The sequence below is a fragment of the Heteronotia binoei genome, chromosome 6 (genome assembly GCF_032191835.1).
Source record: "Heteronotia binoei isolate CCM8104 ecotype False Entrance Well chromosome 6, APGP_CSIRO_Hbin_v1, whole genome shotgun sequence".
In the NCBI taxonomy this organism is placed as follows: domain Eukaryota; kingdom Metazoa; phylum Chordata; class Lepidosauria; order Squamata; family Gekkonidae; genus Heteronotia; species Heteronotia binoei.
Window position 1 is genome coordinate 64,181,477 of NC_083228.1, and position 72,089 is coordinate 64,253,565.

Sequence of the window (72,089 nt, forward strand, 5' to 3'; positions counted from 1 at the left end):
GGGGAAAAGAAGGAATTACATAGATACATTTTGATGATTTTCTACTTCAACATTTTCCAAACTCTCAGGGACTTGAGTAGGCTGATTCCCCTCCCCCTTTTTCCTTCAGCTGATTCTCAGTTGTTCTCAACATTCCATAGCTTCTATTTCAATCATCATCACCACAAACATTTTGAAATGTTTTCTTCTCTATTGGTTAACTTACAAAGTCAAACTTCTGTGCATACCTGGGATGTTTCCCCAACATGTAGAAACCCCTGAGTTGTCATTGAATCTGTTGTCTAGCTTTCATCACCCACTCAGGGAACAGTCAGCTTACTATTAGTTATAGTGATCGCCTTACTGAATGGTCTACTTACAAACAATACAAAATTTGAAGATCTGGGTAATCATGTTAATACAAAAACTATTTTCCGTAGTCTTTAATATCCCCGGCAAATGAGGGGAGCATTTTTTTTACAAATATTTGTAAACTTTTGTTTCTGTATGACAATTAGTTATGAAGCTCCAGTATTAGCTGGCGTATCAAAAGTGGGGGTGCCAAACATGTATCCACCCATCCCAAACTATTCCCATTGCATATTTTCTCAGCTCTTTCCATTAACCTGAAGCTCCATTCACCTGTTCTACCACTGGAAGCCACTTTTATCTCTAATGGGAACTAAATTAAACTTCAATGTTTGGAGGAAGCATTTTTCTGAGTACTGAACAATTTATGGAAGCAACAGGGAAAGGCTCTGCTTTTAAGCTTCCCAGTGGTCATCCACTGTTGTAAGCAGAATGCTGGACTTCATGAATGCTAAGTGTGGAGCACCAGCACCAATAACCTCTCCTTTTCCCAATTCTTTCTGTTATAACATCCAAACACCAGACTGAACATGCTGAGTACAAGGTAGGTATGGGATCTGAGCTCCAAATAGCAACGGCCACTTCTCTGATCCAAAATTTGTTACAGTACCATTATTTCCATTGTAATTTTACCTTTTAACTGGACTTTCAAGAGAAAGCAAATTTCTGCTATGCTACAAACATTTTCTCATTACACAGTGCAGAATTAATACTGGGCTTCTCTGCCACAAAGGCTCGTAATGACCATTCATTTTTATCCATTTTAAAAGGATTATTCAGTGGAAAATAGATTTCTTAGCATCTATTAGCCATGATATTTAAATAGGACCTCCATTTTCAGAAATAGCATACTCCCTCCCATGCCCTGCTAAATATGTCTGGCTTTGGCACCTGGGTCAATAAGTGATCCCAAATGTGCCATGATGTGTTGTTCCCTCTATAACCAGTTTTGGTATATTGTTAGAGAAAAAAAAATCTACTGCATGTGAGATATAGGTTCTAGTATTGCTTCTACTTTCTATTTTGCTGCCAAATATATTTAGGGTGGCCAGCTCTCCCCTTCATGGGATTCTAATCCCCTCACCCTGTTTCTTATATGTGTGCTTTTACCCAGTGAACTATTGAATGTCTTCAGTGAATAGTCTGTGTTCTCTTGCTGCTTGCAGAAAGCTACTTCTTCATGCTTTTTAACCACCTCCCCTCCTGAATTCTGTTCTGGTTGAGATCGTGAGTATTACTATGCCAAGTGAGTTGTAGATCTGTTGATATGCATGAGGGATGTATTGGTTGACCGTTCCTCCTGTCTCTGTAATAGGGGATGTTGTGTTCCTTCTCTTGCTGTTTTCATTGGATTGCTGCGGGCAGGATGTTGTCAGGATATGTGCTGTCATACTGTGCATTATTGCTACTCTGTGATAGGTGGGTGTGAGAATCTGAGGCTGAAATCTCCACTGTTAATTGCATTACAGGTGCACCACCATCAAAGCATAATTTCCTTATTTAATTAAATACCACCTGTGATGGAACGGCCCTGGTTTGCCTACCAGACCCCGTTCCCCTTTTTGGAGGGAGCTATTTCTCCTCCGGCCACTTGGGCTCACTGCTGCCACCTGCTCAGTCTAGGGGTTCGGATTGAGAGGAACAAGACTCCCAATCCCCCTCTCCAGCTCTGACGCCAGGCCTCAAGGTCCTCTGCCACCCTGTACTTGGGTATCACAGAGATCACAGCACTTCTTTGGGGAACCCCTGGAGGATTGGCACCTTATCCAACTACATGCCTTCCCCCTTTCCCCGGGGCTCCCTTCATAAAGCAGCGTGGTCTAAAGCAGTTGGGATCTATGTGGTACAAAGTTTGACTGCCAGCATTCAAAACAGTAAAAATATTTAATTAGAAGAGAAAAAGAAAAGAAAAAAAACAAAAGCAGTTGCATGTAAAAGTTTAGCACAGCACCCGAACAGCAACAAGAAGCACAAATAAAAGGTGGATTTAAACGCATCCTCCCGTCCCTGGTCTAACCTTGCCCTGCCTTGTGGATGAGTTCCTCGTTCTGACTGCCTGGAGTCCTCCTCTCCCTCCGGAGAAGGCCTCTCCCCCAGTCAGGAGCCCACAGACTGACAATCTCTCTCCTTGAGGGCCAGCCAAGAACTGACCTTTTCCAGCCTCACTTTAATAAAAAAAGAACTTCCTGCCCCTCTAGGAGGCTTTCCCCCTAGAGTTGATGGTTTAACTCCGGAAGCGAGGAGGGAGTGAAGGGAAGGCTAGGCCACAAAGCCTGCCTTAGCAGTTTCATGTTCCCTCCCAACCAAGCATGGCGTTTCTCCACACCACCCACCCATGATTATTATTTTCCTGAAGATTTAAGTGCTTCTTCTTCATTGCACTGTGTAACCTACAGCACACACTGCAGAGTATTAGTTATATGAAGTCATTTTTAGACAATCTAGGTGTCAGGAGTGGGGGGAAGAGAGTTTTAGTTGTGTGTGCCAAGGGACTAGTTTCAATAAACTAGTGGCCATTTCTCTCATATTCTGTGTTTCTACAACTTGTCCAACTAAATTGGGACTGACAGTAAGGAGAGTCAGAAACACCTTACTTTCCAAAATGTGGCACAAAGAGGAGCCATCAATCAATTCCAGACTGCAACCAAAGAACTCGAAGAGAAAGGGAGCAACAGAAAAAGAGAGGGAGGGGAACGTGCTCTGGGTATACAGAATAAAACATTAAACTCAGCCATTCCATCTGTTTTCCAGGCTCAATGATAAGTTATATCAAACTACTCCACTTGGGGGATTCCTTTTACATAATCTTCTCTTCCACAGAATGAAAACATAGACACTGAACAGCTTTGGAAAGAAAATCCCTGTCACTATGTGTCTTTGCACTAGTGTTCAGATAATACATTTTTGTTCCCCCATTCTGAATAGAAATTTCTGTCACCAGTAAAAATAATAGGTGGAGCATTTATTAAACACCACCATTTCCAATAGTACAGCAGCTTGAAGCTACTTGTGTAAAAAATTGCACCATGATCAGTTGTTTATGTTAAGTACTGGTTTGGGCTAACTGGTCAGGAAACCTGTTCCAAAACGAGTGGCTTCTCTGTCATGGATATGATATGAAGCTATTCCTAATCATCTGTTTGTCATTGGTCACCAAATATGTGTGTGGTTTGGAGCCCATTTTTCAGGTTGCTGATGGTCACTTTATAAACAGTGAATTTTCCCTTATGTGTGCATCATATGAAAAAATTTAAATCAGCATAAAAAGGAACAGAAAGCTAGTTACAGAATAAGATGATGGATAGACTTTCCAAATGAAGTATTGTGCCAATATTAAATTATATACTACAATCTGTTCTCCATCCTTCACTAACTCTGTTTAAAGTTTCCTCCCAGTCCTTGGAGTAATACTTTGTTCATTGGTATCTCCTCTAAGTTAGGATGAACAGTTCTTAAAATGTCATTCATGTATTGGTATCAGCTTGAGTTCAGTTGGGCTTTTGGATGAGAAAGTCCTGAGTAAATTCTCCTTTCCAGAATAATTTTGTTGTTTTCTGCAGCTCCCTAAGTAGTAATAAGATCATAAGTCAAAACTTCAATAACTGAACTCAAATTCATATTACTTTAAAATAATTGAGTAGATTAGTCCTTAGAATAACCTAAAAATGCATCCACAGTGTTTACTGTCTAATATCTGTAGGATTAAATAAAGTAAATTAGAAAACAGAATATTCCTGGTAAAATCTGACCTAAATCTGTAGTATTGCGGACCAGAAGTTATGTTATGCAAACTGAAGCTCTTGCCCTCTTTTATGAGATCAAAATAATCCATTTGCATATGTGCATGACATGTAATTCAGAAGATGCTACAAACCAGCACTTCAGAAAATGTGCAGAGTGACCACCACCCCCTCCAAAATAAATGTGCAGCAGGCAACAAAATGCATGCCCATGCACTATTAGCACACAGATGTTAGGGACCAAAATGGCTGAGTGTATCTTTGTGGGTTAAATGTTACCAGATGTCTGTGAGAGAATGACATTATTTAAAGAGTGCTGACGTGAAACCCCTGAAAGAGTTAGTATTATGTTAGGTGAATGTTTTCCCCTCTGTATGCCCCCCTTTTGTTTTCTTTACCCCCACCCGTATTGTACAGATGTTAGAACAATAAATTGAATGAATAGTTTCCCACATTGGAATGCCTGCATGCCAAAGAATGCAGGAGTGATTTCTGGCCAGTTTCTGACACTGATCTACAACTGTGCTGCTTATACTCTTTTGCTCTTGTATCAAGACTTTGGCTGCTCCCCGCCAAGAATTAAGTGCTTGTTCTATAAACCTGGTATAGATTATCACTTAGCTGTATAGATGTATCTAATAGAATTAAATAGTTTGGCTCCTGACCAGTAACAGATGTGCTACATATAATGCAATAATAATGAGACAGAAAGCACTGTGTTATGCTAAGAGAATGTTGTACAAAAGCTCACATTTCTTCTGTTGCCCAGTCAAAGCTTTGTGAAAAGTCAGTCTGAAATGCAACTGTTTATTTGAACAAACAAGTGTTAACCTTTTCTTGCAACATGTACAAAGACAGATGCAGGGTCAGTTTGTACTGCTGTAGACCAGTAGGTATGATCTTTGCATTAACTCTAGTTGCTTGCTTAGTTTTATGTGAGAGTATGAAAATCTAAATGCATGACTCAGTGTAACATCAATCAAGGTAGAAAAGGGATTTTTTAATTAAGGTGATAGGGATCTATTATAATGGAATAATTCAGGAAAATATGTTCTTAAAGTGAATACAACTGTGGACTGCACTGCTGTGCACAGTGTGTATCATCTAATGTTGTATATGTTAACTTGTGCTAACTGCATTGTTTTCTTATGTAATATTATTTTCTGCATTGTTTAACATTCGATGCTTATGATTTACACTTTTTTCAATTTTCTGTAATCCTAATCCTATGACATTGCTTATTAATATTTTAATGACGTAGAAAAAGCAGGTATCTGAAGGTATCTGAAGACGTGAGTAGTGACTCACAAAAACTCACCCTGCCACAAATTCTAAGTTGCTACTGGATACTTGCTCTTTTTTTACTGCTACAGACAGACTAACATGGCAACCTATCTTGATTTATCAATTGCATTCTTACATTGTATAATCTATCTTTTGTCTCAATGAGAATAGTGGACTATCAATAATGTAATTAAAATAAAGGGAGATGAAGTCCAGGCAATGCCAAATTAAATGCAATAAGAATTCTTGGCGGTTACTAAGCACTGTAAATTGAATCCAGAAAGTCTGCATAGAAGCAAAAGTGTAGTCACCAGCTGTCTTCTCAAGCTGTAAGTACCCCCAGTGCATTTTGTACTGCTCAGAAGAATCCCCCCAGCCCCCCCCCCCCCCGTGGAACAGATTTTTATGAGATATTGGGTCTGCAGCCCCACCTACCCCCATACATGCAGGTATGTTTGGGTCCAACCCAGGGTCTACTTCTAATAATACTAAACAACAGTAATAGTAAGACATGTAGATTAATTACATCAACTTTCTACTAACCTTTCAATCTTTAGCCTTTGAATTCTGTAAATCAGTCTATATCATGTAATACATTACTTAAACTATAATACTGAAGGGTTTTTTTGGAAAGAGTAATCATATTCATATGCTATAGTTATATTTGAACTTTAATAATTATATTGATTGATTGCCATTTATTACAATTAGACTATAAACTGAATATGTTAATAAAGTAAAAACAGATATATGCTAATAAAATAATTCCAAGAAGATATATATATATATATATATATATATATATATATATATATATAAACTACAATTAAAATATTTATACTAAAATTAATTCTGTCAGCACTGTTGCTTAGTAGGCTCTGGCAGCAGTATAGAATTTTGCTACTGTATCCAAGAGTCTCAAGATAGGCTAGCAGAAAGGAGATATACCATTCTCCCAATCTTCATGAAATCCTTTGAAGGATAGGTTGGATAAATATAATAGTTTCTACTGTAACTATTAAGTCCTGGTAGTAATAGTGTTGACTGCTATAATTATTAGAGAGTATAAATCCTCCAAACATAGTAGAAAAAATTAGCTAGTTTCATTAGACTAATTAAACTTCACAGAATGAAAATAATAAAACTATGGCAAAAAGATCCTTTCAGAAAACTGCAGTAGTTATTTCTATCCTGTGTCCTTATTTCATTGAAGTGAAAGTAAAAAAAAAGATTTGGCTACAAAAACATATAATTATTGCTGTGCTGAAGATAGTGATTTTCAAGACCTGTTTGTTTGCTGTTTCTTAAAATGAGGCATTTGCCTGTTTTAGCTGGGGCAAGAGATATACTTTTAACCTGGCACAGGATTTCCTTGCACTGATTAGTTTCTGCTTTCTTGTTGGTGTGCACTCAGTTCTCTGCTTCCCTGAAGAGTTTTCACAGGCACAATAGGCTGTAGATTGCTATTCAAACGTTTACTACAGCTCAATGTTCTAGTAATCTGTTAGCAAATTATGTCTACTGTGGTGATAAATTGGCCATGCTAAGGAATAAAGAAACAAAAAGTAAAATAGATGCAAATGGTGCTGCTGCTACTACTAATGATGATGAAGTGTGAGAGCAGAATGCCTTCAAACTGAGAGCCAGTGTAGTGGTTAAGTGTGCGGACTCTTATCCGGGAGAACTGGGTTTGATTCCCCACTTGCACCTGCTGGAATGGCCTTGAGTCAGCCATAGCTCTGGCAGAGGTTGTCCTTGAAAGGGCAGCTGCTGTGAGAGTCCTCTCAGCCCCACTCACCTCACAGGGTGTTTGTTGTGGGGGAGGAAGATAAAGGAGATTGTGAACTGCTCTTAGACTCTGAGATTCAGAGTGGAGGGTGGGGTATAAATCCAATATCTTCTTCAGGTTCAGGAGAACAGCAACTTGGAGCAAATCATCCTCACTGTTCTGCCCTCCCACTTTTTTAGGTACCTCTTTCCACACCCAGTGTGAGCTCTAGAGCATTTTGTGCCCTAGGCAAAACTAACTTTCCCCGCCCCTCTGCAGCGCCACACCAGAGAAGGGTGAAAGAGAAGGGTGAAAGATTAAATCCCCTTCTCTAGAGTGGAGCAGCAGCAGTTGCAGATTCCTCCATTCTATCCTATGGGCCCATAGGAAAGAATGGAGTCCATTGTATCCTATGCAGCCATAGGATAGAATGGACTCCATTCTTTCCTATTGCCACATAGAATAGAATGGAAGGTTCATGCCGCCTCTGTGGAGCGACACTAGAGAAGGGGATTAAAACTTTAAACCCCTTCTCTGGCATCGTGCCTCAAAGATGACACGATCCCTCCATTGTATCTTATGGACCCATAAGAAAGAATGGGCCAATAGGATATAATGAAGGGGGGGGGGAGATCCTTTCTCTGCTTTTGCACCCCAGGGGTGCAAAGGCAGGGAGAAAGTCCCCACCACTTGCACCTCTCAGGAGACTCTGAGAGGAGGGGGAAGGGAGTTCCTCTCCCTGCTTTTGCACCCCAGGGGTGCAAAAGCAGTGAGAAACCCTCTGCTTCCCTGCCTCTCAGGAAACTCTGGAGAGGCATGGTGGGGGGAGATCTCTCCCTGCTTTTGCATCCCGGGGGTGCAAGGGCAGAAAGAAAGCCCCTGCATCTCAGGAAATTCTGGAGAGGCATGGGGGGGATCCTTCCCTGCTTTTGCACCCCTGGGGCTGCAAATGCAGGGAGAAAGCCCCCGCCTCTCACACCTCTTGGGAGACTCTGAGAGGAAGGGGAAGGGAGATGCTCTCTTGCACCCCAGGAATGCAAAGGCAGGGAGAAAGCCCCTGCCTTTCAGGACACTCCTGAGAGGCAGGGGGTTGGGAAGATTCTCAGGAAACTCCTGAGAGGCAGGGGGGTGGAAAGGCAGGCAGAAAGCCCCCACAGCCTGAATCTCCGGGGAGACTCCTGAGAGGCTCAGAGGGACTGGGGAGGCAGCTACTGAGTAGCTGTTTCACCGAGTCGTGGGGAGAGCCCAATTTGGAGCCCCCAGTCTGCCAGCACCCTAGGCAATCGCCTAGTTTGCCTAGTGGCAGAGCTGGCCCTGTCCACACCTCACTCTTCTACAAAAGTTCTTTGCTCAGAGGTAATGATAGGCATGAACCAGCTCATGAACTAAAGTTCATGACAAACTTTGGCTAGTTCATGGTTTGTAAAGTGTTGTTCATGGAAGCACATGTGCCATGAACATTTCATGAATTTTGTGGCAGTACATGGTGGTTTGTGAAAGTTATACATTTCCCAGACAACCCATTGTTGATCGATTAAACTCCAAGGCAGAGGTGGGGTTGGAATTCTCCAGCCTTGGAAACATCAATAGAGACCTCTGTGTGTCATCCAGCCTTTTTGTTCATGCTGAGCAGTGGGATTTAGCTTCTGCTTCAGGTTGCTCTGAAGAGAATCTGCATTTCATCCATCCCCCACATCCTGAATCTGACTGTGATCTTCTGTCTCTCTGCTGCTGGGGTTTGGGTGTTAGGTAGACTCAGACCTCTGAACCTCACAGTCTCTCCACTCGTGCCAAGCACTGGGGTCTAGCTGGAGGGTGCCTTGGGTGAGGACCTACATTTATACAACCCCACTCCTCCTTTTTGTGTTCTGCTCTCTCTGCTGCTGGGTTTGGGGTGTTATGTGGACTCAGGGCTCTGAGCTACACCTATCTGTTCATGCCAAGAATTGGAGCCTACCTGGTGGGTGCCTCAGTGGAAGGCCTACATTTATACTCACACCCTGGGCTTGGTTGTTAGGACTCAGGGCTTTAGTGGCATGAGGGTGAAAGTCGGTGGAAGAGTGCTCATCACGGGGGGAAGAAGTTCTCATCCTCCTATGTTCCTGGGCACCAAATACAGCTTTCCCCCAGAGGATGTCCTCAGCACATCAGCAGCAGAGGTGTCAGAGTCTCCTTCCCCAGGTCCATCCATGGGGCTCTCACAAGACATTAAAGAGTTTTTGTTGCTGCCCAAACAGCAATAGTTGCTAACACTGTTGGTGGGGAGGCTCTGATTGAAGTGATTCAGAGGGAAGTGCCTCCCCCCTTCCACATCTCAAGTTTGTGCTGCTTCTGCTGCCATCATTGGTAGCCTCCCTGGTGCATCCCAGCCCAGTACCAGAAAGCAGCTGTGCCTCCCACCTGTTCCAACTATGGGATCACTTTTCCAGGCCACCATATGGAAATAAGTCCACACATTCCCTAGTGACCCCATGTGGTGGAGTGCCAGGTGTGCCAGGTATCTGTAGGGGCATAAACACCCCCACCTGTCCTCCATCATTCTCTACTATTCTCCAGAGTCATTACAAAGGGTGTACCCCAGTTTGTTGCTACTGGAGGAAAGAGTGGTGGTCAGTGAGAGGTGGAAAAGGCCCACTCCCTCTCAGCAGGGAGAAGCAGGTAGCCCCTCAAATAAAGGCTCCCTGTGTTCTGAGTACTGTGGTTGGGACCCCAAGGCAGGCCACTCTCCAAGAAGTAATGCCCTCCAGGTACACTGATAGTGCCAGCCGAAAAAGCAAGGGGGAGGGCTGAGGAAGCAGTCACCCTGTTGGCAAGATGATTGCTGTGAGTAATTAGGCCTTCTCTCTCATTTAGGACATAGGCTTTCATTGGCAGCTGCACCACCTGACTCCCTACTACTCTGTTCCCCTGAGCTGGGGAGGGACAGTGACTCAGTGGCAGAGCATCTGCTTGGTAAGCAGAAGGTTCCAGGTTCAGTCCCTGGCATCTCCAACTAAAAAGCGTCCAGGCAAATAGGCATGCAAAACCTCAGCTTGAGACCCTGGAGAGCTGCTGCCAGTCTGAGTAGACAATACTGACTTTGATGGACTGAGGGTCTGATTCAGTAGAAGGCAGCTTCATATGTTCATGTGAGTCTTTACCACCATGCACTGTTACACAGTGGTGATGGGCAAGGCTGAGCTGTCCAGGGTGCAACTCCAGACCATCCATTTCACAGCAGCTGGCAGATACCTCTAGAGCAGCTGGCAAATACCTCTTCATCACCACTCACTGGTGGCAACCAGAGGATCTCTCTGTCCAGATTGTCAGGCCTAGGCCCCAGGAGGGGACATTCCTACCACCTGGTTACAAGATGGTTCTGATCCACACACAGGATGAATGAAGACAACATGGTGGCAAACATCACCACCATAATCCAGAGCAGCCTAAGGGAGTGGTTGGGTGGCAGAAAGATCGCATGTAGCTATATGGTCATGGATGTTGGCACCAACATGCAGGCAGTGGTGAGAGCTGTGCACCTCAGGGGCATCATCTGCCTAGTGTACATGCTTCACCTGGTGGTAAGGGATGCTCAGGGACTTAGGAGCATTGTCATTCCCACCTGAGATGCTGCCACCCTACAGCTTAAGTCCCTGCTCGTGACCTGCTGGTGTCTGGCCATCCACTTCTTGTGCAGCATCAAGTCTGCACATCTGCTATGTGAGAAGCAGGGGGAGGGGGATTTTATTTATTATATTCAATTTATATACTGCTCATTCCCTAAATAGGGATCAAGGCAATGCACAACAAACTAAATGTTAAAATTTTATAATTTATAATCTGTTGTGATCTGTCTGGTTTTAATTGCCATTTTAAACTGTTTTTAGAATGTTGTTATCCACCCTGAGCCCATCCTTGGGAAAGGGCGGACTATAAATTACCAAAATAAATAAATAATATCACAAACACTAGACAACAACTTAAAAATAAATAAACATCCCAGTTAAATTCATAACAAGAATACAATTCAAACAGACGGTGGTCAAATGCCAATTGTGCTACTGCCTTGTGTGAGTATGTGTGTGTGTGGTGGGGAGACTGCCAGTCAGATGGATGCCATCTCTGTCCTCAACCAAATGCCTGGCAGAACATCTCTGCCTTACAAGCTTTGTAGAATTGTAACATGTCTCACAGGGCATGGATGTTACTCAGCAGAGAGTTCCACCAGGTTGGGGCCAGGGCCAGGGCCTGGCCCTGGTTGAAGGCAGTCAGATATCTCTCAGGCCAGAGACACAATGCTCTTTGAGGGGTATACTGGGAGACGCAATCCTAAAGATACGTGAACACCAGCTCATCCAGCCATTGGAACTCCACCTATGCCATAATTATGCCTTTAGTGAAGCAAAAAAACATAGTGCAGGATGTCATCTTGTGACTATCCTGCACAGGGAAGAGGAGCTCAGCTTCAGCTCCTAACTACTGACTAACTCTCTGCCAAATGGCATGTCCTCAAGCCATTTCAGGAAACCATCAACATCTACCTCATAAAAAAAACACCTACATGAAACCTTATGGACTGATATCTACCTCATAGCACAATATCTGCCTCACGAACCTAGATTTATCTCATAGCACAACACCTGCTTATTGGTGGCACAACATCCACCTTGGCAAAAATCTACCTCAACAATAATTAAATCTCAGAAGCTAAGGAAGGCTGATGTGGAGGCCGGCAATGGCAAGCCACCACCTCTTGCCTTGAAAAGTGTTGCATAATTCAGCTGTGACTTGACAGCAAAAAAAAAAAAAAAGGGAAATAAATCCATCATACCACTCATGTTCTGAGCAGGAACTTGGGAGGGCTCCTGTTCTCCACTTAGAAGCCCAGGAAATGACCATCACAAACATCCACAAGGCATTTTTGAGAGCTAGGAGTCTGCCTTTGTATTGGCTTTTACTAACTAACACTAGTGAAAGCACCACAAATTGGTGATTGCAAGCTTCACCAGACCAGAATAACCCCCCCCACTATCCTGCAAAGAAGGTGCCCCCATCCTCTATTGTTTCCAAAAGAACTAAAGTCCAACCACAGAATCTCTGCAATAGAAACTGAATAGGGAGCATTTTTGCGCCCCAGCAATAGAGTGCAATGTACAGAGTACTCAGCATAATATTAGCAAAGGTTTACTACTAAACTAGTCTTAAATATGTTTGTAAACAATCGGGATAGGAATGAGAAGGTGTTGAGACCAAGAAATGAAAATAAAGGGAGAGGCACACAAAAAAATTAGATGAAGGGACACAGAAATGAATAAGAAATGTGTGGAAAAGAGGGAGGGAAATTAAGAGAAGGAAAGATCATTTTATCTTGGTTCAATGCCCTAACTACTGCTTTGCAAGATCTGGCTGAGCTGGGTGCAAGGAAAGGGGGAGAGAAAGGCTAAGCTACTTGGGAAAATGACCTGCAGGTTGGCAATTACTGTAGCAGCTACCAGCATGATCTTTTAAGGAAGTTTTCTTGGAGAAAAGGGAAGCTTAGCCAATCCTAGAACTTTTTGCTATACTCTGATGCAGGGGTGGCCAAACTGTGGCTCAGGAGCCACATGTGGCTCTTTCACACATACTGTGTGGTTCTTGAAGTCCCCACAACCCCATCAGCTGGTTTGGAGAAAGGATCTCTCTATTTAAATCAATTTTCCAAGCCTAGCCAGCCGGCGGCTTGAAGAATGCATTTAAAGTTAAAGTTGCTTTCTTTCCACCTCTCCCTCCCCATTCCTCCCTCTCCCTCCCCATCCTTCCTTCCTTCCTTCCTTCCTTCCTTCCTTCCTTCCTTCCTTCCTTCCTTCCTTCCTTCCTTCCTTCCTTCCTTCCTTCCTTCCTTCCTTCCTTCCTCCAAACATCTGACATTCATGACTTGTGGCTCTCAAACATCTGACATTACACTAGTATGGCCACTCCTGCTCTGACTTCACTGGGCCCCTAGTGGCTGCAGCCAGAACTGCATTTTAAAAATAAAAGGGAAAATGTTTGGCTGGAAGCAGCAGGATGATTCTCGCTTCGATGACCCCCCTTTGAAAGCCTTCCTTAAAATGAGCCTGAGGGGGCCATGCTCCCCCAGATGCCACTGATACATAAGAATAAGGAAAGCGTTTCATTTTTTTGTTTGTGGTATAATAAAACCTATTACAGTTGAGCATCAAATTCACATTTAGACCTTGTTAAATTGTATTATATTAATATGTCATAGATACATCCCTAGTAAGTGAATGATAGTTTGTCACTTCTTATTCTTTTTCTTAGCTTTCTGGCTGAACTATAAAAATGAATTTATATTAGCAGAATCTTTGGTCTACATTAGCGGAATTCAAAAGCAAGAATTGTTCCAATTCCTGATATCCTGAATAAACATACCTAGTCAGAGTACTGAGATGATACTACATGACCCAATTAAGAAGCCAGTGAAAAAAGAAAGAAAAGGCACATTATGTGAGCCTGCATGGTTGCAGGTTTGCTATTGCTAACACAGTGAAACCAAGATTTAGGACAATGGTTCATCTCAATTATCTGACAAATAATTTTTGACTAATGAATAATACCAAAGCACCACTTGCTCATAGGCCTGAAGGCTAACTTCAGCCAATGAATTATTCACTGAACACTATTGCACACAAAAGGAAAAGCAACTAGCCATTTGGGAAAGCAAGGAAAGATTCCAGACAGTTTTCCTGACTGCTGTAAATCATCTTTGGGGTGAGCGGGGGGGGGGGGGGGGGGGGGGAATGGCAAATGAATAACAAAGGTACAGAGTGACAATTGATTCAAACTAATTGGAAGTTAAATTAAATGATAATTAGCATTAATCAATAGCGAGGTTGGCATGTCAGTGCATCCCTCCTCTAGGCAATTCACTCCAATCCCCAGTACACCAATAAGGCTGGTGATCTATGAGCCCTGTGTGTGCTTTTGCCATCAATAAAAAAGCATGTCCCTGCAGCATTGATCTGGGGAAGTTGGGGGAAAGAGAACATTTCAATGAAAGGCAGCTTTGCCATCAAGAAAGGCTGCTGCTGTGCTCTTCCTGCAGCTAATTGCAGCCCACATCAAAGTCCAGGGTGCCCTCAAATGACAGAGGCTGGTAGCAGTATCTCAGTGCCCACCTGTTTTCAAAGAGCACATCATAAGGATTCCTGGCTCAGCATATTATGCTGCTTTTGTCAAGAGCACAAGTTCCGCGTAGTTCTCTCTCTTGAGTGTATGTGGTGAATATTATTATATGGCCACCAATAGAGGAATCTCAAGCATCTGCAATTATGCTACCTATCATCAATTAAGGAAGGAAGGAAGGAAGGAAGGAAGGAAGGAAGGAAGGAAGGAAGGAAGGAAGGAAGGAAGGAAGGAAGGAAGGAAGGAAGGAAGGAAGGAAGGAAGGAAGGAAGGAAGGAAGGAAATAGCAAAAATACGACTGGCAAACTAGGGATGGAAATCCTCCTTACTGTTACACAGGGCTGTTTTTGCACAGGAACGCAGTTTTGGCTGGCTTGGTGTCAGGGGGTGTGACCTAATATGCAAATGAGTTTCTACAAAAAAGCCCTGTGTGAAACAACGGTGATGTCAGGGTGTGTGGCCTAATATGCAAATGAATTCTGCTGGGCTTTTTCTACATAAAAAGCCCTGCTGTTACAGAGTTGTCAGAAATACCAGCCTAAAGGTCATTTGCTCCAAATGGCATTTTTGCATCTAAAAGATATACAGTGTGGTAAGAGTTTGCCAGTTAGGTGTAGTGTGGGGGGGGGGGGGCATGTTCATAAGGATTTTCCAGTAGCAATGATTAATGTGGGAAAAGCTACAATGATCACCTCCAAGCTAGCTCAGTTACAATTGGTGGATGCAAATAGTATATTCAGATCAATCTTGTGGCCCAGAGTTTAAAACCAAATCTGTGTTGCACAAATGTCTAATTCTGGGGTGGCCAAACTTGCTTAATGTAAAAGGCACATAAAATAAACATCAGATGTTTGAGAGCTTCAAGACATGACCACATATTACACACACACCGTTATTATAGCTCTTAACAATTTCTTTGAACAGAAAGATAAAATACATGCTAGAAGGAGACTTTTTAAAAAACAAAAGCTGGAAATAACAGTCCCGTACACTCATCATAGGAAAAGGTTAGGAAATTATTTTTTGGCACCAGTGGAAGAAGGAAACACACATGTATCATATAAATCACTGACCACTGTTTGCATCATTATGCATCTCTCTATGCCTTGACACCAAGGTTAGTAGATAGATCACCTACAAGAGCTATGAAACTAAGGGAGAACCCTGTGCAGACCTCTTTAATTTCATTCCTGCTTGCAGTGGCTCCATCAGCTTTTGTACTCTCTTTCCCCACTCTAGGTCTTGGGGTGACCTCTGTGGTGGAGGAGAAGAGCCTGCAAGCCTACCTATTTTCCCCTGCTTCGCCTATTTATGGGTCAGCACTCACAGATCCCGATGCTAAGCATGCTTACTTGAGATCCCAATGCTAAGCATGCTTACTTGAGAGTAAGCCTGCATTAAGTTCCTCCTTGACTTCCAGGAGCTGCACAATATGTATGAAAGAGCCGCATGTGGCTCCCAAGCTGCAGTTTGGCGACACCTGGTCTAATTTATGGTCAGGATTCAGTCATAAAAATGTAATAATAATAGAGTCCCTTGGAATGTAAACAAAGTGTTTTTTTCTGTTTAAGTACAGGCCATTCTTATTGATCTGTCAGAAAATATTCCCGATGTATTGTGGGTGATTTTCAAGCAAGTCTATAGTATCTCTCATTCTACAATTAAAGATTGTTTTTCAAAATTTCTCCCCAGATCAAACCTTTCATGGGCCTTAAACCCTTGTATCCAATTTCGCTCTCCTCCCTCCCTCACATGCAGGATTTCCCCCTCTGTCTTCTTTTGGGCTGAGTAGCCCTGTGGAGAAACGCCATCTTGGTTAATGTTGGTGCTTAGTTGGAGGGGAACATGAAACTACTAGGCAGGCTGTGTGGCCTAGCCTTCCCTTCACTTCCCCCCCTCCCTTCCGGAGTTAAACCATCAACTCTAGGGGGAAAGCTTCCTAGAGGGGCAGGAAGTTCTTTAGCCTTCCCTTCATTCCCTCCTCCCTTCTGGAGTTAAACCTGCAACTCTAGGGGGAAAGCCTCCTAGAGGGGCAGGAAGTTCTTTTGGGTTTTTTTTAAAATTTAAATTAGGAGGGAAAAGGCCAGTTCGCAGCTGGCCCTCAAAGAGAGAGGTTGTGAGTCTGTGGGCTCCTGACTGTGGGAGAGGCCTACTCAAGAGGAGGAGGACCCCAGGCAGTCAGACGGAGTAAGTAATTCACAAGGTAAGGTAAGGTAAGGTAAAATTTTATTTGTATCCCGCCCTCCCCGCCTAGGCAGGCTCAGGGCGGCTAACAACATCTCATACATATACAATAATCAATATAAAAACTTTAGATTTAATGATAAAACTTAAATTAACATCGTTTAAAAACCAGTTAATGTACTTAAAATTCGTAATTTAAATTAATCTGGCAGCAATGGTGGCGTTCTGACGCTAGTTTCTGCCAATTTGATTAGTTCCATGTTGACATAGGTCCTTGGACAGGATCGTGTTGGCGGATCCTTAATTAACAACAATTCAGCAGTCGATATATGCTTGTTTAAAGAGGGTAGTCTTGCAGGCCCTGCGGAACTGATCAAGGTTCCTCAGGGCCCGCACCTCCTCAGGAAGCTGGTTCCATAGGGCGGGGGCCGCGATTGAAAAGGCCCGTGCCCGGGTATTCTGAAGCTTGAACTCTTTTGGCCCAGGGATAGTCATTTTATTTTTTCCGGCTGACCTCAGTGCTCTCTGGGGTTCATATGGGGAGAGACGGTCCCTCAGGTAGGCCGGTCCTCAGCCATATAGGGCTTTAAAGGTAATGACCAACACTTTGTACTAGACCCGGTATGTAATTGGCAGCCAGTGCAGTCCACGCAGCCCCGGCCGTATGTGCTCCCATCTCGGGAGTCCCAACAACAGCCTGGCTGCTGCATTCTGCACCAGCTGCAACCTCCGGGTCCGGCACAAAGGTAGCCCCAAGTAGAGGGCATTACAGTAGTCCAATCTTGAGGTGACCGTTGCATGGATCACTGTTGCGAGGTCGCAACGCTCTAGGAAAGGGGCCAACTGCCTTGCCCGCCTCAGATGGAAGAATGCTGACTTGGCAGTGGCTGCTATCTGGGCCTCCATTGATAATGAAGGCTCCAGTAAAACACCCAGGCTCTTTACCTGGCGCGCTGATTTCAATGGCGTGCCATCGAAGGCCGGGAGAGCTATTTCCCCACCCAGAGCACCGCGACCCACACAAAGGACCTCTGTCTTCTCTGTAGATCAAGTTTACACCAGGGACGAGAGGATGCGTTTAAATCCACCTTTTATTGGCCCTTCTTGTTGCTCATCAGATGCTGTGCCAAACTTTTACATGTAACTATTTTTGTTTTTATTTTTCTTTCTCTTCTTATTAAACATTTTTACTGTTTTGAATGCTGGCAGTCAAACTCTGTACTACATAGATCCCAACTGCTTAGACCACGCTGCTTTATGAAGGGGCCCTGGGGAAGGGGGAAGGCATGCAGTTGGATAAGATGCCAATCCTCCAGGGGTTCCCCGAAGAAGTGCTGTGGTCTCTGTGATACCCAAGTACAGGGTGGCAGAGGACTTTGAGGCCTGGCCTCATAGCTGGAGAGGGGGATTGGGAGTCCTGTTCCTCTCAATCTGAACCCCTAGACTGAGCAGGTGGTGGCAGCAAGCCCAAGTGGCCGGAGGAGAAATAGCTCCCTCCAGGAGTTGGCGACTCAATAGGAAGTTGATGGGACAGGGTCGGAAGGCAGAATTGGGCCGGTTCCATCACAAGCCCCATTAACTATGTCATTCTTACTTATTGGTCTATGGCTGCCACACCCAGTTGTTTTAATTAGATAGATAGACAGTCAGACAGACAGACAGACAGATGTGTGTGTGTGTGTGTGTGTGTGTGTGTGTGTGAGAGAGAGAGAGAGATGCTGGCTCAGCCAAAAGAACTGAGGGAAGAGACAAAATCACCTTCTTATATTCTGCTTTTGAAAGAGGGTTTTGAAAATTCAAAATAAACAAAATATTTTATTTAACTTGGAGGGGAAAAGGTCAGGTAGAATTAGGTATAGGATGTATGATGTGAACAGGAACAACTTTCAAGGATGCCCTGTCTTCCTAGGGTCTCCAGACAGCATAAGAACATAAGAGAAGCCATGCTGGATCAGGTCAATGGCCTATCCAATCCAACACTCAAACCGTTTTCGCACACAGCTTACCACAGGGTCACATTCCTGTTCTCTCCACAGCGTCCATCGGATTTCCCATTATCTGCACTGAAGTTACAGGAAGTGCCGCGGCTTTTGCGTAGCAAACATAAACCGCTAAAACCCAGTTTACATTTGCTGTGCAAAAGCCGTGGCACTTCCTGTAACTCCGGCGCAGATAATGGGAAATCTGACAGACGCTGCGGAGAGAGCAGGAACATGACCGCGTGGTAAGCGAAAACGGTCTCTGTGTCACACAGCAGCCAAAAATAAAAAACCCCAAGTGCCATCAGGAGGTTCACAAGTGGGTCTAGAAGCCCTTCCACTTTGCCCCCCCACCAAGCACCAAGAATACAGAGCATCACTGCCCCAGACAGTTCCAGTAATATACTTTGGCTAATAGGCACTCATGGACCTCAGCTCCATATTTTTATCCAATCCCCTCTTGAAGCTGGCTATGCTTGTAGCCGCCACCACCTCCTGTGGCAGTGAATTCCACATGTTAATCACCCTTTGGGTGAAGAAGTACTTCCTTTTATCTGTTTTAACCCGACTGCTCAGCAATTTCATTGAATGCCCACAAGTTCTTGTATTGTGAGAAAGGGAGAAAAATACTTCTTTCTCTGCTTTCTCCATCCCATGCATTATCTTGTAAACCTCTATCATGTCACCCTGCAGTCGACATTTCTCCAAGCTAAAGAGCCCCAAGCGTTTTAACCTTTCTTCATAGGGAAAGTGTTCCAAACCTTTAATCATTCTAGTTGCTCTTTTCTGGACTTTTTCCAATGCTATAATATCCTTTTTGAGATGCGGTGATCAAAATTGTACACAGTATTCCAAATGAGACCGCACCATCGATTTATACAGGGGCATTATGATACTGGCTGATTTGTTTTCAATGCCCTTCCTAATAATTCCCAGCATGGTGTTGGCCTTTTTTATTGCAACCGCACACTGTCTTGACATTTTCAGTGAGTTATTTACCATGACCCCAAGATCTGTCTGCCAGTTCACACCCCATCAACTTGTATTTGTAGCTGGGATTCTTGGCCCCAATGTGCATTACTTTGCACTTGGCCACATTGAACCTCATCTGCCACGTTGACATCCACTCACCCAGCCTCAACAGATCCCTTTGGAGTGCCTCACAATTCTCTCTGGTTCTCACCACCCTGAACACTTTAGTGTCGTCTGCAAACTTGGCCACTTCACTGCTTACTCCCAACTCCAAATTATTAATGAACAAGTTAAAGAGCATGGGACCCAGTATTGAGCCCTGCGGCACCCCACTGCTTACCTAAGCGTTTCAACCTTTCTTCATAGGGAAGGTGTTCCAGCCCTTTAATCATTCTAGTTGCCCTTTTCTGAACTTTCTCCAATGCTATAATAACCTCAAAAAGGATATTATAGCATTGGAGAAAGTTCAGAAAAGGGCAACTAGAATGATTAAAGGGCTGGAACACCTTCCCTATAAAGAAAGGTTGAAACGCTTCGGGCTCTGTAGCTTGGAGAAACGTCGACTGAGGGGTGACATGATAGAGGTTTACAAGATAATGCATGGGATGGAGAAAGTAGAGAAAGAAGTACTTTTCTCCCTTTCTCACAATACAAGAACTCGTGGGCATTCGATGAAATTGCTGAGCAGACAGGTTAAAACGGATAAAAGGAAGTACTTCTTCACCCAAAGGGTGATTAACATGTGGAATTCACTGCCACAGGAGGTGGTGGCGGCCACAAGCATGGCCACCTTCAAGAGGGGGTTAGATAAAAATATGGAGCAGAGGTCCATCAGTGGCTATTAGCCACAGTGTGTATGTGTGTGTATATATATATATTTGGCCGCTGTGTGACACAGAATGTTGGACTGGATGGGCCATTGGCCTGATCTAACATGGCTTCTCTTATGTTCTTATGTTCTTACCGTCCTCCACTGCGAAGACTGCCCATTTATACTCACTCTCTGCTTCCTATTAAAGATGGGGGTGATATTTGCAGTATTTTAGATTTATTTTGACTTATGCTAAGTTGGTCCATTTCATAAAAAAACTAAATTGATTGGTTTGTTTTCTTAAGCCCTGACTAGTCAATGATAGTAGTAAGACATCATCAGCATAAAATACTATATTAATTTGTCTAGGAATAAGGCCCATTGTGAAGAAAAATGCAATGGGCTCTAGAAAGAGGCTCTGAGCAAGGGCCCCGCACCCTTGCTGCCTTCTCACCCACCCACCCACCCAAGTGAAGACATTCACTACCCTATCCTTCCCACCCAACCCCCCTCCAACTACCACCCACCCAACCACATCTTCCTCTCAACTTGGAACTCCACTACTCCTCCCCATGACATTCACTCACCCCTACCATTGCTGTCTTCCCACCCACTCTGCAGTTGAAACAGATGCTGGCATTCCCCCCTGCATTTGTGTGTGTCCCCATGTCTGTGGTGGCTCAAAGCCCTGAAAGAGACCCAGAATGGAGATAAGGACGAATAATTAGAGGTGGGTGTGGGGGGGCATGATAACAGTCACACAGATGCTGAAGCTCAGCATTCCTTTTGTTTGCAGTGCATTGTTACCTCCTTTTCCTGTCATGTTCTTGTGATGTTTAGCATCAGTGAGAGCTTGTGACATGATCTGGGTTTTTTGCCCTGGCCTAGTTGTATTATGGTATACCATAGAACAGGGGTGGCCAATGGTAGCTCTCCAGATATTTTTTGCCTACAACTCCCATCAGCCCCAGTCATTGGCGATGCTGGCTGGAGCTGATGTGAGTTGTAGGCAAAAAACATCTGGAGAGCTATCGTTGGTCACCCCTGCCATAGAATATGCACCTCAAAATGGTCATTTTCTGTAGGGGAACTGATCTGACTTCAGCTTTCCATCTCCTCCCCCTCCCTACAGCCTCTACTAGGAAAATGATAGTCTTTCTCCACAGTGGGGACCAAAGCAGGAGGGAAGAGACTTAAGCAGGGTATAATGATACAGAGCCCTCTCTACAAAGCAGCCATTTTCTCCAGGGGAGCTGATTTCTGCCATCTGTAGAACAGTTGTAATTCTGAGTGATCTCCAGCCCTCACCTGGAGATTAAGCAAACAAGTTCTCAAAGCTAGCTATAACTCCAAGATTAAGGTGCAAACAATTAGGAGGTCCACGAAAAAGGTTAGGAGGTTTATTGTTTTGTTCACCTGGAGAATGGCAACAATAATTTCCCAGGAGGAAATGGTTGGTTTGGAGGATGGAATTTATGTAATTGTACCTGTCTGAAGTCTTACCTCTCCTCAAACTCCACCCTCTCCAGGTTCCACCCCCAAATCTCCAGGAATTTCCCAATCTGGAGTTGGCAACCATATCTCCTTCCCAGTCAATAATCAACCTACCTTTATCTGCCCCTCTGACCTCAGCTTTTCATCTCCTCCCCCTCCCTGCAGCCTCTACATAGGAAAAGGATAGTCTTTCTCTGCAGTGAGAACCAAAGCAGCTTACATAATTCTTCTCTCCTCTAAGCCAAAATGCCCTCAAAACGAGGTTGGGGAATTGACAGGTGGGCACCTGGCTTAAACAGGATCTTTTAACCTATGTATACAGGATACACTTCCAGAAATTAATGCTTAAATTTACCAAGGACTCTAATTAAGTAAAACAATTAAATTTTTTTCCAGAAAAAATATAGGCATACATACAAAGCAGTGTGCTCATGAAACATACATATAGTCCTAAGAAAAATAGAGAGAGAGATAGAGACAACATATGGATAGACAAACAGGGTGATAATTACCAATCATAGTCTTCAAGGAAGGCTCCAATGGTGACAAGCGAGGACTAGGGGGATGGGACCCTCAATTGATCAGGATTGGGGATGGATCTAGACAGCGGAACTGGGGTACTGCTAGATACACACCTGTGAGGAGCTGGGTCACAGGTTATAAGGACTACCTTGAGCCCTTAGGGGATGGGAGGTACAGGGGTGGGAAAAGGGGAGGCTCTGCAGTGACCATAAGGGCTGGACTTCAGCAGTAGCCAATAGCAAGTTAATTGGTGACACCTAATTGGGTGCTCATAACTGACCAATGAACAAGCTTGGGCCCTGGTTACCTGATTGGACTTCCAGGTAACAATGGGCCAGGTTGGGTGGCTCCAGGATGACCATTAAGAGACAGAATGGGAAAAAATGGTTAAGGTGGGGGGGGGGTACTTAAGTCTATCAAACTTATCTAAAAAGGTGACAATAGATGGCCAAATTGCTACCTATGTAACACCCGGTCTATACAATGGAACTTGGCTCTGTGTGAAGATGTTCTTCCTCCTCTTCGATCTTCTATTGGCACTAGTCTTTGTCTTGAGTTCCGTTGAACAAAGGCTTAGGCAGTCTGGCAGGGTCCACGCCTAAGATAAGCTTGATGGCTCTTATGCATAGGTGACATCTGTTGAGTACATGGGCCTCCCGCTTCGCTGTAATGGAGTCTGCCACGGCAGGAAGATAGTTGCTTGTGATGTTAGCCTCCCAAAGTAGATTCTATGGTCAAGGCTGAAAACCGCTTGCCTGGACAGTTCCTGGCTGCACAACTTCTTCCGCTCCTATGGCCGAGATGGAGTTCGCACAGAGCAACTGGCTAGCACTCTTCTGGAGACATGGAGTGCTCCTGTAACAGTGTGGTTGTTAGTACTCATAAGTCCCTTCCAGTTTAGTAGACAAAACCCACGTTCTCTTGGCAGATGTGTGTGAGCTGAGTCTCCAGACACCTTGGCAACTCAGCGGGTGACTACGATGTTCTGGAAATAGGGGTATTTTCCTCACACACCCCTTTTGATCTGCACAACAGCCTTGTGAGGTAGGTTAGGCTGAAAGTGTGTGACTGGTCCAAAATCACCCAGTCAGCTTCCACTGCAAGAACCTGGATCTGGCAGACCCTGCTCTGAAGCGCTAACTCCTATGACACATTGGCTGCCATAGGGTGGCAGCCAGGCCTAGGGTAGCCAACCTGCAAGTGAAGTCTGAAGATCTCCTGGTATCACTACTGAACTCCAGACAACAGATATCTCTCCCCCTGGAGAAAATGACTGCTTTGGAGAGTGGACTCTATGGTGTTATATTCAGAACCAAGCTTGGTTGCCTGGCAACAGCCACTGCCTAGCATCTTTTCCAGTGGCCTGATCCTCATCTGTCCTAGGGCAAGGCTGAGGAGAGGAGGGAGGGAGTAACAGGAAAGAGGTGGCAACCATGGCCTGTGAAGAAATGCAGAGCCAGGCCTTGCCATCTAGTTGCATTACCACCTTTGTTCCCTGTCTTTTTGCCATCTCCCAGCCACCACTGCCTACTTTCTCTTCTAAATACCACAGAGAATGAGTAGGCAACAGCGGGCAGGAGAGAGGAGTGGACTCAACCAATGAAACACAATGGAACTTGAGTGGCACTTGGCGGGTCAATTGCTGATGGAATGCACACAACAAGCAATGGGAGAGCTGGAAAGTGCCAATATGCTTGGGCTTTCATTTTTATTGATGCCCCCCTCCAACAATGGAGCCATTACATCCACTTTTTGAAAAGAAGGACTCAGATAATTTAAGTAGAATGCAAAAAGTGTTGCAGCCAAAATGCTACCCTGCTACACTATAATATGAACTGATAATAAACCAGAGGTAACCAGAGGTAATTTGTATTCACACAAACAGCAAATAATTTGTTGCCAACAAATAAGTGTTTCTGCTATTCAAAAAGGTTTTTAAAACTTTGAAGAGAGAGGCTTTCTTTTCAGTTTCTGCTTAAATACTCAAGGATAGGTTTCTGAGTTTCTTCTACACATAGTTTAGAAGGCAGGAACATACAACCAAGTTTCCAAAATCCTTCTTTATACACAGACCAGAGATCACTCATCTTTTCTAGAAGCCATTTCCTTTCTTAACTGGGCAGGGGTTACTTCTTAACTGGACAAGGGTTACTCCTTCCCAGGGGTTAACTGGGCAGGGGTTACTTACTTAAGTGGGCAGGGGTTACTAATTAATCCTTTCCCTCTAAGCTGCAGAGTCCTGTGAGCAAAAATTCTACTTTGTGAGTTACTGGCATTAAAGTTGTAAGTTATTGGCATTAAAGTTGTGAGCTGTGGCCAGGAGGCACTGCCTGCTTCTATGGAAGCACCCCACAGAAATAGTGGGGTCCCCTGACTCTGGAAACAAAATGGATTCTTGACAGAAATAGGTCAAGGAAAAATACTCCTTGCAAAATGGAGTGTGACATGGTGCTAGCCTGTTCTGATTGCCACACAGTCATCCTCCTGGCCTGGCCTCCCCCCTACCCTCCCGAAGGACTGTATTAGAACAATAGTGGTCACAGGTAAGTGTGAGTCAGGAATTAATCCTTTGCTAATGATTTACAGCACTCTTGCTGACTCCTTACTCCAACTCAGCTCTTTTCCTGTTTACCTCTATGCTAATGTTTGCCACATTGCACAAACCTCTTGTCTCCTACCTCGACTCCATTCCATAGTGTTGAAACTAAAATGGATTAGAATATTAAACTCATCCTGACCTATACTGTAGTAAATACTGTGTAAGCAAACTCTATTGTTCCCACCTGGAGACCCATTCCATAAAAATCCTATCAAAAGAAAGGTCTTCACCCCACTCTCAAAACCTTATATAAACATAAAATATTTCAATTTGGAGTCTTCCTTTCTGAACCCAGACCTTCTTATCATAGATGGAAAGATCTACACTCCTAATTCTCTCTACCTGAGTCTCCCTATGCTAATTTCCCCATCTAAAAGAGGAGACTCCCAGCATTTCTCATAACAGAGTTACTGCATAAATTATTGTGCTCTGAGGTCATCCTTTCTGAGTTAAGACAAAAAAGTGTGAACTAGAGTCTAAAAATCTGTGAGCTAGCTCATGCTAACTCAGCTTAGAGGGAACACTGGTCACTTCTCTTTACTAGAAACTATTTCCCTTTTTTGGCTTGAAAGAGGATCCTCCTTGATCCACTCACTTTCTTAGCCTCCTTCTCATCCCACAGTCAGTATTTAACTGTATCTTCTTCAACTGTTAGTTTCCAACTGTCATCCCTTACCTGGCTCTCTCAACAAAATTCGCTTTGAACAGCCTGTCACTCAAAGGTACTCAGACTCTGTTAGGTATTAACCCTTTACAATCCATCACATCTTGCTCCAACTTTCTCTTTTCAAAGTGAAACTGTAGCTCACATGCAGTGCAATTCTAAACAGCATTACAGTCTTTTATAATTCTACTTAAGATTGTACTTTGGTCTTTGATTAAGGTTGCCAACTCTGAATTGGGAAATTGCTGAAGATCTCGGGTGGAACCTCGGAAGAGTGGATTTTAGGGAGGAAAGGAACCCCAGTAGGGTATAATACCATAGAATCCACCCTCCAAAGCAACCACTTTCTCCAGCTGAACTGGTCTCTGTAGTCTAGTGATCACTTATAATTCTAGGAGATCTCTGGGCCTCTCCCAGAAGTTGACAACCCCATGACAAATCCATTAACTCTGCTGTTTTTTTTTTTTTAATTTCAAGTATAGCAAAGTAGCTCAATTAAAATGGATGAACCTATTTCACAGTTCATAATACACAGAGCTTAGGCTCAGTGATACAAGGGTTGTGAGATAAACTACCTTTTAGAGAGATAAACTGGAAATGATACAGGACTGGCTTTCCTACACCTTTCAAAGTATTTTGTCCTTCAGCAACCATATTTGAAACAATATGGTCATTGCTTCTCTTCTGTGAAACCACAGGAAGATTCTTCTGCTGTAAATCTTAAAGTATAGGACACATCAACCTACTGCCTCCGGGGGAATCTTCCTGAGCAACAAATGACAGGAAAAACGCATGTTCAAATACCTATTACTAAAATTAGATGTGCCATATGTATTCACACAAGTGTTATTCTGTGCACCACGAACTGCAAAGTGCATAAGAGAAAGCATCCACATTTTTCTTGCTGAAACATCATGAGGCCAGTGACAGTTCAGTTATCCATACTGTAAATGTAAGCTGTAAAACACAGATTAGAGAAAGCCAAGGAAAAACAGCTATTTATTTTGGTTTTCACACAGCTTTTAAAGAACCCTCCTAAGCATGTTTATAGCTTCCTGACTGGTATATCTGTCTCTCCCCCTGCCCCTATACACACCATACACTCCAGCAATCCATCACCCACAGCTAAGAATTATGATAATCTATGTCAAATAGGTTTTTACGAGTTGCTAAGGATGCTGTGGACTTTTCAGTGAACAGGTTCAGCAGGTAAACATATTGTGCCACAAATGCTTGTGAACTAAGAGTCAGATTTCTTGCACTCACTATGGTCTGTATTGAGCTGCTGCTTAACAGCTTTGTAACCATTAACAATGAACAAGTGTAGGGAAAAGACCAACCCTGTTTAGTTTACTGAATGCATTTCAGAAATCACACAGGCGTAGATCAATTTCTGCTTGCAGAAGGAAGGCATTTTCATCAATGAGGGATGATTTCTGATTATTCCTTCCTCCCACTTCAGAGAACATACTGTTACTGGGGATCTAGTCACCTCATGACCTTTCACAGCGTCCAAACTCCAAATTTAAATTTGTTTTTGTGAGAATGAGCATAAGAAAAGACCCCACAAACCTATGAATGTATGTTCATAAACCTAATTTTATTTTTAAAAAATTCAATGCTCAGGAGGCAAGTATATAGGAAGCGAAGCCAAATCCAGCAGCTGAGGAGTCATGTGTGGACATTGCTGGATGTATTTCAGATTAAAATACTTACTAGTAGTACAGCCAAGTTCTAGCTAGTTCATGGATCAAATACTGTGGAAATCATCCAGCCCCTGTACAACTAATGGCAATTAATTCATTCCATTACTGAAGTGATCACTTGCAGGTCTAGTGGACACAGCATCATTTATTTTGTGTTCTCTTCTACCAAAGAAGTATTGTCTATCTTCTAAAAACTACAGTTTTTAAATGCACAGGGCATTACAATATAAATGACTGGATAACTGCTTAAGTTCCAAAATTGCTTGCTGGTATGGGATTATAGACCTGACATTTATATGCTGCTCCTTACATTTGCCCATCACAGTGTGCCAGTTTGAAAAACAGGTAGTGATCTGTGCCTGCAGATTTCCCCAGTGCTCCTCTTTCCTTTGCTGATGTTTAACGAACAACCCTGAATGTTTCCATGCAGAAGAATAGCTCTGCTTGCCTTCCTGCTGTCTCTGTATTTAAGACGACCAAGTCACTGTTTGTAGATATTAATAGTTTAACATGAAACCATATTATTGGACAAAAAACAAATAGCATGAGGCCCACTCTCCAAACAGCAGATCCTTTGATGCACCTTTCACAGCCCTTATGCTTCGGCATGCATGTCTCTCCTGCTCAGCCACCCCCCACCTGCACCCCCAACTCCTCCCCATCAATATACTGCTTGTTCAAGCCCTACACAGATTATTCATTTCTTGGCATTGAAGCTTCTGCTCCACAGAATTAACATTTGGATTTTATTTAGTGACTAGCAGAGCGCCAGGGATACAGCTGGGCGTCACTGCACAAGCTATTTTGATGGGGAAATCAATGACAAATTGAGAAAAAAGGAGGATCAAACAACAAGCCTTATATGATCACTGTTGGAAAACATCACATCAGTAATTCATTGAGTTTTGACAAAGGAGGAGGTGGGAAGGGAGGAAAAAGAGAATCCCCTCTCTCAATTTCACACAGAACTAACTGATCCTATATAAGGTAGTGAGTCACAGCAAATTGCATCTAAAACCCAGCCTCCTGCTTTTCCTTATGAGGAGGGGGATCTAAATGTTTGTTGCTACTTTGATGGAACTTCACTCTAAGAGGGATTTGAAAATAAAATATATTTCCTGTTGGAGACCACGAGCTATGTGCTGCAAGGAAAGCACAACCTTTGGCTTCACCCAGCTCTAAATAATCAGTTTAAAAAAACCAATCTATTCTTATTGGCAGGTCCCTCCAGCACCTGCAGTTAAAAGACCCCAAGGCAAGTCCAAGCGCTTTATTTAGATGTCCCTTATTACAATCAGTCAGTCCCTGTGCCTATTAACCACAGGAAATTCAGTGCTTACCCCACACGCTTCTTAAAATTAAAAAATCCAGAAAGACATGTCATTTTTAAAAGGGAAAGAAAAAGAGGTGATATGTAGGACTGTAGATACGACTGTGTATCACAATTATCTCTGTAGTTTCATCTGGCTATAACCTAATAAAAGGTACACAGCCAACTCTCAATCATAGTTTCACTCCACTCTTCCTCCAAGGAGCTTGGGACAACAAAGTTCTCTTCTTTCCATTTTTGTAAAATAGTGGGTTCGATGCATTGATGTTCAAAACAGGAATATGCTTTATTGATAACTCTGGAACACGACAAAATGCTGTGGAAGTTGATTGGGTGATTTTGGACCAACCACAGACATTTATCCTAACCCACCTCACAGGGTTGTTGTGCAAATCAAAGGGGGGAGGAGAATGATGAGAGCTCCTTTGGTCGTCCCACACCGTGGAGAAAGCCTGTCCTTTTCCTAGGTAGAGGCTGCAGGGAGGGGGGAGGCAATGGAAAGCTGAAGTCAGAGGGGCAAATGGAAGGAGATAGGGTTTCCAATTCCAGTGCAGGAAATTCCTGGAGATTTAAGGGGTGGAGCCTGGAGAGGGTGGGGTTTGAGGAGGGGTAGGACCTCAGACAAGTATGCCATAGACTCCACCCTACAAACCAGCCATTTCCTCCTGGGGAATCACTGTTGCTAATCTCTAGGTGAGGGCTGGAGATCACTCAGAATTACAACTACTCTCCAGATGGCAGAGATCAGCTCCCCTTGAGATGTGGGGAGTGAATGCCTTTACTTGGGTGGATGGGAAGACAGCAAGGCTGGGCACTTGCCCAGAGCTTCTTTCTACAGTCTGTTGTGTTTTTTCTCACAACAGGCCTTATTCCTAGTAATACATAAGGTATGAATGAGAGAAAAAAATATTCCTGGCATAAGGCATGGTTAAAGTTCTATCTGTAATGTATTATACTTTTGAAATAGTGATCTAGCAGGTTATTTGTTGCCCAGTACAAAAACTTCCAGTTGTGGCAAAGGTATTGGGACGAGGAAGCAAGCACCACTTTTCCCAATGAAAATATTAAGCCAGAAATTATTTGAATCTGTCACTTGGATTAATCAAAATTCATGGATCTGTTATAACAAAGGTTATAACTTCATAACAAATAGTATGGCCAACTAAATATACTATGTTCGATCACCATACTCTGCATGAACTGCACATTATATGCATTCTTGAAATGGTTTCTTCCATTCTGACTGTTTTCATATTGTCTTGAACAGCAAGTTGAGCAGCTTGGGTAGAAAAGTTTTGTTTCAGAGTTTTAGAGCCTATGTAATTGTCTGGTTCCATTAACTGGGCATAGGGTTGCCAGGTCTTACCTGGCTCCTGGCAGGGAATGTCTCTTGCGTGCACAGTGGGATGATATCACCCATGCTTTAGAACTTGGGTTAAAAAACTATGGCACCATAGAGCTTTTACCCAAATGCTAGGGCATCCCCTGCATGATGTGCCCGGTGCGATGATGTAACACCCAGGTGATGTCATTACACTGGGCACGTTGGGCTCTAATGGACCTCTTCAAGGGTGGGGATCTCCCCCACCCACCCACCAGCTTTGTGCTGACGAGTTATGTGCCTCCAAACCGGGGAAACACTCAAAACTGGGAACCCTAATTGGGCAACCAATTGATTCTAGACTAGTGAGTTCTCCTTATGATGCTTAAGGCTCTCATTACACTTTACACAATCCATGTGGTTTTTGTTGACATGTCTCTTTTATGGCCCTATAAGGTAGGTGGAGAAAACAGAAGAGTTACACCATCTTCACATAAATAGGCTGACAAGAGCAGGGAGGCTATTCTTCCTATTGTTTGCTCTGGTTGCTAAGAAAATTATTTGCCAAGCAGGATTCAAAAGAGTAATACCTTTGTTTTATGTTTTTAACATCAAATATACAGATCACATACGGATATTTTTAAAAATTTAAAATGCACTTATTTTTTTATGAAGATAATGTTTTGCGTTGCTGAAGTAAGACCTCTGGTAGGTGTAGCAACGAGTCCCTTCAATGTCTCTAATTCTAATATAAACTACTTGCAATTATAGGGTGGTTAATATAATGGTACTATCAACTGGCAGGGGCACCAAAGAAGAGGTACAAGGACTCCTTGAAGAAATCCCTTAGCACCTGTCACATCAACCATCACCAGTGGTCTGACCTAGCCTCAGATCGCAAAGCATGGAGGCACACCATCCACCAGGCTGTCTCTTCCTTTGAGAACGCACGCATAGCTGGTCTTGAGGACAAAAGGAGATTGAGGAAGAATCGCACTGCTACAGGACCAACCCTAAATCAGACTTTTCCCTGCAGCCGCTGTGGCCGGACCTGCCTGTCCCACATTGGTCTTGTCAGCCACCAGCGAGCCTGCAGCAAACGTGGACTATTGCACCCTTCTTAAATCTTCGTTCGCGAAGCCAAGCCGAGAGATCAACTGGCTTCATTTAAGTAAAACAAAAGTTCACTACAATGGCACCTTAACGACTAATTACATTTAAATTTTTAAAGTTCCAATGGACTTTTGTTTTTCTATCGCATACTGACACATCTACCTACCCTTTTGCAATTAACATTCACTTGCAGGATAATTGTGTCTGATCACTCAATATTCAGTTTGTAAAAACTGGAAGCCAGATGCATGCACAAGAGCAGTTAGTCAGTTACAATGGATAAGGCAGACACTAAGATTGTGTAACAAGATCCTAAATAGCAGCAACCCTTAAAGTTTTCCTAGTAAACAACACAGGCTCCAAAGTAAATAGGTCTAGGTGATTTCACAATGTGTGAAAACTGTGAAAGGATAGGAAAAGGCTGGAAAATAAGTTACATAGGGCATTCACACTTTCAAATGAATCCATCCAAAGTTGCTTACTGAACATTTATTGTAAGGCAGCCCTTACAATACTCATTGCCCAGTGGACAAATTAAAATCTGGTCTGTAAACTGAAATTTAAATTTGAATTAAGTAAACTGAGTTTTGTAAAATTCTTCATAACTCTTGCTATCAAGGTGATAAGTGATTAAGTCCTTTTCATGTAATGTTAGCTATTAGCACAATCCTGCTACTTCCCTTTCAGTTTTGTGTAGTTATGCTAAATCACCAGGAAAACTTATTTCAAGGAGACAATGCCATTTAGGCAGTCTAACCAGAATTTAATATCCAACTCCTTTGCAGTAAACTATAATCTCTATCCATGGACTAAGCTTCTTAACTATCCAGATCTGCCTAAGCAAAGCAAGCTCTTGAAGGGATTCTGAAAAGATAACAAAAATGCAGTTAAGAACAAACTTTGTTCAAATTGGCTGCTTATTGTTGGGTTGAATCTCTCTTTTGAGCAACTCAGAGAGTTGCTTAAAATTCAGAACAAGCCACATCATGAGCAGTGTTGTTCCTGTGCAGTAGCCATATTCAATATGAAGTGGACACTAGTTGCCAATCATGTTAAAGCAGTTAAGTTAGGTTCTATGTGCAGCTTTTGCATCTAAGAATGTGGCAGCATCAAGCAGGTGGTGGCAGCATTCTTTCCTTTCCTGTTCTTCCTTTTTTATATAAATATTTTTGTTTTATTAATTCTTATAAAATTGACCATTACAACATATGTTTGTTACATTTACAAAGAACCCTTCCCCCCCACCCTCCCCATCTACTCTTAGTCTTTCCCCCTCAGCCAAGGGCACAAAGTCTTGATCTTCCACTGAATGTCCTTCCTTGTTTCTTCCGACATCCAATCTAGATAGGGCTTCCATCTGGTCTCGATTTCCTTGACTTTATCTTCCCACGAGGAATCCTTGTTGATTGATGCCACGATGTCAGACTGTATGTAATCAAACAAATAGTTGTGCCAGATTTCTATTGATCATTTACTTTTATCTTTCCAACCCAAAGCAATGACCGCCTTCCCCGCTAATATCATCACCTTGGCAAGGTTTTGAGTGGGTCTATTTAGTGCCGGACTTCCTGTTGTACTTAACAGCATCAGGTTAAAGCCAATGGTTAATGATGCATTGCAGACTTTTCTAATAGTTTCAATAATTTCCCCCCAGAAAGGCTTAACCTCTTCACACTCCCACCACATATGTGCAAACCAACCCTTAGATTGTTTGCAATGCCAGCACTTGGAACTCATTCCTGGGAATATATTGGCTATTTGTGCGGGTGTCTTATACCATTTTGTGAGAAATTTATATTCCAGTTCTTTAAATTTGATTCCTTTAATCCCTTCTAGTCCTTCCAGAATTTTCCCAGCCAACCTCTCTGTTATCTGGCCTTCATGACTCCAATTCTTTTGTAAATATACTATTATTTTATTTTTATTTGAAATCATTTTTCTATATAATAACCCCACTAGACCCTTCCTTTGTTTAGCCATTACTTTATATATCTCTTCCATTGCAGCGTCTAACCAGAGCTCTCCCTTTTCACTGATCTTTTTAACTGCCTTATATAAGACTGCTATGTTTAACCAGTATTGTTTACCTAAATCTTCTGTAATTTCCTGTAAAGGTTTTAGTTTACCGCCCCTAAACATATTGCCCACTCTATAATAGCTTTTATTTTTTAGCCTTTCCCACCATTTTGTAACTTGCACATCCTTAACAAAAGCTTCTAGGGGCGTCCATCTTGAGACCTTCCCTAGCCACTGTGGGTACCATTTCATCCAGGTTTCTAATGATGCTCTTCTGGGCCCTATTGCTGATTTTAGATCTTTTGTCAACACTGTGGAAAAGATACCAAATCTTCCAATACCTCTATTAATTGCATTCTCAAAGTTAATCCACTTCTGTACCTTTTCCTCACTCAGTTCTAGTAACGCTCTTAGTTGGAAGGCCTCATAGTATTTATTTAAGTCTGGGATTCCCCAACCTAATTCTGATTTAAGGTTATATAGGATTCTCTTATGAAACCTACAATTTTTATTATTAAAAATCCACACTTTAAGTGCTTTATTCCATTGCTCAATTTGATTTTTCCTCAAACCTAAGGGCAACGTTTGGAATAAATACATTAACTTTGGTATCCAGAACATTTTGAGGGATCTTATTCTAGTTGATATCCCTAGTAATTTATGATTCCATTTATTCATATCTCCTTCTATTTTCTTCCATACTTTACCATAGTTCTCCTTTATCATTTTGTCCATATTTTTTTGCAGGACTATCCCTAGGTATTTAAGTCTCTTAGCCCCCATTCCTATATTCGTAATCCTATTTATTTCCTGTATTTCCTCTCTATTAACATTAAGGTATAGAATTTCTGATTTTGCCATATTCACTCCTAGCCCTGAACACTTTTCAAAATCTTCTAAAATTATCTTAATCTCTTTAATTCCGTCTTTGGGATTTGACATAATTACTATGATATCATCCACGAATAAATTAATTTTCATTTCTTCCTTACCTGACTTATACCCCTCTATTCTCCCCGCGTTCCTAATACACTCTGCTAATTGTTCTATAGCTATTATAAATATGAGCGGGGATAGTGGACAGCCTTGTCTTACCCCCCCCCCTTGAATTGGAAACGCTTGTGAATGATCAGTGTTGACTCTTACTTTTGCATTGCCACCTTTGTATATTTCCTGTATGGCCTGTAAGAACCGTTCCTCTAAACCTATCTTCTTTAATATTTGCCACAAGAATTCATGTGAGAGAGTATCAAAGGCTTTGTAAACATCCAACTTTAACAGACCTATTTTTTTCTGTTGACCATGGTGAAGTACGTTTAAGATATTTCTAATGGGATGAGCAATAGATCTACCCTCAATAAAGCCGTATTGGTCCCCTTTTATAATTAACGGGATAACTCTCTTAAGTCTATTTGCTAATACCTTAGCAAAGATCTTATAGTCTTGATTTAATAAACTAATGGGCCTATATGAACCAACTTCTTCCGGGTCTTTCTGGGGCTTTAATATCAAGATTATTTCTGTTTCCTTCCATGTGTCCGGGGCTTTCTTTCCTTCTAAGACTTCATTAAAAACTACCTGCAATTCGGGTGCTATGATTTCTACCATTTCTTTATAAAAGTCAGAAGTAAAGCCGTCCAGCCCTGGTGCTTTACCTTTTTTGAGAGCTTTTATTACTTCCTTTATTTCCTGGAGTGTAATCTCACCCCCCGGTAAGGCTTTCGCTTCCTCCTCTAAGTTTAGCTTAGGTGCTTCCCACACCTCCATTATATTCTTTTTCATATATAACTTTTTATAGAAGTCCTCAAATGCCTTAGTAATTTCCTTAGAGTTTTGTGTTGTATTATTATTAATTTTTATACTTCTAATTGATTGTTTTGCCTTTTTTACCTTCAAATAGTTAGCTAACCTTTTTGCTGTATTGATACTATTCCTCTGGAAGTCGTTCCTAACCATTATTTCCTTTTTCCACATTGTTGCCATATCTAGGGCCTCCAACTGTTTTTGAATCTCTTTAATTCTAATCTGTAAGCTAGGGTTATACTTTCCCATTATTTCTTTTTGTAACTTCCCCAATTCCTTAAATTTCGATTGCCTTTTTTTATACCATTTTCTTTTTATATCTTTTTCTTTCCTAACCAGATGGCCCCTTATTACCGCTTTAGCAGCATCCCATAATATATTAGTTGGCACGGTGCCTCTGTTTTCCCTAAAATATAGTTTTAACTGTGTCATTAAGTATTCCCTATCCTCTTCTTTTGCCATTACCAGATTGTTATATCTCTAAGGTCTGTTTGTCGAGGGAAGTTTTAGTTCTAGTTCTATACTTAAAGGGGCATGGTCAGAAATCAAAATTGGATGGGTCTTGATCTTTTTAACAGCCATATTATTTTTTTCCCCAAAATTATATAATCTAAGCAGGATGCTGTTTTATGCCTACTAGATATGTGTGTCGGGCTGGGTCTCGTGCCGGTAAACTCATGAGCATCCTTCAAGCCCCATTCTCTTAGCTTAATATTATTGCTCTTGGTTATATCCGTATTTAAATCACCTACTACAATTAGTTCGCCCTCTGAAAACTGTTGTATCTTCTTAAAGACCAAGTTTAAGAATTTCCTTTGCCTTTTATTTGGTGCCTAAACATTTACTATAGTGATTTTTATGCCTTCCAGTTTAAACTTAACTAACAGGTATCTACCCTCCTTATCTACTAATTTTTCAATGTCCTCCACTTTAGTATCCCTATGAATTAATGTAGCTACCCCTCTGGCTTTGGAAGACCCTCTTGCTTCTGCCAAAACCTGCCACCTCAAGTCTTTTATCAATGGTTTTCTATTGTTTATTTTTTTTGTGAGTTTCCTGTAGGCACATCTGATCAATTCTTTGTTCTCTAGCCATTTTAATTACTCTAAATCTCTTGAGATTTGATGTTAGGCCATTCACATTCCGTGAAAGCACTCTTAAAGACCTATCCATTCTCTTTATTTGTAACAAACTTGGGCCCTACTGGCTGAGGGTACTTAACTTTGTTTCTTACTAAAAACCCACCCCCCGTTCCCTTTCCCTGTGGCACAGACAACTTTCTGGATGAGGCAATCATCCCGTCTTCCACCTTCCAGGGTGTACGCACCCCGACCCTCCCCTTCTACCTTCTACCTAAAGTTAGCTCAAATTGTTTTATACTTCCCTTTAGTAGTCCATCCTTGGCCTTTTCTTTTGTCTGTTTGAGCTTCCTTCCCCCGGGTCCACATTGACTTCCACTGCTTTTTCTTCCTCTCTCTGGTCTCTCAGATCATCTATGGCGATGCCCAGGTGAGTAAGGAGTTCTGTTGCTTCCTTAGGGTTGCGTGCCACCAGCCTTTTTTCCTCTTTAAAAATAATTATTGAGGAAGGATACCCCCAAGAGAATTTGATCTTGTTGTTGTGTAGTTTTTGCCCAAAGGGTCTCATTAGCCTCCTCTTTCTAATGGTTTCCCTCACCCAGACTTTCCTTCCTCTAAAGGAGAGATCTTTCTTTTTTTTCAAAGTCTTGAGTACTGCCCTGTGTCTTTTCCCTTGAAAATTTGATTATAACTTCCCTTGGGGCACCTCCATCTTGTCTCCTTTGCAGTCTATGAGCCCTCTCAATGTCCTGGGATTGCAGCGTGACTCCTTGCTCACCCATCCAGTCTATAAGAGTTCCTTCCAGAAGTTTGTTATTTATCTCCTCTGAAATTCCATCCAGAATCAAATTTGCTCTTCTGTTACGGTCAGAGAGTTCTGTGAGTTGCGTATTCAACTGGGCTATCTTCTGCTTATTAGATAAAGCTAGCTCGTTAGCCGAGTTAGCTATGCTCCGTGTATCTTTGAGTTCAGCTGCAAGCTCTGAAACTGCCTCTCTCACTGACTTAATTTCAGATCTTATCTGCTCCTGGGACGACATCATTAAAGCCTGGAAAGAAGAAAGCTGCTCTGATAACTCCTTAATGTTTTTAGCCATAATCTCTCACTCTTCTGGAGCTACACGCAACCGCTGAGTGATTAGCCTGGGCGTTGCCTCCTTAATTCGGTAATAAGAGTTATTATCTTACCCTCTGGGACCCCAGAAAGGAATTCTTACATTCTCCAGACCTTCGTAAGTAAGCTCCTTCTTCAATTAATCTTGCCAAAGGGCTATTTACATTCTTTTGAGCTTTTAAAAATTCCAATCCTGAAGAAGAAGGCGAGCAGGCAGCCGGCTTCCTCAGCGCATGCGTACCATTCCCCCCTTTCCTGTTCTTCCTTTCCTCTGAACATTAAGGAACTTTCGAGTGAACAGACGGGCGGTTTAAGCCACCTGAGGGACGGAAGGCAGGCAGCCCCCCCCAAAAAAAGTCCACATGAGCATATTTGTCTCCTGTCCCCATCCCAACTACAGTGTGCCTGGGGCCGGATCAAGCCACCTCAGAAAGGCACCACTAAATTCCAAGGCAGTTTTGAGGTGTTTCCCGGCCATCTGGATGGTCGGGAAGCACCTGGGGAGTGGCTGGGAGGCACATGAGTGCTCTGGAAACTCCTCTGGGGTACCCGCAGTCTGTCCCTGTTCTGGGGGCATGCCATCTGGAATCACTCCTTTTCCAGCTGGCTCTCTTTAGGGCAGCTTGATGTCACCCCGAGCTGGTGGTCTGCAATCACCCTTCCTTTCCTTATTTTTGTTTCTATATATCTAGAAGGTCTGCACCTCCATGACTAAGGAAGTCTCAGTTTATTTGGCTCAGAATTGCACTGTATTCCACCAAACAAATATACTAAAGTTGCAATGGACTTTTTGGCCTGCCATAGTCACTCCTACCCCTGGATTTAATGCACACAAATCTGTTCCCCATGGCCCACTCATCCTTACCTCATCATAGATAGGATAACTCCCATACACATTAAAAAGACCCTGCTGTACCTTTGTTGCACTTTTCAGGCCACATAAAATTATAAATCATAGAATTGTAAGGTACCTCCAGGGTCATCTAGCCCAACCCCCTGCTCAGTGCAGGAAAATCACAAGCACCTCCCACTAAATTAACAGAATCAGCATTGCTGTCAGATGGCCATCTAGCCTCTGTTTAAAAACCTCCGGAGCCCACCACCTCCCAAGGAAGCCTGTTCCACCAAGGAACCACTCTGTCAGGCAGTTCTTCCTAATGTTTAGCCGAAAACTCTTTTGATTCAATTTCAGCTCATTGGTTCTGGTCCAATCTTCTGGGGCAACAGAAAACAACTCCGCACCAGTGCTTCAAGTAATTGACAGCGCTTCAAGTAACTGAAGATGATCATATCACCTCTCAGTCATCTTCTCTCCAGGCTAAACATACCCAGCTCTTGCAGCCTTTTATTGTAGGACTTGGCCTCCAGAATTCTCATCATCTTTATTGCCCTCTTCTGGACAACTTTCAGCTTGTCTATATCCTTCTTAAATTGTGGTGCCCAAAACTGAATACAATACTTTAGGTGAGGCCTAACCAGAGCAGAGTACAGCAATACCATAACTTCATATGATCTGGACGCTATGCTTCTGTTCAGGGGTCATTTCATAGAAAAAGAGGTGATGGAGCTCATTATCACAGCTCATTTGCATAAGTCATTTGCATATGCCACACAATCCTGACATCACCAGAAGGTGTACTAAATTATATCAGCTCAGCATCCACCTTAAAATGCTTCTTGAATTATAATTGTCATAATTAAACCTTAATCCCACCATACTTTTAAAATTATTTTCTCCTATGTGGCCCCAGTGGCATGACGAAGATTTCCCTCTGTCTGCTTTATATGTTTTCGTTATTTCCCCATTTTATGTGGGGAAAAATATTAGAAAGTTTGTCAAATCTTAGAGTTCAGCAAAATTCTCACAGAGGGGCTGATTCCGCACTAACGTTGCTCTGTGCCAGGTTTCCATTTCTCTCCAAAGCAAACTAGCGGTTTTGCACTAGCTTCTCCATCCCGCCATTTTGTGTGGGGAAATCCTGCAATTTGCGATGCTGCAGTATAAACCCCAAAAAACAGGTTTACACTGCAGTACAGTGAATTGCGGGTTTTCCCTGCACAAAATGGCAGCACGGAGCAGCTGGTGTGAAATTGCAAGCTTGCTCTGGAGAAAAATGGAAGCCTGGTGTGGAGCAAGGTTAGTGCAGAATCAGCCATGGTTTGAGCGATGGAGCCCAGAAGCAAGTATGGGGGGGGGGGGGGGAGAGAAAGAAAGAGCACAATAAAATTTAGAGGTATTGGAGCTCTGCTCCTGTGGGCTCCTGCCCAAATTAAGGCCTGCTTCTGTTGATACAGCCCAAAATTGCATTTGCCTTTTTAGCTACCACATCACACTGCTGACTTACCCGTATTTTTTGGACCATAAGGCGTTCCGGACCATAGGACGCACCTTCCTCCTGGGGGGCGATCCGCTGCCTCCGCCTCCGATCCCAGCGCTTCCCCAGCACCTGCCTGCCTGGCTCCAGCTTCTTCCAGCAAGCGCTGGGATCGCTCCACACTGCCCCCACCGCAAACCCAGCGCTTCGCGAGCGCCGGCTGCGGAGAGGGCAGCGTGCTTCCTCCGTGCCTGTCTGCCTGGCTCCAGCTCTGACGCTTACAGCAAGCGCCAGGATCACTCCCTCTGCCCTCCGATCCCAGCGCTTGCTTTAAGCATCAGAGCTGGAGCCAGGCAGACAGGCACAGAGGAAGCATCCACCCCCTCTGCAAACCCAGCGCTTCACGAGTGCCGGCTGTGGAGGGGGCAGCGTGCTTCCTCCGTGCCTGTCTGCCTGGCTCCAGCTCTGATGCTTAAAGCAAGCGCTAGGATATATGTAATTTTGGTATTTTGAAGGTGTGTTTGTATATACCTGAATTTTTTTATTAAATTAAAAAATAAATTAAAAAAATAAAAGAAACTCTCACCCTTCTTCAACTCCTTTTTCATTAAGCATTTCTGATAATGGGATTCAACCCAGCATAGCTTTAAGTTTGTCAAAATTTGCGTTCCTGAAGTCCAACCTATATGCCTGATTATGTACAGCTTTTCCCTTCCCCAGGACTGCAAATTCCAAAATTACATGGTCACTACTACCCAGGGTGCCCACTACTTTCACTTTGTATGAGCAACGCATACCTTCATGATATATACCTTCAATATATATATATATATATATATATATATATATATATATATATATATATATATATATATATATATATATATATATAGTCCTCTTTAAATGCTGTTGTTTACGTGGCTCCCCTTCTGGAAGGTCAACTTACCTTATTGGGAGAACAAGGAAATCAGTGATAAAGACCAGGAACCCAGATCCCTGATTTCCTTGTTCTCCCAATAATAATAATAATAATAATAATAATAATAATAATAATAATAATAATAATAATAATAATAATAATAATAATAATAATAATATAATAATATATAATAATAATAAATTTTATTTATATCCCGCCCTCCCCGCCTAGGCAGGCTCAGGGCGGCTAACAACAGTTCGATAAAATTATACAATATAAAATATACAATATAAGGTAATTTAAAACAACATTTAAGTTATACATTGATTTAAAACAACAATCTAAAACCAGTTCCAAATGTCTGGATCATTCCATAGTTTAAACGGCGGTGATCTTCCTGATGTTATCTGGTAAGGTAGAATGCCAGCAGAGGGGTGGGGGCTTTCCAGTGTTTTGCACTGAGTGTCACATGTATGACTATCTGCCCACAGGAGAGAAGTCTTGGGTGTGTGCTCGATGTAAGGAGCTCCTGGTCCTCAGGGAACGAGTTCGTACTCTTGAGGCTGAGGTGACTGCCCTGGAGAAGCAGAGACGGTCAGTTAGGCAATTGGGGAAGACTCTCGGGGGCGTATTAGATGAGCCCCACTCTGAACGTGGCAGCCGCATTGCTGCCAGAGAGCGTGAGGGTCGAGAGGGAACAGGGCACCTTGCTGAGGATAAGGGGAATGCGCCCTCAGAAAGGACCTCTTCTTCGGTTGTTGAGAGGGTATCCTTTCGCGCCAAGGAACCATCCCTGGGCAGGGGGAGAGGGGGGGGTCTTGGTAGTTGGTGATTCGATCCTTAGGCAAGTAGACAGCTGGGTGGCAAAACCGCATATTGACCGTATGGTGACTTGCCTGCCTGGTGCGAAGGTAGCGGACATTACGCGTGTAGTAGATAGGCTGATAGACAGTGCTGGGGAGGAGCCTGTGGTCGTGGTGCATGTTGGCACCAACGATGTGGGGAAATGCAGTCGTGAGGTCCTGGAGGAGAAATTTAGGCTGCTAGGTGGGAGACTTAAGGCCAGGACCTCCAAGGTAGCCTTCTCGGAAGTGCTACCTGTTCCACGTGCAGGGCAGGAGAGACAGGCGCAAATTAGAAGTCTCAATGTGTGGATGAGACGATGGTGTAAGGAGGAAGGGTTTAAGTTTTTTAGGCACTGGGATGCTTTCTGGAACAAGCGGGAGCTGTACAAAAAGAGATGGTCTCCACTTGTCTCCGGATGGAACCAGGCTGCTGGCGCTTAAAATCAAAAAGGTGGCAGAGCAGTTTTTAAACTAAATCTTGGGGGAAAGCCGACAGGAGATGGAATGTCTCTGGTTCAGGAGGACTCATCTCAAAGAGATGAAGGGTTGGCTTCTATTTTTCTACCGGGTAACGGATCAGAGTTGTCCGCTGTGATGGTGACAAAGAGTATGGACTGTCTGCCAGAGTCTCCAGGCGGCAGGAGGGAGGTGGCGGGCCTAGCTTGCCTGGGAAATTATAAATGTTTGTATGCAAATGCTAGAAGTGTCCGAAGTAAAATTGGTGAATTGGAATGTTTAGTGTTGGGAGAAAACATAGACATTGTGGGAATTTTAGAAACTTGGTGGAATGAGGAGAATCAGTGGGACACGGTGATTCCTGGATATAAGTTATATCGGAAGGATAGGGAGGGAAGGGTTGGAGGTGGAGTGGCTCTGTATGTCAGAGAGAATATACGGTCCAGTAAGACTGAGGTCAGAGAATTAGATTCCCTTTTAGAAATGCTTTGGGTTGAAATAGAGGGCCCAAAAGGAAATTTAACTATGGGAGTTTGTTATTGCCCACCAAATCAAAAGAGAGAGGACGATTATAATATGATGGAAGGATTAAAGATAGCGGCTAAATGTAAAAACTGTGTTGTAATAGGTGATTTTAACTACCCGCAGATTGATTGGGTCAATATGTGTTCTGGTCGAGAGAAAGAGATTGAGTTTCTTGATGCTCTCAATGACTGTGCTATGGAGCAGATGGTCTCAGAACCTACCAGGGGTGGGGCGATCCTTGATCTGGTCCTAAGTAATGCCCAAGACTTGGTGAGAGATGTAAAAGTGATTGCGCCGCTTGGGAACAGTGACCATAATGTTACTGATTTCACCGTTTGTATAAATAGGGAGTTGCCCAAAAAGACCAGTACAACCACGTTTAACTTTAAAAGGGGTAAATTTTCTGAGATGAGGAGGCATGTGAGGAGGAAACTGAAAGGAAAGGTAAATACGGTCAAACCCCTTGGGGAAGCTTGGAGACTATTTAAAACTATAATCCTAGAAGCTCAGATAAAATACATACCACAAGTTAGGAAAGGCACATACAGGTATAAGAAGAGGCCAGAATGGTTAACAAACAAAGTAATGGAAGCTGTAAAAGGTAAGAAGGACTCCTTTAAGCAGTGGAAATCCAGTCCAAGTGAGATTAGTAAAAGGGAACACAGGCTGTGGCAAATCAAATGCAAGACTGTGATCAGGCAGGCAAAAAGGGACTATGAGGAGCATATTGCAAAAAACATAAAGACCAACAATAAAAATTTCTTCAAATATATTAGAAGTAGGAAACCAGCCAGGGAAGCAGTGGGGCCCTTGGATGACCATGGGGTAAAAGGATTACTGAAGGAGGATGGGGAAATGGCTGAGAAGCTGAATGCATTTTTTGCCTCTGTCTTCACCATGGAAGATGAGAAGTGTTTGCCCGCCCCAGAACCACTAATATTGGAAGGGGTGTTGAAAGACCTGAGTCAGATTGAGGTGACAAAAGAGGAGGTCCTACAACTAATAGACAAATTAAAAACTAATAAGTCACCAGGTCCGGATGGCATACATCCGAGAGTTCTGAAAGAACTCAAAGTTGAACTTGTGGATCTTCTAACAAAAATCTGTAATCTTTCATTGAAATCTGCCTCTGTTCCTGAGGAATGGAAGGTAGCAAATGTCACCCCCATCTTTAAAAAGGGTTCCAGAGGAGATCCGGGAAATTACAGGCCAGTCAGTCTGACTTCAATACCGGGAAAGTTGGTAGAAACCATTATCAAGGACAGAATGAGTAGGCACATTGATGAACACGGGTTATTGAGGAAGACTCAGCATGGGTTCTGTAGGGGAAGATCTTGCCTCACTAACCTGTTACATTTCTTTGAGGGGGTGAACAAACATGTGGACAAAGGAGACCCGATAGATGTTGTTTACCTTGACTTCCAGAAAGCTTTTGATAAAGTTCCTCATCAAAGACTCCTTAGAAAGCTTGAGAGTCATGGAGTAAAAGGACAGGTCCTCTTGTGGATCAAAAACTGGCTGAGTAATAGGAAGCGGAGAGTGAGTATAAATGGGCAGTCTTCGCAGTGGAGGACTGTAAGCAGTGGGGTGCCGCAGGGCTCGGTACTGGGTCCCATGCCCTTTAACTTGTTCATAAATGATTTAGAGTTGGGAGTGAGCAGTGAAGTGGCCAAATTTGCGGAGGACACTAAATTGTTCAGGGTGGTGAAAACCAGAGAAGATTGTGAGGAACTCCAAAGGGATCTGTTGAGGCTGGGTGAGTGGGCGTCAACGTGGCAGATGCGGTTCAATGTGGCCAAGTGCAAAGTAATGCACATTGGGGCCAAGAATCCCAGCTACAAATACAAGTTGATGGGGTGTGAACTGGCAGAGACTGACCATGAGAGAGATCTTGGGGTCGTGGTAGATAATTCACTGAAAATGTCAAGACAGTGTGCGTTTGCAATAAAAAAGGCCAACGCCATGCTGGGAATTATTAGGAAGGGAATTGAAAACAAATCAGCCAGTATCATAATGCCCCTGTATAAATCGATGGTGCGGTCCCATTTGGAGTACTGTGTGCAGTTCTGGTCACCGCACCTGAAAAAGGATATTATAGCATTGGAAAAAGTTCAGAAAAGGGCAACTAGAATGATTGAAATGCTTGGGACTCTTTAGCTTGGAGAAACGTCGACTGAGGGGTGACATGATAGAGGTTTACAAGATAATGCATGGGATGGAGAAAGTAGAGAAAGAAGTACTTTTCTCCCTTTCTCACAATACAAGAACTCGTGGGCATTCGATGAAATTGCTGAGCAGACAGGTTAAAACGGATAAAAGGAAGTACTTCTTCACCCAAAGGGTGATTAACATGTGGAATTCACTGCCACAGGAGGTGGTGGTGGCCACAAGCATGGCCACCTTCAAGAGGGGGTTAGATAAAAATATGGAGCAGAGGTCCATCAGTGGCTATTAGCCACAGTGTGTGTGTGTGTATGTGTATATATATATATATATATATTTGGCCGCTGTGTGACACAGAATGTTGGACTGGATGGGCCATTGGCTTGATCTAACATGGCTTCTCTTATGTTCTTATGTTCTAACGCAGGCTTACCATGCACATGCAGAAGCAGTGTGAATGCTCCACCCTGCGCGTGTGCAGCCTGTGCCTGTCTCAGCTGCTGTGTGTGCACCATCTGATCACTGCAGTGTGCTTCAATCTGTATCATCTTTTAAAAATCCAAGTGGCTTCCGTGGCAATCGGCTCATCTGATCCCAACCTAAGAATGACCACCAGGTGTACTGAAAATGAAATAGCAAGGCTTTACTAGTCACTGAAGGTTTTGATCAATTTTATTTTTAACATGGTGAGTATTTTTGTTTGGTTGGGAGCTTCATGATAACAAATTTAGAAGGCAAGCTTGCTTTGCTAGGGAAGTATGCACCAATGCAAAGCAAGGCAAGGCTAGGCCAGGCTCCTGGCTATGAAGCTCATCCTTAATGAAGACAAAATATGTTTTGTAAGTTGGTTCCTCCCCCTTTGGGTAGTTTCTTTTAATGATCCAATTCTAGGCACCTTTGAACATTTTAAAAAAATAACTCTTCTGTAAGTGTTCAGTATGTGCAGTTTGCGAGCCCATTATGATCAGAATAGAGACATGCTCAAGCATATTTCTGTCCCTGCAAAATGTTTCTTGTATTGCGATGAAGTACCTTCTGTCATGGAACACTGTGAGGTTCTTCTCTGTGGTGTTTGCTACTTTGAGGTGGTAGGACCATAGTAATGCATTTCCACATGATATATCTTTCCTTCACTTCCATTACACCAAAAGCTAAATATCAAGACTTCAGAACAGCATAAAAAGAACAAGAATTTTCAGTTGTTGGTTACAGGGCATGTTGCCAAGAAATCCACAAACCTGGTGTGACTCAAGACTCCAACTGTGGCTTGCTAGTACAATGCTATTCACATATACACATTAACAGAAATGCCATCCTACATCCTATTACAGTGAATGGTAAAACTAATAGATTTCAATAGGCCTTTATTCTCACACAGGACAATGTACCTACAATGAACACTAAAAAGAAATATGTTTTTTATATTTTTTCCTGAGCTAAATTAGTCAGGGATCAGACTTCAATGTATTTATTGGTATTTTGCTACTGTTACAGTGAATAGGAGAAAGTAATGTTAGCTATATTAGATGCAGGAAAGATAAGTGAACAAAGGAAGGTGGGACTCAAATCTACCTTTTTAAGGCATAATTTTTGACAGGGATTTTAAAGTGAGAAAATGTAATATAAGCTGATACAAAGAAGCAAGCAGGCAAGCCTGGAACTGATGACTTTAAGAACTTTCATAGGTTGCTGCCTTATGCTGCCTACATCAAGTTCAAGATAGTCTAGCCTGATTGACAGCAGTTCTCCAGGTTCTCAAGCGAGCAAGGTCTCTCTCGGTGCTTTCAACCATTACTGCAGATGCCGGGGAGAATCCGGGACTATCTACATTCAAAGCGCTAGGGGGGAACACGGCAGAACAGAGTTCTGGAACCTCTTTGTGGAAACCAAATTCTCAAAAAATGTTTAAAAGTTAATGAGGGGGACCTATGTGTTTTTCCTTCATTTCCCTCTTGAGAGTTCCAGCACCTCTTTTCCCAGGAAAAAAGCCATGCAAAGTACATTCTCTGCCACTGAGCCACTGCCCTCTTCAGGCTGAGCTCTTTATTTCACTTTACTAGATTGAGTGGAGCCACTTATTGATACCAACAGCTCTGAGAATGCTAGAAGGACAGGAGAATGATCAGAAAGTTCTCTGAAGGCTAAGAGCATGTAGAAAAGCAAAAATGCACAACCATACTTAGAAAGAGTTCTAATACCCTTTAAAATGCTGGTAGTGCAACAAAGGCGAGTCTCCCTTGAAAAACTTGCATTCCGTTTTCTGAGGTGGACTAACAACGATTGTTTTCACTGTTGGAGTTTGATTGTTGAATGTCTCTCTGTGATTTTCTATCTTTAGAAGGGTACAAAAAATAGAATATACACCACATTGCACCTCCAGGGCTGGAGTTTTAAAGCTTTGTTTAGAGATTCTAAATCTGCGTTGTCTTGGACAGGTGTTGGATTGTCTCTGTCAAAGAGTTTGGTGGAACATCTTTTCTTCTTTTTGATAAAAGAGAATATGATAGTTTTCTTTTTAGCAGAATGATCTAAGATCTTTTTCACCCTTACATGAATGGAGGCACTTCTAAATGAGAGGAAGAAGCTATCTTTTTTCCGTCTTAAAGTCTAGGACTTAACACTTAGCTATTTGGTTCCAAGAAATGTTACAACTGAGAATACTGCAATATGTGGATGCCAACTCTTAGTGCCTCAAGATCAATACTCACATGAAGTAGTATCATAATACTTACCTATCTTCAGATTTTCAAAGCATTCCAAGGGCAAATAGGTTATTAATGTTGATGGGAAAGGGTGAGATAACATTACCACAGAGTTCCACTAACTTTCTATTGGTTTCCAGGAAAGCTTGGCTCTGTTCAGTCTCCTACTCTTGTTGCATTTCATTATCATAGTTTTACAGATAATTACTTCACTTTTCAGTATCTTATAATGACTATTCTATGCTTCAACACTCTTATTCTCTGGTGCCCATAAACCAAAAAAGGTATAAAATGGAATTTTTCCAATGACTTGTGCCTCTTTAGAAAGAAAGTACGCCCTCCCCCCTTTTTCTTTAATAAAGTGGTGTTTCAGTTCTTGCCTCTACTTTAAAATTGTGAGACTTTCATTAGGATAATTAGAATAACATCACAGTTACAACATAGTCCCCAGATAGGAAAATAAACTCTAGATGACTAAAACATTTGATTTGGTCTAAAGTAGGGATACTTAAATACTTACCAGTTTGGCTTATGTTGTGTTCACTTGTTAAGAACAGGGAGTTGATTTTTTTTTGTCCATCCTTTTGACAGTTTAAACCTGTTCACTGGGTTATTTTCACATATTTAAGAACATAAGAGAAGCCAATGGCCCATCCAGTCCAACAAAAAGCTAAGTGCCATCAGGAAGTCCACCAGTGGGGCCAAGACACTAAAAGCTCTCCCACTGTGCCCCCCAAGCACCCAGAATACAGAGTATCACTGCCCCAGACAGAGAGTTCCAACGATAAACTGTGGATAATAGCCACTGATGGACCTCCATTATCCAATCCCCTCTTGAAGCTGTCTATGCTTGTAGCCACCACCACCTCATGTGGCAGTGAATTCCATTTGTTAATCACCCTTTGGATGAAGAAGTACTTCTTTTTATCAGCTCTAACTCGACTGCTCAGCAATTTCATTGAATTCCAGGAGCTCTTGTATTGTGAGAAAGGGAGAAAAGTACTTCTTTCTCTACCTTCTCTATCTCATGCATAATCTTGTAAATCTCTATCGTCACCTCTCAGTTGATGTTTCCCCCAGCTAAAGAGGCCCAAGCGTTTTAACCTTTCTTCATAGGGAAAGTGTTCCAACCCTTTAATCATTCTAGTTGCCCTTTTCTGCACTTTTTCCAATATTATAATATCTTTTTTGAGGTGCAGTGACCAGAATTGTACACAGTATTCCAAACAGGGACGCACCATCAATTTATACAGGGACATTATGATACTGGCTGATTTGTTTTCAATTCCCTACCTAATAATTCCCAGCATGCGTTGGCCTTTTTTATTGCAATCACACACTGTCTCGACATTTTCAGTGAGTTACCTACTACGACCCCAAGATCTCTCTCTTGGTCAGTTGCCACCAGTTCACACCCCTTCAACTTGTATTTATAGTAAAGATTATTGGCCCCAATGTGAATTACTTTGCACTTGGCCATGTTGAACCTCATTTGCCACGTTGACGCCCACTTGCACAGCCTCGACAGATCCCTTTGGAGTGCCTTACAATCCTCTCTGGTTCTCACCACCCTGAACAATTTAGTGTCATCCACAAACTTAGCCACTTCACTGCTGACTCCCAACTCTCAATCATTAATGAGCAAGTTAAAAAGCACTCTGACCCAGTACTGAGCCTTGCAGCACCCCACTGCTTACCATCCTCCACTGAGAAAATTGCCCATTTATACTCACTCTGTTTCCTATTAATTAGCCAGTTTTTGATCCACAAGGGGACCTGTCATTTTACTCTATGACTCTTGAGGTTACTAAGGACCCTTTGATGAGGAACCTTATCAAAAGCTTTCTGGAAGACAAGGTAAACAACATCTATTGGGTCCCCTTTGTCCACATATTTGTTCACCCTCTCAAAGAACTCTAACGGGTTAGTGAGACAAGATCTTCTCTTACAGAACCGATGCTGAGTCTTCCTCAATAACTTTTGTCCATCAATGTGCCTACTAATTCTCTCTTTGATAATGTTTTCCACCAACTTTCCTGGTACTGAAGTCAGACTGACTGGCCTTTAATTTCCCAAATCTCCTCTGGAACCCTTTTTAAAGATGGGGGTGACATTTGCTACTTTCGAGTCCTCAGAATCTGAAGCAGATTTCAATGAAAAATTACATATTTTTGTCAGAAGATCCACAAGTTCAACTTTGAGTTCTTTCAGAACTCTTGGATGTATGCCATCCGGGCCTGGTGACGTATCAGTTTTTAATTTGTCTATCAGTTGTAGGACTTCTTCTCTCATCACTTCAATCTGACTCAGGTCTTTCAATATCCCTCCCAAAATTAGTGGTTCTGGAGTGGGCAAACACTTTTCATCTTCCACAGTGAAGATGGAGGCAAAAAATGCATTCAGCTTCTCAGCCATTTCCCTATCATCCTTCAGTAATCCTTTTACCCCTTGGTCATTCAAGGGCCCCACTGCCTCTTTGGCTGATTTCCTGCTTCTAATGTATTTGAAAAGGTTTTATTGTTGGTCTTAATGTTTTTTGCAATATGCTCCTCATAGTCCCTTTTTGCCTGCCTGATCACAGTCTTGCATTTGATTTGCCATAGCCTGTGTTCCCTTTTATTAACCTCACTTGGACTAGCTTTCCACTGCTTAAAGGAATCCTTCTTACCTTTTACAGCCTCCGTTATTTGTTTGTTAACCATGCAGGTTTTTTAAAATACCTATTTGTGCCTTTCCTGACTTGTGGTATATATATTTATCAGAGCTTCCAGGATTGTAGTTTTAAATAGCCTCCAAGCTTCCCCAAAGGTTTTGATCCTATTTACCTTTCCTTTCAGTTTCCTCTTCATACGCCTTTCCTCATGTCAGAGAATTTACTTCTTTTAAAGTTAAAAGTGGTTGTGTTGGTCTTTTGGGGCAATTCCATATTTATACAAATGGTGAAATCAATAACATTATTGTCACTGCTCCCAAGCGGTGCAATCACTTTTACATCTCCCACCAGGTCTTGGACATTACTTAGGACCAAATCCAGGATCCCCCCACGCCTTGTAGGTTCTGTGACCATCTGCTCCATAGCACAGTCATTGAGAGTGTCTAGAAACTCATTTCTTTCTCCTGACCAGAACACATATTGACCCAATCAATCTGCGTGTAGTTAAAATCACCTCTTATGACACAGTTTTACGTTTAGCTGCTATCTTTAATTCTTTCATCATATTATAATCATCCTCTATCTTTTGATCTGGTGGGTGATGACAAACTCCTATAGTTAAATTTCCTTTTGTGCCCACTATTTTGACCCAAAGCATTTCTAGAAGGGAATCTAATCCTCTGACCTTCTCAATCTTACTGGACTGTATACCCTCTCTGACATACAGAGCCACTCCACCTCCAATCCTTCCCTCCCTATCCTTCTGATATAATTTTTATCCAGGAATCTCCATGTCTCACTGATTCTCCTCATTCTACCATGTTTCTGAAATACCCACAATGTCTATGTTTTCCCCCAATACTAAGCATTCCAACTCCCTGATTTTACCTCAGACACTTCTAGCATTTGTACACAAACATCTATAATTTCCCAGGCAAGTTAGGCCCGCAACCTTCCTCCTGCTGCCTCAGCATGGTGTCCTGTTCCCTCTTGACCCTCATGCTTCCTGGAAGCAACAGGGCTGCCATGTTCAGAGTGGGGCTCATCTAACAAGTCCCCGAGGGTCTTCTCCGAGTTCCTAACTGACTGTTTCTGCTTCTCCAGGTCAGCCACTTTAGCCTCAAGGGTGCAAACTCATTCCGAGGACCAGGAGCTCCTTGCATCGAGCACACACTCAAGACTTCTGTCCAGTGGGCAGATAGCCATACATGTGACACTCAGTGCAAAACACTGGCAAGCCCCCACTCCACTGCTGGCATTCTACCTTCACAATAGCTTTTTAAATATACAATCCTTCCTTTTGTGTTTAGATGGCTCTCCTTCTGGAAAGTCTACTTACCTTATTGGAAACACAAGGAAACTAGGGATCTTGGTTCCCAGTCCTTCCTGGCTTCTTACAGAGTCCCCAGGTCAAGAGCCTTTTAGCTCTCACCCTTTGGCTCACAGCAAAGTCTCACACCTCTGGCAAGGTGTAGGCTTATAAATGCAAAGAGGGTGGGGCCAGCAGTCAGCCCCAGGCAACACAGACACTACCAATGAGCAACAATTACCTACAATCAGCAACATCACCTACAGCCCACTCAAAACAAACAGCAGTTCCCCAGCAACCCAAAAACCACACAAACTCAAACTCTCAGCAACTTCCCCCAGCTGTTTAGAAAAGGCAGTTAAGAAGGCAAGCATTCACCCTTGGAGCAGCACACCTTTCCTGCTCTCTCCCAGAGCTCAACTGTGCTCAGCCTCTGGCAAGGTATAGGCTTATAAATGCAAAGAGGGTGAGGCCAGCAGTCAGCCCCAGGCAACACAGACACTCCCAATGAGCAACAATTACCTACAATCAGTAACAATCACCTTCAACCCACTCAAAACAAACAAATAGCAGTTCCCCAGCAACTACACCAACTCAGACTCTCAGCAACTTCCCCCAGCTGTTTAGAAAAGGCAGTTAAGAAAGCAAACACTCACCCTTGCAGCAGCACACTTTTTCTGCTCTCTCCCAGAGCTCAACTGTGCTCTTTATAGTATAGTACAAGGCAAGCCACTATGTTTCCACACATGCACATTCTTAGTTTAATAGTATGCCTAGTTCCCCCCTTTCCCCCAGATCTGTTGTCTCTGCTCACCACGCAGCTGCCCATTGTATAAAAAGGGAGCAAATTAATAAGTCAGTCAGTGATTATAAATAAATTCTGTATTTAAAAGACCTGCTATTTGCTGTGTGTTTAAGTCCATGTTGTCATGGTGATTTCTTATGTGTGCATTTTTGTTCAGCCCTATGGATGGTGTAGTTCCCCTGAACGTCATTTAATTACCTAATCCAAGCATCCATAACCCTGGGGAAGAATTGATTTCATCCACTGTGCAAGTGCAAAAGCCCCTGCAGGGCAAGAAAACAAAATTCCATCACAGTGACATTCAACCACATCAGTTACTACATAGTCACACACCTGTTCAACAGCCGTTTGAAGCAAATAGTGGATAAGCAAACAGATTGGAGGTTCAGCTCATGGCTGATTATAGCTGTCAAAAACACAATACGTTTGCCTGTTAAACATGCTTATGACAAAATGCATGCATACTTAGTCTAAATAGACGATTCCAATATGATATGAACAGAACAACACATTAGTATCACTACAAGAAGTTAAGATAAGGCAGTGTTAACCATTCAATAAGGAGGTTTTAATCATTTTTTGATATTGTATCTCCATGTGATGGAGACAGTGGAGTAGAGCAGGCAGCCGAGCAGCAATGTGGGAGGAGGTGGTCCAGCTGCAAGGAAGTAAAGAGTCACAGTGAGTCCAGCAGCTCCAGTGGCCTTGGAGGGGGAGGCAGACTCAGCAACAAGGAGGCTGGCAGCTGCAGAAGGCCACCTGGCAGCTCCTTGATTCCTAAAAAATGCCCCAGCTTTACAGAAAAATCTGAAATCTTAAAAAGGAGTTTTTTAAAAACCCTCCAAAATAACAAATAGAGCATCTGCAGCTTTAAGAAACAGATGCCTTCAGTGTTTGTTGCTAGGCAACAAAAACTACATTGCCAGCCAATTCCAGCCTTGGTTTCTCTCAGTAAAAGGCAGGGCTGTTTTGGATTTTAAAATGAGGACTTGCTGGAGCCAGGTATAGAAGCAACCACTGGGCAACTTACTACAATGTGACTTGCATGACTTACCTAGGCCCACCTGTTTGCCACTGTTCAACATACGGTTGCCAGCTCTGGACTGAGAAATTCCTGGATATTTTGGGGGTGGAGTCTAGGGGGGCAGGTTTGGGGAGGCAAGAGACCTCAGTGGGGTATAATGCCACAGTGTTCATCTCCCAAAGTAGTCATTTTCTCCAGGGGAACTGGTCTCTGTAACCTGGATACCAGTTGTAATTCTGGGAGATCTCCAGCCACCATCTGGAGACTAACTGAAAAATCAGCAAAATAAAAATAGTTTAAAACAGCCACTACTATTTAATATAGATCAATAAAGTGTGATATATGTGGTAGTATATCACACTTCATTGATCTATATTAAATAGTAGTGGCTGTTTTAAACTATTTTTATATGTGGTAGTATATCACACTTTATTGATCTATATTAAATAGTAGTGGTTGTTTTAAATATGCAATATTCACATTCAAGTATCATACATAATACAATTAAATGACAATTTATACCCACTTACAATAGCTACTGTTCTAGAATTTTGTTCTGACTCTGTCTCTTTAAAAGTTTTACAGCCCTAGTTTGTGTGAAGGGAGCTTAACCAAGATCACTTTTACTTGCTCCCAATGAACATGCAGGTATCTAAGCTCCAATAGTCTCTTTTGGTAAAGTCCATTCCTTAGCGATGCAGAGCACTGATGAGCAGATAAGAGAAACCACGGAATATAAACAATGGATGAGAAAGAGAACTTGTCCTTCTGGAACTTAAAGATGGTTTCATATGTCTTTGTTAGCTCATTCCCTCTTAATAATACAAATATTCTTCTTGGAGCCACAGAGAGACAATTCATTCATGGATTATTAACTCATAGCCTTCAGTTAGTCTGCACCTGGCTCTTCATTGACATTAAAGCTCATATATTTCTGGCAACCATCTGGAGACTGGCAACCCTATGTGGTACAGCCCTCCCTTCTCATGCTTTGCTTTCCTCTGAGGCTTCAAGAGGCTGCCCTGTTGGCATGGTCAAGCTTCAGGCAGCCAAAGCCACTGCCAGTCTCCTCCTGCTGTTGACTCCAGAGTCTGGCCTGCTGCCTGCAGCATCTCTCCTCTTTGAGGCTCTGAAGCTGTTGCCGGCACATTTCAGGACATGGAACCACCCTTGTTTCTTTCCCTGCAGCCGCTGATTGCCTGCCTCAGTGGTGCCTGGTAGGGTTGCCAGGTCTGAGTTGGGAAACACCTGGAGACTTTTGGGGTGGATCCAGAAGACAGGCCCGTAGCCAGGATTTGGAAGGTCAGGGGGTGGGCATTTAAATGTTTCAGAGGGCACTCACACCCCTGGTGCCCCACATAACCTTCCCTCTCCTCACTCCCTCCTTCTGCTGCTTGCCACCATGCTATTTTAGTGGCAGGGAAGGAAGTCTGGCAGCAAGAGTGGCTCTCCCTGCTTCTCTCTCTGCTGCCCTCCACTCCTGTCAATTAAATAGCATGCAGGGCTGGGAGTAGAAGCAGCCCCCAGCCTCCCCCCAACCAGTTAAAGGGCCCAGATTGGCTGGGACTGTTTCTGCCCCTGGCCTGGCGTGCTCTTTTAGTGGCAGGAAGGGAAGGCAGCGGAGAGAGAAACAGGGAGAGCTGCTGTCACCTGTCCTCTCTTCCTGCCAATAAAATACCACATGGGGCCAGGAACAGAAGCAGCCCCCAGTTCCCTGTGCTAGTTAAAGGGCCCACAGGTCAGCTGGGGGCTGCCCTGCATGCTATTTTAGTGGCAGGGAAGGAAGGCCAGCGGAGAGAGCAGCTCTCCCTGCCACTCTTGCTGCCGCCCTCTCTTCCCCACCAATAAAATAGCGTTCCGGCAGGTGGCAGAAGCAGCCCCAAGCACCCGGCGTGAGTTAAAGGGCCCTGACTACTTCTGCTGCCAGGGGTTGGACTAGATGACTCTGGAGGTCCCTTCCAACTCTATGATTCCATTATTCTATTTGCAGGATCTTCTAAGGCTTCTGTGCCTTAGAAAGGCTTCTTTGCTTTAGAAAAAGGAACTGGCTGCATTTGAGCTTTAGGGACAAGGTGTGAGAAGAAAGAAAAGTCTCTGAAGAGCACCAAGTGAACTGGAAAGAGGAATGTGCTGGAGATGAAGAGTCAAGGAGGGAGAGAGGGGAGAGGGAAAAGGAAGGAAGGACACCTCGCAGGTCCACTCTGCTGCCGATGCAGCCAGAGCCCCAGGGAGGAAAAAGAGGGAAGGAAAGACACTGCGTTCACCCTTGCCACCCTTGCCTGAGCCCCAGGAAGGGGTGGGGAGGAAAGAAGGGAGGTCACCAGGCTCCTCCACTCCATTGCTGCCGCCGCCACTGCACCCAGTGCCCCAGGGAGGGAGAGAGGAAGAAAAAGAGAAGGAGGGTCCATGCCACTGCCAGAGCCCCAGGGAGGGAGGGGAGGAAAAAAGAAGAAGGACAATGGCACTCATCCATGCTGCAGACTGGATCCACAGGGAGGGAGAGAGGGAGGGGGAAAGGAAGTAAGGAAGGACACAGTGGCCCTTCCACAGCAACAACTATCCAAAAGTAAAATAGCTCAATGTGCAGGAGTAGCCTACTGGAACAGGAGAGGCTGCAAGCTTGAGAAGGAATGCAGAACTGCCTTCCAGAGATCAAAGAGGGTGGGCGGAGCAAGGTATAGGTGCAGTAGTGGGCATGGGGGGGGGGGATCTGCAAAGAAGGCCAATGAACCAATAAGGAAAATCAATAGGGCAACATTTACCATTCCATCAATTGACCCTGAGAGCAAAGAGAATATGCAGACAAGACAGCACAAAGCACACAAGAAAAATAATGGAGAGGGGAGGTTGTAAGATCTGGTGGGAAGGTACAGTACCTGGGCTTTGCTGGAAACTTATCGAAGCCATGGGGCTGTGTGCAAATGAGGGACACCTGCAAGTGCAACTGGCAGTAGAGAAAGGAATCACGGGGTGCGGTCACACTCACCATTAAATCCATCTGCAACGTGACTCTATTATAATCCACACAACCAATTTTCCGATCAGACAACAGCCAGGCTCCTGTTCTATCCCATGTGGGTCCTGTCGCTGGTCGATTAGAGTGCTCTACCGGACCTCGTTTCATGAGACGTCAATCTGCATTAGTGCAGGCGCAGTGATGCCCGCTATCTGCAGCGCGTCGCTTTTAAATGGGTCAGATCACAAACAGTTTTGCTAGTCCGTTGGCACTACTTTTCCAGCACGAGCACTATGCGTGCAGAAAAAAACCCAGGAATTCAAATCAATTCACATCTACTTTCAAAAGTGAGTTTTGTTTCCGGACATAGGGGGCGGGTAAACGATTTATCAAGCCAACATTCACTCGCTCATTCACTGGCGCAGTGATATCACTTGTAGGGGGCTTTGGGAGGGAAGCGGTGGTGCGCTTCTGACAAGTCACCAATGATGGAGCGTTCAAACAGAGAAATTCCGCTCAGGAACCTTCAGAAGAATTTTGTTCCGGATTTAAAGCAGTATCAAATTAGTCCATGCCCCAGTCGTCTCAAAGCGGGACTCGAACGAGCTAACCACCATTCACAGATGCTGATGTTTGGACAACCGCTTAAAATCCGACATGCTTCCGGACTCCACTCATGCCCGTAGCGGGATTTTGTGAACATCTGACCTCACCCACGGGGATGGGAAGGCGGACTGAGCACTTCAGGTTCCAGCGGCATGGCACAGCATGCCTTAAATGTGGCACAGGAGCAGGGGGAAGCCCAGCCAGGAGTGAATCAGGAGGGCAATGGCAGTGCTCATGCAGCCACGCAGCCACACACACCCTGGGGGTGAGAGACTCTGAGGCTCACTCAGAGCCTGCCTGGCCTCTGCTGGCAGCGCGAGGCAATGCGCCTTGACATACGGAGACAGGCAGTGGCAAAAAAGTCGGGGAGGGCAAGTTGGGGGGCTGGGTAAGGCTTATAAGTCGGGGGGCTTGCAAATAGGTTAGGGGGCTGTGCCCTGTGAGGCCCCCTCTTGGGTACGGGCCTTCCAGGAAAGGGCAGGATTTGGAGAGGAGAGGTGACTCAGCATGGTACAAGGCTACAGCGTCTACCCTTCAAAACAGCCATTTTCTCTAGGGGAGCTGATCTCTGCCAGCTGGGGATCAGTTGTAAAAGTGGGAGATCCCCAGGCCACACCTGGAGGCTGGAACCCTAGGCCTGAGGTTATACTTTTTTTGGCCAACATTCATTCATTCATTTATGTTAGTTTCATCCCAGAGTGGATCACAACAGACTTAAACAATAACAATAAGCAATAAAATTAGAAATAAATAAACAATTAAAACAATAAAATTACTCCATTTCAGGTGGAAGGCAACTTAATCAGGCCATAGTGCAAACAGAGCTGGAACTAATGATGTTCCAATAGGCCCAATAGATGATGGAATGCTGTCATAGGGAGGTCACACCTGATTCTATTGCAGACACATTCACCATGAATGTTTAAAATGCTGGGGAACATTCCGAGACATCACCACAGCTCAGTCCCTAATTGGAGGTGTTTCCAAAGAACAAGCATACCAGTTTTTAGACTATTACAGATATAAGACTCTTTGCTGTCCTCAGGCAAAGAGTAGACTGAACAGTTGAGGGTACTCCCCCTCCAGAGGAGACTTTGGGGGTGGAGCCAAGAGACATTGGGCATGGAGCCAGTAGCAACATTATGACAAGGAAAAATAACTTATTATCTAGATAACTCATTACAGTCAGCAACTGAGCTGAAAAAAGGTAGTGTTGATCCCTGCATTCCCAGTACATTTGCTATCAGGGAAAAAAGAAAATGTGAGAAGACAAACTTGTTATTTTAATAACTCCTGCCAAATAATACAATCACTCAGGAGCTGCAGGGAGTTTAGTGAAACCTATTTTAAGAATTTGTGCATTTGAGTCTTTATCCAAATAAGTCAGAAAGAACTGTGACATTATCTGGTGTCACCTGACTTCTCAGCAACTCTCACAACAACTATGTTATAGCCTGAGCACAAGAAAATAAAATCAAACATTCTTGAAAGCTTACATTCTGAAGAAAAATTTGTTGCTCTTAAAGGTGCTACTTGACTCTGCTTTGTCCTACTGCTTCAGACCAACACAGCTGCCTACCTGGATCTATGTACATGTGAACGTATGTGTGCATTTATGTGAATAAGTGTAAGAAGAGGCAAATAGACAGATAGGCAGGCAGAGGAATCAGTAATCCTGGTGAATAGGGTTGCCAGGTCTGTGTTGGAAAAAACCTGGAGACTTTGGGAGTTGATCCAGGAGAAGGTGGGGTTTGGAGAGGGGAGAAGCCTCAGCATGATGCAATGCCATAGAGTCCACCCTTCAAAGCAGCCATTTTCTCCAGGGAAACTGATCTCTGCCAGCTGGAGATCAGCTGTAAAAGTGGGAGATCTCTAGGCCCTATGTGGTGAAAGTTGCCTGTCTTTCATATCAGAATATGACAACTCTGTTTTTCCGAACCAAACAACTTTCTAATTATTAGAGGTTGCTGAACAAGCTTGCAACAATGCAAACCTAAAGAAGTTAGAATTATTTTAATTGTTTGATTTATGCTATAAGTTTGTATTTACTGGTACACTTATGTATCTGTGTTTAGTGATAGCAAAAAATAATTTCTTTATGGTACCTTACTGATATCTCAAAGTGTCTTAATACTTATGTGGCATTCCTAGTATTGAAAGTAATGGATATTGGGCAAATCCTACCCCCCCACCCCCCCCAAAATAAGTGTTGGTTAGAAACCTAAAAGTACACCTTCCAGAACAGTCTCTCAAAGAGCCTATCCCTATTATGGGAGAGAAATGGGGTACAAGGTGGCAGGGAAAGATTCTATGGTAAAATTGAGAAGAGAAAGTTTTAGCCAGAATTGTAGGGTGTATGTAAAAAGATATTGCCAAATTTCCTTAGGTGAATGGACTTATGACATATACTCCACATGTTTACAAGGTAAATGGACTTAGAAAGACAAGTCTGTTTCTGATGGCACAGTGAGTTCTATTTTCTACTGCAGTCGAACACATTCCTAATAAAAGCTGTTTAATGACTTTCTCTTTGGCCGTTTTACTAATCCACCACAGATATCATTTTATTTTTAACTGAATTATTCCTATGGAAGTGTCCTTCAACAAAGCAAGCTGTGGCCAGGACTTATCTTGTACAGCCTTTGTGGCCTAGAAACATGGCTCTTAGTCAGCCACATGGTCCAGCTGGGGTTGGGTCTGAAGTGGCCAGAGGCTGACTCTTGCGGGAGCCTGATTTCATCAGTTGGGTGGGGAGCTCTGGGAAGTTTATGGAGTTGCCATTTGCCCACCCCTCCCCAAATTAGGGGCTGCCATGTGAACTTTGGCCCTCAGTGTTCTCAGAGATTTTTCCCACCCACCCTCCTGCATTTTGTTGTTATGTGTTACATTTCAGCTATGTTGTTATGTGCCACAGCTTTGGCTGGTTTGGGAATTGGGGCAGATCATTTGGGAAGGAGGCAGTGCCTGCATACCGGCTTCCCACCTTTTTGGGAACTCCCTTAAGGGGTCTTGGGGTAGTGCCAAGCAGCATGCCCAGCTCAGGGGATTTGGTGGGGCTCTTACTTCCAGGTGGCAAGGAAACCATGCAGCAGCCAGAGTCCACGTGGATCCTGGGGGTTGCCATTCCATGATTTCATCCCCAGCAGGCAGACAGGGAGTTGGGTTGCTTGATGTTTGAATGCACCCCCATGTTGTGTCGATGCTCCTTCAATGTAGCTAATAAGAGTCAGCTAACTTAGCTTTGCATCTTGACTAAACCTGTAACTGCTCTGGAAAAATCTGATGAATGCATTTGCCCCCTAACAAGTGATCAGTTACTGGATTTAGCAGTAGATTGATTTTGCATTGTCATCCTTGACTATGATCATGAGGTCCACCAAAAGGGACTCACATGGATTTTATTCAGTTCTTTTCATAGCAGCATTTCTAGTTAGCTGGATTTTGCACCCCAGGAAACGGGGGGGGGGGGGGGAGTGTGATCCAGATAGCTGGCAGCTTCCAATGGGAAAAGCTCTGTAAAATGCCTAAGAACATGTGTGGATTTCTGCTGTATGGATCCTTGGGTTGCAGATTATTACCTTGGTCCTAAATTCAAGTTCTTTTTCAACAGAGAAAGAGAATCTGCTCATGCAAAGGAATCTTAACTAAATGGTCTGCTCTTTTAGTTGGCAGAAGCTTCTCTTACACATCTAAAACCCTAACCATAAAAAACTGCTGGATTGTTAGAAACGTTTTCAGGCAACAGGCCCCTAGCACATCAGCTTTAATGGGTCAAAAATATTCCCTTTGCCTCAACAATGCTTGATCAGGGAAGAAAGCGGGGGGGGGGGGGGCAAACAAAGGAAGAAAGACATAAAAATGGGGAACAGAGAGCTTGACTACATTGACCAAGGAGGAAACAGAGGGGAAGCTGTAGAAGTAAGTCTCATTTCTACCTCCCCTTGTTTGAGGGTGTGTTTGCATGTGTGACAGACTGCATTTTTTAAAAAGTTAGAAGTGCTCTATAAGCAACTAATGGACTGTGAGGGGTTAATTCTTCACAGAAACAGAGAGCTTTGGGTAACAGGCTGCTTTTGGCAATCTGATTGGTTGGCATCAACTGAGCAGAAAAGTCTTGTGGAAGCTGGATGCCGAGAAGACACTCAAATTTTTGCCTTGACTGAGTTGAGTCTTATTTCAGCCCTAGCTGAAAAGAGCCAAATAGTAACAGTTTCAGAATTCACCCTTGATTGAAAGCAGTTTAACACAAATGGAAGAACTTGGGGAATGTTGGTAAGGAAGTTTAGGGAGTAGGCGAAGACTCCCATTCTGGCCAAAGAAAGGGATAGATCTTCTAGATAGAAAATTCCCTGCCCAGTCAAACAAGGAATTAGCTCTAAAGAGTGCAGAGATCCCTAGTCTGGTGTGGTTATAAACTGCCTTAGAGACCTTAAAAGTCAGTTAAAAACTCAAGATGTTTCAAGAGAAGGTGTAAAAGACTGTACCAGACTTCTGGAAACCAAAAGAATCAGAGAATAATCGAAGTATACTAGCATGTTTTGGAAAACACTGGAACAAAAGCTTCTCAACATAAACAATTAAGCAGCTGTGAATAGCTTAAAAAACTCTCCTTAGCCTGTAACATAAGATCTAAAGTCTGTGCATGTACTGATTTGACCTCGGAGTCATCTATACTGAGTTACCTCAGAAATTTTCAACCCCTGATTTCACCTGCCCTTTCCCCTCTATGTTAAATAAAGTATGTTGTTAATTTTGAATTTCAAAAGGTCTCATGTGCCATTTTTAGTAGTTTAAGTTAAAGGTTCCTGGGCTGAGTCAGCAGTAAAATGTCATACTGACACAAAGTGGGAAAGCCAAAGTAATAGATTACTAGGACAGCTCAGTCAGTAAAGGGAAAGAAAAATGGAGGAAAAATATTGCCTCTGAGGGAGGGAAGTGGACAGGGCAATCATACCATGCATGGAAGATGTGTGGTGAATTTGATTAATGCCTTTGAGAGGGCACAGGTACATGCCTGGAAAAGTAGGTGGCAGCAAGAGAGACTGCACTGTTAATGTCTCTCTTGCAATGACTGAAATTAGCACCAGAGGTTCCCTGTATGTAGTCTGCATTGGCTAGAAGAATTACCCTTTGTTATTATATGAAGCCATTGGCTAGATCTCTAGATCTAATTTCCCTACTGAGCCTGCCGAAAGAGGTGACATATCCTGCAATAGCACTTTGTTACAACAACATGTCACAAAAGCTAATATTGCCTTCAGCAGCACATGCATTAGAGAGATGGTTGTTGATATGCTAAGTGATTTTTTAATAGACCTTGTTAAAAACGTTTGCTTCAGAGACTTCAAGCTATCTATCACCAGAATTTTTTTTTTTTTGGCTTAGTGAGGTGAAATACCTTTCCCCTGTAGACTTCCCCTACAAATTGCTTTTCAATAATCCAAGCATAGCCATGAGGATAACCTGCTCACAGCCCTCTTCTGCATGACAATAGGAACGCACAAATGTGTCACCTGCAATTATAACTCCAGCCTTGACATGAGATGGAACTAAAGATATGGTAGCTCAGCCTAATTAATGACAGAGCTGAACTGCAGCAGAGATAGGTCCCTCTCAGGCAGGCTGACATGAGATGAGACAAGCGCAAGTGAGAAAGTGCAAAGAATCTACTATTATTTGGGAGGAAATAGAAGCTAACTATAAAATAGCAACCTGATTTGCAGTGGCATGAACTAGAGTGAAGGAAATTGGACAGGCCTTGCCCCTTTATGTTTACTGGGAGGAATCCTCTTCTCATCTGGAACCGTAGATGCAACCACTTGCTATTGAGGTTAGAGCTAAATGAAAGTGAAATTCTAGCATGGTATGACCTTTCACACACTAATCTGTTTCCCGGGATATTCTGCGTTCCTTATTAATAAAAGGCAGGTCACATTAGAATTCATGTACAAGATATGCCAACTAGTATCACATGGTCCATCTCTGTGCTCCTACCCAGCATTGTCAGATTCAATGTGGAACATGGTTTCTGTGCTTACAGTGGTTGTGGAAAAGGGAAAAAAGAATACTCAATTTGCTTATAATTGTTATGGGAGCAGACACACTTATCAGAATTCCCCTATGTGTACATCTAACAGATTAGAGCACAAGTAAGGATACAGGAAATCTGTTTTATGCTGATTCCAGGAACTCCAGTTCCATCATATCTGTAACAGGGCTTCATTGGATTTTTCTTTCCCATCACTCTCTTCCCTTCATAATTCATCTTGTTCCCAGCATCAGGGGAAGCAAAAGTAATACTGCAAGAAAAATATTGGGGTTAAATCTATCAGCGTTTTCGTGGTTGACTGAGCAGTTTTCAGTTTGAGAAACAGGAGGAAAGGGGGAAGATCCTCTCCTGTCTCTGGGCCATCAGTATAGTGCTCCATGGCTTGTTTTACAGCATATTAATTTAATTTTCGTTTGACTCTTAGCTATCCTAGTTTTGCAGGCCTTAACTGCTCTGATTGTGAACCTTATGGGAAAGCTAAGCAGGGCCTAGAAACTTTTATTTAACAGGAAGTATAACATATCAAAGTTAAAAGAATATTCTGAACTTCAAAAATGCTGCATTCTGAAATGTTGTTATATTTGGAATTTCTGTGACATTTGATCTGATTTTCATAACAGCTGAGTGAATTGTGAATTGACAGCAGGCTGAACATTGTCAACAACCTAAATGTATTTTCTCTCCCATTCAGACCAGTTATAGATCCAGTTTAAAAATAATTTCCTGAGATAACTTCATCAGAGAGGCTATACAGTTCCTTGATGCTGTACCATAACGGTGGCTTTCCTCAGTGCCCAGAATGTGGTCTTTTAAAATTATTTGTAATGGGCAGTAGTATGTGGCAAAAAGCAAAAATTTGGGGCAGCTGAGAGTTTGTGAGAGGGGTCAGAACCAATCCCACAATTTATTAGGACAAAGCATCATCTTGGCCCCCTGCCTCCCAGTTTTTCTCTCCTGGAACTGCCATTAAGTTGCATTAAGTAAGAGAAGAAAGTGCTTTTGCTGAAGAGGTGCTGACACATAATTAAGAAAGCACAAGGAGGCTGTTTGGTGCTTGTTCAAAATGATCCATGCCCGTTGACACAACGAGAGCTAATGAACTAAATCTGAAAGCATCAGCATACGATTTTGACAAATGTGGTGTTTTCCTATTGAGAGAGTGGGAAATGATTATAAATGGCCAGCTGGGCTTGTTTTCAGGCATGGACACTTCAGGAATAGTGGCATTATGGCCTCCGTTGGCTCTTGGCTGTGTAAATTATTTCACACTTCTGCTTCCGAATCAATTGGGTGTTTCCTCTGCTTAAGCACTGCTGAAATGAAATCCCTCTCCCACACCAGAGTCAAGGCATATGTTGTGCACTTCAGGGGGGCTTTTGAAAATGGCTGGGTCTTGAATTTGAAAGAAAAGGGTCAGTGGGAATTTTAATATATTCTCTTACTGTTCAAACCTTTGTTTCCAGGCAGTCTAAAAAGAGATGGACAGATTAACTGTGTATTTAAATTGAAATAGGTATGCATTGAGGTAATAGCGTAACAGCCTTTAGTAGGCTTGTGATGGGCACATGCTGACTAAAAAGTCACAACATTCAAGGGAAAACTGCAATCTGAATGTTAGATTATGAATTCATCAGAAAAATCACAGGAAGCTGTTTGTAGCACAAACCAAAGGTATGCAAAAATATATGCATATCTACCCAATTAACTGTTACAGGTAAAGTCTTACAGGCTGTAATTGAAACTTGCCTGTTTCCAATGTTAAGGCCATTGTAAAATAATAAATAATTATGTATGCTGGAAACCCTATTATCAAAGCAATTAAAACAAATGTCGTAAGGCAATAAGATCAGTGACCAGTTAGGTGAGGGAAAAGTTGACTAGGGCTGCAATCACACACACACACACACACAATAATGCACTTTCAAACCACTTTCAATGCATTTTCCAACTGGATTTTACCAGTTCACACTGTAAAATCCAGTTGTAAAATACATTGAAAATGGATTGAAAGTGCATTATTTTAGTGGGCATGATCACAGTCTTGGACTTCCTTTTAGAACAGAAATATAATTCAGGTTTTCAAGCTGCTGGAGATTTTTGTTAGTAATACAGTTGCACATTTTAATTCCTAAATGGATGCAAAGATTCAGATGCGTGAATGAGCAATGAAGTAAATGATTAGTTTTTGAATTAACATTAGTTGAAAGGACAAAACACTTCTTGAAATAAATTTTAACTTTAAAAAGAATCATATGATTCATAAGAGACAGTATATTTCATTGGACTTCCATATGATACCTTTGCTGACAAAGGCAGAAATAAGTAGAATCAACACCATTAGCTGGGATAATAAAAGGACCAATGTTATTTAATTTTACATTGTTATTTAATTTTACATTGATCAAGGGATCCCCAGTGTGCAAACCCTTTCTGTACCTAGTTGCAGGGGGTGCTTTTGATGGGATGCAGAAGTGTTGGAACTCTTCTGTCTGTGCATCCTAGACTTTACTAGTGGTGACACCCTGACCCTGAGTTTTATGTTCTGAGCCATCGATTGTATATGGCTCAGTCTCCTCCTTGCCAAGCATTTTATTGCTCAAAGGAATTCTGCCATGTCCTTTTCCACTAGCTGTGAGGTCTATGGGGCAATACTATAATTCCTAGGAACCAACATGGATCCAAGAGGCCAGTAGGATGCTCCCAGACTATGCCACCTCCATCCTCTGAACAAAGAGACGGACATCAGACCCTTCAATGTTCTTCTTCCAATCATATAAACAAATATTGTAGATTTTATTTTCTGGATGGATCCAATGAGAGTTTTCAAGAGAAAAGGAGATTCTGAAACACTTAGTGCTACAGGACCATATGTAGATGCCACAAGATGTTGCAGTTGTAAATACTGCCATTCAATGGAGGTTGACAAATCATATCTAGACCTCATCTGAGAACATAACAAAAAACTCATTATCATAGTCTAGTAATTGTTCCAAATTAAAAACCACCAATTTCATGGAGATTTGGGGCAGTGACTGGGAAGGTTGATGTTTGGGGGGGGGGGGGCAGGAAGCTCATTAGGGATGGGATCCCATACAGTCAACACCAGGCCTGTAGCTGGGATTTTTCATTTGATGGGGCACATTTTTTGAGGGGGGGCACCAGCTACGCTTATACAAACTTTGAAATCATAATAAATAAAGACTGGGGGTGGGCTAAGGCTCTTTGGAGTGGTGGTCCAACCAGTGTTCCCTCTAAGCTGAGTTAGTGTGAGCTAGCTCACAGATTTTTAGCCTCTGGCTCACACATTTTTGTCTTAGCTCAGGAAGGATGACCCCAGAGCACACTAATTTATGCAGTAGTTCACAACTTTAATGCCAGCAGCTCACAAAGTAGAATTTTTGCTCACAAGACTCTGCAGCTTAGAGGAAACATTGGGCCCAACCCTTCTTGTCCTGCATCCTGGGGGAGGTGGGGAAAAGAGAGGGGAATTCTGGCCACAGAGTGGAGGGAAGACTGCTTTTTTTCTCTCACAACTCTCCCAGACATGAGAAAGAGGACAGGGAGAAACTCCATTTTAATGATGTCCAGGGCAGTTCCTTCTCTCTTTATCCTGCCTTAGGCACAAAAAAGCTTCCAGCAGAAGTCCAGGTGATAGGCTTGGGCTGTACTTACAGTGGGTTTTGAGCATCTTTCTGCACCAAAAGCAGCAGCCAGCCAACTAGCCATTAAGATTGCCTTTGACTTTTATTTATTTAGTCCCTCTTTCCCCTCACATTTTCTTCCTTTTGCTTCTAGCTTTTTAACCCCCCTCTCCATCCTTTTCCTCTCCCAACCCCCTGCATCCCCCCCCCCTAAATCTCCTCTTACTGCCCTGTTTCTGGAAGACAGCTAGAACAGGGGTGTCAAACTCATTTGCTATGAGGGCTAAATCTGACATAAATGAGACCTTGTTGGGCTGGGCCATGTCAGATCAAGCCATGTGTGTACCTGTTTAAGATTAGGTAGCAGAGATATAAACTTTATAAAGGACACAGATAAACACAATTAAAGTTTTTTTTAAAAAAAAACTTAAAACATCAGCACATTTGTTTTAAAGGTGCTTTCTTTGTATTTCTCCCATGGGATCCAGGGAACTAGGCAAAGGAAGCTCTGGCTCTTTCTTTCCTTCCCCAGGGGAACAGGAGAGGGAGGAGCCTCAGCCAGCAGAAGGAAGAGTGCAAGAGTAAGTAATGGCAATGACTTATCTGGATTTTACCTAGTTCTCTTGGGTTAGCAATAAGTTCAGAGCAGCCTGTTAGAACTGTGAGGCAATGACCACAAAAGTATTGGAGACAAATGGGATTTAGAGCCCAGATTTCCAATGTAAAGCTTAACCCATTACATACTACTAGCACTATTGGTTAATGTTGTATTGACTATGAGGGATGGTTTGATTGGTTTTGCCCAGACTTTTCCTTCAGAAAATTCTTCCTCTATTGGGTTTTGGAATGCTAACATTCCTAACTCAATCAGTCAATGTCCAACTGGCCTTTTGCCCTTCTCCCAACATTCTGAATCTATCTAGATACATTACTTTTTTTTTTTACAGAGAATCAAGTAGACCATCTTAGGTCTAAGACAACCAAACTAACAGCTTTTTCAGACTCCTGCAGGTAGTCATGAAATGGTGGGTTATTCAGATGATAATAGGTAGCTACTGGGTTCCTTTCACTCAATGGGATATTCAGAGTTAGAGAGACCATTTCTTAGGCACTTCAAGGTTCATGAGATGTATGTGCTATTTCCTCTTTTCCTATCATAAAACTCTGAAAAGCACTGTGGAGAATTCATAGAGCTATGTTACACAGGAACTCTAAGAGGCACCTGGCAGAAACTGGAGACATTCTTAGCTCTTGTGAGCATACTTCCCCACACCCAACTGTTCTCAAACAGGAACACGCAGGAGTGTAAACTGAGCTCATGGAGGTCCGTAATGGCCTTAGTTTAACCTCTCCCACATGACTTCACTTCCCTAGTCTGCCAGTCCATAACCTCTCTCATTAATGGAACGAATTGCATGAGAACAAATCAAGACATGGCAGTAACATCTGGCTCACATACTGTACATGCCACTGTAAGTTAACCTTTCACACTCTGTCCAGAGCTTTGTGAAAGTATGTCAAGAGTGCAGCTGTGTGTAAGGTTTCATACACAGAACACTTCTATAGACAGATAGGAAGAGGAAGGAAGGGAGCTAAATAAAAGATATACTGCAGTTTTCAGACAAAAATAACAAGACAGCTCTACTATTCACTGTTAAGATTGCTGCCTTTTCATGGAGTATCTTATACCTTCTCAGACATCCTAAAATTGTGTAGATTGATCTGTGGCATGGACATACATATGTGTGTGGAAAGGAGAAATTAGGATCACTCCAGTTAACAGCCACAGTCATCATATATTGATCAGGTCTGTTTTGACAGAGCTTATGTGTTTACAAGTCATATTAGAGTTAGCATTGTAAGTGCAACTTGGTACCTGTAGGAAACCTGATCAGGCATAGAGAGCATAAAAAAGCAGGATATGAATGGCATAAATACATAATAAATTAGTAATATGTGGATAAAAGCTATATCTTGATTCTGTACACAATTCAGTGTCTGAAATTCTGGGGCAGGATCTGTTGCCAAGGTCCTGTACTGTGTTTTGATTCTATGCAATTATAAAACATAAGGATTTTGTTACTTCAGCAACTTTGCCAAATAATTGTAAAGCTTCAACCTGCCATGAGGATGAAGTGCTGGGAAAAGTTTCTCCTACTAATTTCTGCCCAATAAACCTTATTCATTATAGACATTACAAAAGCAGAATTGGAATGATCCAATATATTGTCTACTCAAATATTTCAGCAGCATGTGTCAACAATAAGTTTCCAGAATGATCTAGTATTCAAATATAACAATTACTGCAGACTTCTGGTTGTTCAAAAACAGTAAATACAACAAGGGCTCACAGCACCTCAACATATAACAATAAACAGTATGTTGTCTTCAAGCTCATACATACATTAGAAATGCTATAATTCTGCTATACACAAAAAAAATTGCATACAAAATATCCATCTCTCCAATATCATAACACTATACTTGCTCAAAAAATTGTATAAAGTCCTTCACTGAAGCATTGATAAGATAATCTAAGTCTCTGTACTTTTGTTCTGAAGACTTTGCATAGAACTCACTCTTCCATACCATTAAGGACTAGGGAATAAATATTCCAAAATCATCCAGTCCAATTCAAATGAGGTCCCAGTGGCCCTTCTCATTTTGTAAACACTTTTTCAATGGACAATATTCCCATCCATCAAGCAAAAATGGACTGCAATATAACATGGAGGATCAATACTTTTAACACTCTTATTCCTGGCAAACATGCCCCCCTCTATTACAGCAAAAGTCCTCTTGATGTGTGTGTGTTTATGTATCCATCACAGAGACCTCAACATGATTATCCAGCTAGTATGGCACCAAATACTGGAAAATTGCTTTCATATCTCCTCTGTGTCCATCACATTTTTATTTTACCCTTCTTCCAAGAAACTGAAGGCAGTCTTCCCCACCCCACCCCACCCCCCCACCCCAATTTTTTTATCATCACAATGAACTTATGAGGTACACTGAGAGAGGCAAATTGCCTTACCCAGTGAGCTTCATATTTATGTGGCTCGAGCCAGCTCGAGGTTGACTCAGCCTTCCATCCTTCCGAGGTCGGTAAAATGAGTACCCAGCTTGCTGGGGAGAAAGTGTAGATGACTGGGGAAGGCAATGGCAAACCACCCTGTAAAAAGTCTGCCATGAAAACGTTGCGAGAGCAACGTCACCCCAGAGTCAGAAACTACTGGTGCTTGCACAGGGGACCTTTCCTTTTCCTCCCTGATAGTAAACCAATACTCCAACCATATTGGATCAGTATTCAGCCAAGCATATGCCAGATTAATTTGTACTATTGCGGACTACAAGATACAGAGCATGAGTGAACAAGGTCAGGGACATTTCGCTAATGATGCCTTTAGAGAAGGAGAATGCACAATGAAACACATTCAGATGCACCAAATAATTGATGTTCCACAACTGGCAAAAATATCCCTAAAGAGTGGCCTTACAATAAAGACAGCAGAAATTAGTGCATCTCAAATGCTGACACGTAATGTTTATGTGATAAACTAATTTCTTGTCTATGGAAGTCCATGCCATAATAACTTTGTCATTGACACATGGCTCTTCATTTTTTTATTACTTTCCCTTTTAAACTTTTCTTCCAGAATTTAAGATAACTGTGGACTATTTTATGATCAAATCACATGCATTCTTAAGTGGGACAAGAAGGAGAATAAAACTTTCAAAATGGCCCAGGGGTTCCCACTTCCTGAGCAATGTTCCCTGTAAGCCAAAAGGCCCTCAAAACGAGGTTGGGGAATTGTCAGGTGAGCACCTGGCTTAATCAGGATCTTTTACCTGTGTATACAGGATTCCACGTCCAGAAACTAATGCTTAAAAATATTAGGGACTCTAATTAAGTAAAACAATTAAAATTTATTCCAGAAAAATGTAGGCTTCCATACAAGATAAAATACTCATAAAATCATACATACAGTCCTAAAAAAATAGAGAGAGAGATAGGGAAACACATGGGTAGACGAACAAGGTGATATTTACCGATCGTAGTCTTCAAGGAAGGCTCCAATGGCGACGAGCGAGGAAGTGGGAGAGGGGACCCGAAACTGATCAGGGATCGGGGATGGATCTATGCAGCGGAAATTGGGATACTGCTAGAAGCACACCTGTGGGTAGCTAGTCCACAGGTTATAAGGACTCTCTTGAGCCCTTAGGGGATGGGAGGTATGAGGGAGGAGGAAGGTGGTCAGCTGATGCATGACCTCCCAAAAAGGGGAGGTTTCGCAGTGACCATAAGGGCTGAACTATTGTGACAACCAATAGAAAGTTCATTGGTGGCACCTAATTGGGTGCCCATTCTGGACCAATGGACTAGCTTGGATCCTGGATACCTGAGTGAACTTTCAGGTTGAAATGGACCAGGGGGAGGCTCCAAAATGACAGTTGGGGAGAAGAATAGAAGAGATTACTGGGTGGGGAGATACTTAAGACTATTAGACTTGTCTGAAAGGGTGACAATAGAGAGTCAAATCATGGCCTAGGTAACACCTAGTTTACACAAAGGAACTTGGCTCTGGCTGAAGATGGTCTTCCTCTTCTTCTGCCTTCTCCTTGGCACTAGTCTTTGTCTTGAGTTCCATTAGACAAAGGAAGTGGCGGTTGGACAATTAGCCACTCCTTGGGTGGGTAGATTGCTTGCAGGCACAGGGGACATCTGGTGTGTACGTGAGCCGTCTGCTTCGCTGGAATGGAGTCAAGCTTGGTAGGAAGATGGCTGCGTGTGGTGTTAGCCCTCCACAGTGGATTCCATGGTCAGCACTTCAAAACCATTCGCCTGGAGAGCTCCTGGTGGTGCAGTTTCCTCCATTCCATGACTTGGATGAACATCATATGGAACGACGGGAAGCCATCCGTTCTCCTGGTGGGCACTCTTGTACCGGTCTTGAGTGCCTTTGTAGTGTTATGGCTGCTAGTACTGCATAAGTCCCTTTTGCCCCTGGATAGGTGTGCTCATGCTCTCTGGCCAGATGTGTGCGAGTCACTTCTCCAGGTGCTCTGGCAACCAGGCTGGTGATTACAATGTTCTGTAAGGGGTTTTTCCTCACATCCCTCTAAGCTGCAGAGTCTTGTGAGCAAAAATTCTACTTTGTGAGCTAGTGGTACTAAAGTTGTGAGCTACTGGCATTAACGTTGTGAGCTACTGCATAAATTATTTTGCTCTGGGGTCATCCTTCCTGAGCTAAGATAAAAATGTGTGAGCTGGAGGCTAAAAATCTGTGAGCTAGCTCATGCTAACTCAGTTTAGAGGGAACACTGTTCCTGAGCCATCTTTCCATCTACTATTCACACTGAGGAGAAATAAGCTTTAAATAAACACTGACTAGGCCTGTTTCAGTGGGAACTGGAACTGAAGGGGATGCAAGGTCTGGGGGTGGAGGAATATTAACTTATTGAATCAACTTTTCTTGCAGTCTAACCCAGACCCACACAATCAGCAGGGTTCAAGCTGACAGCAGGGGAATTAAAGGGCTTGTAGGGGGAACTCAGCTGGGGGTCTCAAGGGAAAAGGTTTGCAAAAGTTTTCTCAGAGAGAAAGAGTTAGGAAGAGGGGAAAGGAAGGAAAGCCACAGTTACAGTGGTGAAAGAGACATCTGTAGTTTAACTGTTCATTTTTCTTCCTTCCTGCTGGCCTCTCAACAAAATGAAGAAGTGAAGGTTTATGGTAATCTGATCCCCCCCCCCCAGGGAGTTAAACATGAAATGGGGTACTGAAGATTCTGATTTAGAATTGTAAATAATATGAATAATTTCTAGATCAACCAGCGATCTGAATAAAAAGCAATCTGGCATACTAGAATATTGGACACAACAAAGATTCCTACATTGTCTAGATGGTTCCCTGCTGATTGTACATTTTGACAGTTCTCTGTGTAGATAGGTTCAGGAGTCAGTTCAAAGTTTATAAGAACACAATATTTATTCTGTGGTTTGTTAAACTGGATTCTGGAATTCATGCAATATTCTGCTTTCAAAGTGATTGAAATGCTACAGAAGGGGCAATTAGACTTTTCTGCAAATGGCACTCACACTAGCAACTGCCCTAGAGCAGCTTCCCCAGG